This window comes from Odocoileus virginianus, chromosome 17, assembly GCF_023699985.2.
Source record: "Odocoileus virginianus isolate 20LAN1187 ecotype Illinois chromosome 17, Ovbor_1.2, whole genome shotgun sequence".
NCBI lineage: Eukaryota > Metazoa > Chordata > Mammalia > Artiodactyla > Cervidae > Odocoileus > Odocoileus virginianus.
The window spans coordinates 41086340-41154937 of record NC_069690.1 but is presented as its reverse complement, the minus strand read 5'-3'; the positions used below and the strand labels follow the sequence as shown (position 1 = coordinate 41154937).

The window sequence follows — 68598 nt, the reverse complement described above, 5'->3', positions numbered from 1 at the left end:
GGCAGATTCTTAGCCACTGGATCACCAGGGAAGGCCATATAGGATATTAAATATGGTTCTCTATGTTATACAGTAGGACCTTGTTGTTTATCCACTCTCTATATAAAAGCAAAGAAGATTTTCTTTAAGCAACATTTACCGAGCACTTACCATGTGCCAGGCATCATGATAGGCATTTTCACATGCATTCTATCCCAACAACTCTGTGAAGGAGGTAGAATTATTCCCATTACCACAGGGGAGAAGGAGACAGAGATGCACAGAGGTTAGGCTATCTGCCAAAATGACACAGCACGTTAGTAATAGAATTCGAATGCTAGCCCAGGTTTTCTAAAGCCAAAGTCACTGATTATTTCCATTATGGCAAGATGCTAGTTTGTGTGTCTGTCTGGTTACTTATTGATGGCTAAAGAAGAGGACTATTTGGAAATACACTTATCTCAACCAATTGTTTGAGAAGATAGACATCAAACGATCTTAGGAACTTCCTGTTTTGCCAAATTGAGATCACTGCATTCACAGGCTAAAATTTATGAAACCCAAAAAGAGAAATGTTTCATTGTGAATGATTCTCCCAGTTCTCACCTGGCATATTCTGCTTTGATCATATTGTGAAAGCTTTCTTAACAAAATAGGCAGGGTACCATTAAGCATAATTCAGTCCACAAATCACCCAGCCTCTTCATCACTGTGTCTGACTCCTGGGCCCTTCTCTCTGCAAGTATCACCTTCTGGCCAGGCTTCTTGAATGGCTCTTTTGCCCCAGTGGGCCCCCACTCCCACCCCATAAGGAGGCCTTGTTCTAGGACCATAAGTGGTGGCAGATGTGAGGCCCTGTCTCTTTAATATTCTCAGGGAAAGTTGCATCTTCCAAACGCAGGTCCTTTCTTTCCTAATTCCCACTCAGGGAGTATCCTGCTACCCGTGGGAGTTTCTCCCAAACATCAATTATGCCAGAGGCTTTATTACTTTGCTGTGGCCCTGCCAAGGTTTTCCTATAAACCTGAGTTAATTAAATCTAGAGGCTTTGATATGAGTTCCTCTGAGAATCCCCACATGTGTAGCACTGGGTCCAGTCTCTTTGCTGGTAGGCAAAAAAGCCTTTCCAGAGTTTACGCCTGAGGCTTCCCCATCCATCAGACAAGAGAGATGGGTTGGTTGGGAGGATCACTTGTGGTGTTTCTAACTTGGAAATCCAAAGCTTTAGTTGCTCAGTCATGTCTGTGTGACCCCATAGACTGTAGCCTCTGTCCATGGGATTCTCCAGGCAAGAATACTGGAGTGGGTTGCCACGCATTTCACCAGGGAGTCTTCCCAACCCAGTGATCAAACCCAGGTCTCCCACACTGCAGGCAGATTTTTTACAATCTGAGCCACCAGGCAAGCCCATTGGAAGGACCATCAAGACGTGAAAGATGGTGGCCATCTGTGACCAGCAGGGGGTAGCACTCCTGGCCCTGGGCTGCGGGGCTTGGTTTCATATTAAAAAGCTTGAATGAGCATTTGAGTGGTCAGACAGGCCTTGGCAAGTCAGAGTGACACACAAGTGTGGCGACAATGATGAGGTTGGATTAGACAATAGTGATGGGGGACAAGGAACCTACAGAGACCCCCAAAATGTCTAGGGGCCTGGACTCTTGGTCCTCAACTCCCTATGTGATTACTTCCGCTGCCGCACTGGCTACAGCCTAAGGTCCAGGCACTTACTGAGTCAAATGTTAAAAGGATGAGGAGAGACAGAAAACAACAAAAGTCTGTAAAGCAATTATCCTTCAATAAAAAAATTAATTTTTAAAAAAGGATGAGGAGATTCTGGGTTTGGTGGTTTCTTTCTTTGTTTTTAATTCTTGGCTGCTCTTCGCAGCTTGCAGAATCTTAATTCCCCTACCAGAGATCAAACCCATGCCCTCGTAAGTGAAAGCGTGGAGTCCTAACCCCTGGACTGCAAGAGAATTCTCAGATAGTTGTTAGCTCTTTTTGAAAGGAGAATTATATTCCTGGGAAAGAGTTTCAGCATCTCAGGGGGGAAAAAATTCTCTACTCTTAGAGATGTAAAAGCAGGAGAAAAGGGAAAATATTTATTAGCCTGAAAAAATAATAAAACTTAGTGTTTGGAGAAAGCATACAGAGCTCAGAGAGACCTGCTAGGCTTGGTGGCGAAACCCTTGGCTCCAGTTTCCACCTGTTGGTTATGTATCTGTGAGCACGTCTTTCCATTCCCCTAGGCCTGAGACTCCCTGTCTGTACATGGGAGAGATTGGACCAGCTCATCTGTAAGGCTCTTTGTGATTCTGACAGTTCAGGACTGTGGCATCCAGCAGAACTTTCTACAGTAGTGGAAATATTCTATTTTCTGCCCTATGTGGTTCCACCAGCCACATATAGGTATCGAGCACTTGAAATGTGGCTAGCACAACTGAGGAATTGAATTTTTCCATTTTATTTCATTAAAACTTAAACAGCCACATGAAGGTAGTGGCTACAGTATTGGACAACAAAGGACCAGGATTCTGGAACTGAATGAAGATTTGGTTCTGTTCAGTCTGTTGTGTTTATCAAGCTAAGCATATTCTAGATAAATTTTGCATAGCAATAGAAAGCAAAAGGGCCTCCCAGGTGATGGCACTGGTAAAGAACCCACTTGCCAAGGCAGGAGATGTAAGAGAAGAAGGTTCAATCCCTGGGTCCGGAAGAGCCCCTGGAGGAGGACATGGCAACCCACTCCAGTATTCTTGCCTGGAGAATCCCATGCACAGAGGAGACTGGCGGGCTATAGTCCATGGGGTAGCAAAGAGTCGGACATGACTGAAACAATTTAGCACGCACACACGGAAAGTCAGAAGGAGGTCTTGTTTGCACTCAGTTATTGGAGCATCCAGTGAGGTAGAAGCCCCTCTCCCTTGACATTGCAGCTCACTTGAAGTTACTCCAACCAGTAACCACAGCTGGCTAAGCAGTGTGTTTGTGTCTCCTGCCAAGCTCATGACCCAGTCTGCCAGGCTTGCATGCAGGATCATGTCCGGAGAGTCCCAGGCAGCTTCAGGATCCAGTCCATTTCTCATCACTTCTTGGCAAGTCTCGAGGGCAGATCCTTAATAGAAATATCACCTCAGCTCATTAAAGAAGGACTTTGTATTTGGAGGATGAGGTTCAGAAACGTATTCAAGATTCCAGCTCTCTCCTCTTCATCTGCCATGGCCAATCTGTTACCTACTTGGCTCCTTCACTGAGTTGTTCAGATTGACCCTTCATTTTTCCATTCTCACTGTCATTTCCTTAGTCAAGACCCTGTTAGTCTCTTCCACTCACTTTCTCCCTGCCTCTCAGCCACCTTCTTTATACTCCTTGGTGGAACTTTCTAAAATACCACTCCAGTCATATAATCCTTGGACCCAAATCCTACAGCCCTCCCACTGCCTTCAGAATAGAGTCCAGGCTCTTCATAGGGTACCTGAGGCCTCCCAAGGGCTGATGCCTTCCTACCATTTGAACTTTATTCCCACCAGTCTTTCCCATGAGCCTGCTGCTTCGGTCAGCAGATCCATTCAAAGCCTCCTGGGCCTGATTTCTGTTTTCCTATGGACCCCAAATACCTATTCCTGTCCTTTGCTCTGTAGACATCCTAGTCAACTTTCCGGACCCATCTCAAACACCACAAACTACATGAAGCCCTTCCGCTCTCCTCAAGCTAGTACTTCTCCCAATCTTCGTCAGCTTGTACTCTTTCCAGGTAGGAATTTGGGGGTGTAGCAGAGTGGCTAGAATAAAGCTGCAGTGGAGCTGGGTTCAAATCTTTGTTCTTGCCTATAACCTTGGGCAACTGACTAAACCACTCTCTGAGCCTCAGTTTCCCATCTGTAAAATGAACATGATGCCTGATGCCTACCTTACAGAGTGTTTGTGAAAACCTCATAAATCAATTTACGTAAGGTGCTCAACACAGTACTAGATGCATTTTGCTTGCATGCATAATGTGTGCATGCTCAGTCATGTCCAATTCTTTGTGACCCCAGAGACTAACCAGCCAGGCTCCTCTGTCCATGGGGTTTTTCAGGCAAAAGTACTAGAACAGGTTGCCATTTCCTACTACAGGGGATCTTCCTGACTCAGGGATCAAACCCACATCTCCTGCAACTCCTGCATTGGCAGGTGAATTCTTTACCACTGGCAGGAGGAGAAGGGGACAACAGAGGATGAGATGGTTGAATGGCATCACCGACTCAATGGACATGAGTTTGAGTAAGCTCCAGGAGTTGGTGATGGACAGGGAAGCCTGGCATGCTGCAGTCCATGGGGTCCCAAAGAGTTGGACAAGCCTGAGTGACTGAACTGAACTGAGCCACCAGCAAAGCCCACCAGGGGCAATATAAGTGTTCAATAAGTGGTAGTAATAGTTTCTTTTTATTATTGGCTTATTGTAGGAGTGTGGCCTTATACACGCTGATAAGCTCTCTCTAATTATAAGTGTCTGCACTGTGAGAATTGTTTTGCTTGCATTTTTTTGTATCCCCTGCACTCAGTTGTGTTTGTAATTAGTGGGGACAGAGAATATGAATTGCTTGAGTATCACTGGGACCTGAAAGTCTGTATTTGAGTCCTGGGTTCACAACTTACAAGCTGTGTGACCTTGGGCAAGTTTTTTAATCTCTCTGGCCTCAATAATGGTACATTTTTCACAGACTGTTTCAAGGGTTAAATGAAGCATTAACAAGGTTCTGGAGGACTATCACAATGGGTTTGTCAGTCCCTAATATGGAACCTGCATGAAGGTTTTTTGAATGAATGAATGATCCCATTGTACCAGGTGTAATGAGGTTTAGGGGTTGGGGTTATCAGATACTCAATTAACAATAGTCTGGCATAGAATTCTGGCATCATCACCTCCCCCTCCTCTTTATTCTTTTATTACTTGGCTCTGGATGGGTGGCCTGGTTTTAACTGGTTTGTGGCATGCAGGTCTTTTTAGTAAATGCCGCTCAAGTCTCTATAGAAGCAGAAAGGGCATAAAAATAAGATTTGGCCACATTCCTCTGGAGCCCAACTGAGCAGAATTGGCTGGTGGATACAGCAGCATATGTGACAAGGAGAGGGAAACAGGTGTGCAGGACACTGGATGAGGCTTTATTTACTAGTTAACTAAAAACAATGCTCCAAAGTGCAGCACGGACCGCCAGAAACACGCGCGAAGAGAGCCCTTCACCCGTAGAAATAAGAGCAGCCATTTCTAAGAGGCGGGAGCTAGGGCGCCCCCTGCAGTATCAGAGCGCAGTTGCTGACGGCTCACTTCCTGGAACTGCTAGTGGCCTTTCTTGCCCCCAGGGGCTGGCCCTGCTCTTTTGGTGGCCGCTGAACTGCAGTCAGGCGCAGCCTCAGGAAGCACCAGCCGCCGAGTTCGCATCCTTGAGGATCCAGCATCAATGAGGGATTTCAGTGGCAGCCTGGGCGGCAGGGCACACAAGGCACACAGACGGTGCGGGGCACGCAGAGGGTCCGGGGCACACTCGGGGAGTGGGCACAAGGGGGCTGGGAGGGGGTGGAGCACGGGTTACACGGCAACCTGCGGAAGAAAGGCATGTGGCAAGGTTTAGAAAGAAGCCCAGCTCGGCAACAAGTCCTGTCACTTCTGCATCCCCCACTCCCACCTCACCCAACCCCAACGTTTGTGCTTCCCAAGGGCTCCCAGTGGCCACCATCTCCACTGTTTTCCCTAGTATAACCTCATTGTCTTCACCTATGTGAGCCCAACAGCTTCTTAACTGGTCTCCCCAACCCCATTCTTACCCCTCCTAACCATCCAAGCATCCTCAGTTTCTTAGCCAGAGTGATCTTCTAACTTGCCCCTCCCCTGACCAAGGAGACGGGGGAGGCAGAGGATGAGTTGATTAGATAGCATCACTGACTCAGTGGACATGAGTTTGAGCAAACTCAGAGATAGTGAAGGACAAGGAAACCCAGCATGTTTCAGTTCAGTTCAGCTCAGTCGCTCAGTCGTGTCCAACTCTTTGCAACCCCATGAATCGCAGCACGCCAGGCCTCCCTGTCCATCACCAACTCCCAGAGTTTACTCAAACTCACGTCCATCGAGTCGGTGATGCCATCCAGCCATCTCATCCTCTGTCATCCCCTTCTCCTCCTGCCCCCAATCCCTCCCAGCATCAGGGTCCTTTCCAATGAGTCAAATCTTCACATGAGATGGCCAAAGTACTGTTTCAGTTCAAGGGGTATCAAACAGGTCTTAGCGACTGCACAACAATCTCTGCCCAAAACCTAAGTGGCTCCCCCTTTTGCCAGGAGGAAGAGCAGCTTCCTTCAACTCAACTGCCACAGCCACCCTGAAGCCTCCCCTGATCTCTGTCATATCCCCCCAGGGCACCATATCCCTCCTTCCAGAGTTTTCTGTCATTCTGCTACTGTAGTCTGTCTCCCCACTAGCCAGAGAGATCAGCAGTCCCTATGCCCACCCTGCATACCTGGCGTAGAGCTCGACTTGATAAGAATGTTTTGAATAAGACGAATTCATCAATTGTTAGAGAAGGAATACAAAAGGATGATCTCAGAGACTGACAGGTGTGGGTTCAAAACCAGCAACAATACATTGGACATAGGATGGAGGCCAAATAGCCCAGAGACTGGATAGGCAGCCCAAGGACCACATCCAGTGTGAAGTGTGTTCCATTTGGCCAACACTGGGCTTTTTTTTTTAATTTGTTGAAAATATTTAAAAATCATGAGAACTTAACATTTAAAAGAAAACCAGCTTCCCTTGAACAATGGGAAGATCCAAGGATTCTGAATCTTCATCTCACGTGGTAGAAATGGCCCTGAGGGGGGCAGCACCATCCTCGTTGGACAGGATAGAGCTCCCCGGTTCTCCACCATCCCTCAGTGACCCACATCACTCCGGTATGTTCTTAGCCTGGTCTTTGAAAAAGATTTGACTCTGCAACTCTTTGCTCTGGAGGACAGGATTATAAATGATTGAAAAGCAGGGCTGAATGTCTACCTGCAGTCATCAGCCCACCTGGTATCCAAGGCCCAGAGAGATCCTGCATCCAGACAGCCACCAACCCTGCCAGTTCTACCTGTACCACGGCTGGGAGTGGATGCCTCCACTGCCTGGATTCAGACCCTCCCCATTTCTTGTTACCTAGGCCACACCCAAGGCCTCCTGAATGGCATCCCTGCCTGCCCCTCCTCCTTCTTTCCACTCAGTCCTTTCTGCTGCCATCTTCTTGAAAAGTAGCATTGAGCTCTCACTGGCTTGGTCATTTTCTGAGCATTCACTACACCAGGTACCAGGTACAGGTACATTGTACCCTGTACCAGATACAGGGAATGAAAATATCTTCTCCTGGGCTTCCCTGGTGACTCAGTAGTAAAGAATCCACTGCCAATGCAGGAGACACAGGTTCCATCCCTGACTGGGGAAGATCCCACATGCCTCAAGGCAGCTAAGCCTGTGAGCCACAACTACTGAGCCTGTGCTCTAGGGTCTGGGAGCCACAAGAGAAGCCACTGCAATGAGAAGCCATGCATACTGCAACTAGAGAGTCACCCCCGCTCGCCACAGAGAAAAGCCTCCACAGCAACAAAGACCCAGCACAGTCAAAAATAAATAAATAAAAATAAGCATTCAAAAATAAGTAAATATTTTTTTCTCTTGTCTTTGAGTTCAACGGAGTTAGTCAGTTAAGCAAATCTTATCATTTCCACCTCAAAAAAGAAAGCCCTCCCAACTGTCTATTAAATAAAATCCTCGCTCCCCAGCATGGACATTAGTGGTTCCCCATCAAATGAAGCCCAACTGACCTTTCCTGTCCTCCCTCCCACCACAGCTTATCACATGAAGTTACATCACCCTCTCAAGTGTCAAAGACATCCCCCACACACACCCGTATGATCTCCAATGGCCCGTCTGTCTCCCTGGAGATGGAAAAGACCTGAGAATAGATGCTCTGTCATCATCCATCTCAGTTCCCCTGTGCCACCTAGCACACGTGGACACTTGGAAGGAGTTTGTCAGCTTGGAGCAGAATGGTCCCAATGGGCCAGGGGTGGGATAGCACCATGAATACCTGTCTGATGTCTTCAGATCATGCCAGCATCCTAATCGCTTCTTAATCATGGCTCTATCTTATGGGCAATTACTTCCTATAACCTCTCCCAAACCTCACATATGCCACATACTTGCAGTCCTCACTCTCCAGCAGTCCCCGGTATGTGTTGATCTCCGCCTCCAGCCGGGCCCGCACGTCCAGCAGCACCCGGTACTCCTGATTCTGCCGCTCCAGGTCACAGCGGATCTCCGCCAGTTGGGACTCTACGTTGCTGACCAGGCCCTGCATCTGGGCCAGCTGGGAGCCGTAACGGGCCTCCGTCTCTGCCAGAGTGTTCTCCAGGGAGTCTCTCTAAGGCAAAGGGAAAAACAAAATAACTAATAAGAATAGGCCTATTTTCCATGGCCTGGCTGAAAAAGAACCAAGAAGCAGTCACTGTGGAAGACAGTACAGATGTTTCTCAAAACACTAAAAAGAGAACTACCATATGACCCAGCAGTTTCACTCCTGGGTACATATCTGAAGAAAACAAAAACACTAATTCAGAAAGATACATGGACCCCAATGTTTACAGCAGCATTACATAGAAGACATAGCCAAGACATAGAAGTAAACTAAGTGTCCATCGACAGATGAATGGATAGAGAAGATGTGGAACATATACACAATGGAATACTACTCACCCATAAAAAATAATAAAATAATGCCATCTGCAGCACCATAGATAGACTTGGAGAGCATTAGGCTAAGTCATATGTCAGATGCTGTATGATTTCACTTATGCATGCATGCGAAGTTACTTCACTCTTGTCTGACCCCTTGTGATCCCATGGACTGTAGCCCTGCAGGCTCCTCTGTCCATGGGATTCTCCAGGCAAGAATACTGAAGTGGGTTGCCATGCCCTCCTCTAGGGGATCTTCCCAACCCAGGATCCAAACCACATCTCTTATGTCTCCTGCATTGGCAGGTAGGTTCTTTACCACTAATGCCACCTGGAAAGCCCATGATATCTCTTATATGTGGAATCTGAAAAATACAATAAGCTAGTGAATAAAACAAAAACAAAGAGGAATCACAGATATAGACAGCAAACTAGTGGTTACCAGTAGGGAGAGGAAAAAACGTGACAGGCAATACAAGGGTAGGGGATAAAAGGATTATTATAGGATTATATGAAATCATGTGTGGGAAACTACAGAAAATTGAAAAGCACTATAGAATTTAAAGAAACTTCTATTAAATTTTAAAAAAAAGGGGGGAGCCAGGGAGAAACTGGGCAGGGACATTGTGCAGAACTGAGGAAACTGAAACCCAGAAAGGTCAAGTGACTTTTTCAAGGTTAAACAGCTGGTTATAGACCAGGATTTGAACCCACATTCATGTGACCCTAAATTCCATATTCCTTCTTCAACCTTAGCCTTCAGGCCTTAGATCTGAAGTTCACCAGGCTCCTCCCCTACAAGTATCACTGAAATCAGTGGTCTTCAACCCTGGATGCACCCTTAGAGTCACATGGGAGCCTCTAAAAACCACCCAGGCCCAGGCCTCACCTCCAGAGACTCTGATTAAATTTATCTGGGGAGGAACTTGGGCAGGGAGCACTTTTAAAACTCCATAGATAAGGGTGAAAAGCATGGGTTTGGAAGATCAGGCTAAGCAGAGGTCAGGCCTTCTTGGGGAAGTAGTTGACAGAGGTCACTTAGCCCACATCAGATTTGAACCATGGCCTATTTATCTCTGAGCTGGGTCTTGGGAGAAACATTCCTCCAGGAGAGGTCAGCTGGGCAAGCAGCAGTGGTGGCTGAATCTGGACCTCCTCCCCATCCTCCCCTCCTCCTGCTCCTCCCCCTCCTCCTTCCTGGAAGCCTGCACCCACTCTCCATGCTGCCTAGCATCCAGAGCTGGGGGAGAGGATCCCATCAGCACACTCACCAGGCTGTGCTGGGTCTGCAGCTCGATCTCCAGCGTGTTGACAGTTCGTCTCAGATCAATGATATCTGACTGGTAGCTCTGAAGCTGCTCAGAGCTCGTGACCACCTGCTGGTTAAGCTCTTCCATCTGCAATGGGGGAGACAGGAGAAGGCTGGGAGTGCCTCTCAGGGACCCTGGGGAGACCAGCCTCGCTGCGAGAGACCCACCTGCCTGGTGAACCATTCCTCCACATCCCTGCGATTGGTCTCCACCAGAGCCTCATACCGACATCGCATCTCTTCCAGCACCGTGTTCAAGTCCACTGGGGACACATTATCAACCTCAATGTTGAGGCGATCCCCAAGCTGGCATCGGAGAGCACCAACTTCCTGAAAAGAAGCAAGAGCACCAGAAAAATGTGAAGTCACGTGATCCTGGCTCACCTACCCAGGGAGATGTGAGAAGATGAAGCAAAGGATGCTAAAGATCTCCACGTTAGAGGGGCCCTGTAGGGACTGCAGCCACCCTGAAGCATCCCAAGGGTCTTTCAGCCCCATTGGACCTCCCTGTGATGGGAGAAGCTTCCTGTTGCTTTGGCAGAAGCCGAGAGCAGCATCAGGGTTTGCTTGATCCATTTGGACTAAAATGGGACAGCTGTGCCCTGTCTCCCCTGCCACCATCCCAGCCTGCATTTGTCTGGGAAGGAGAGCAGCAGGAGCCTGACTTTACTTGGTTCAAGGCCCCAGTTACAGCAGGCACCGCCCGGGCTTGGCAGCCAAGGAGAGAAAGTTGTCGCCGAGGCTGCCAAGACTTGGTGATAGCTCCTCATTAGCGGCCTCTTGGGGCAGCTCCCAGTTCTCTGATTTAGATGGGGTGAGTAAGGTGCCTTCAGGCATTTGGTGAGTATGTGGTAACTGATGGTTACTTTTCACTTCAGCCTAGGAAACCCAGCCAGGATTCAGAGACACTTGTGCTTTCAAATCCCAAGTCAAGAGGTTGAGTGTCAACCCAGGGAACGAGGGAAGAAACACCTGAACTCAGGTGAGCTTCGCAGCACACAGGTGCCCAGGGGGAAGGGGTTTCACACCAAGGACCTACAGTAGATGAAGAAAAGTCAGAAAGCAGAGGGTGGACCAATGCCTTCTGGATGAAGTATATTATGTACAGATGAAAGGAAGAAGAACGACAGGGAGAGAAAACAGAAGAAAACCACTGCCTCTCCCTTAGAAGAGGTGGGGGCCACCTCACAATCCAGCCTAGCAGAGTTGGACAGCCATTTCGTGTCAGTTCTGGAAAATAACCCCTCCCCATCCCTACTGGACCACTCGACTCCTGGTATGCGGTTCTCGTGAGAAAACAAGCCACCACAAGCCCTTGGCAATCACACAAGTCCAAGAAATGCAGAAGGGAGAGTTGTTAGCATTTCTGAGCACCAACCAAGGGACAGGTGTCTGAGAACCTGTGCGTTCGAAGTCACTTCAATCATGTCCAACTCTGCAACGCTCTGAACTGTAGCGCACCAGGCTTCCCTGTCCATAGAACTCTCCAGGCAAGAATACTGGAGTGGTTTGCCAAGTACTCCTCCATGGAATCTTCCCGATCCAGAGATCTAAACCTGCATCTCCTGGGTCTCCTGCATTGGCAGGCTGATTCTTTACCACTAGCGCCCCCTGGGAAGCCCTTAAGACCTGTAACCTCACGGAATTCTCACAGCAGCCTCGTTGATAGAGTCAGCCCCATTTCACAGATGAGGATGCTCAGAAAGTTTTAATAAATTGGGCAAAGTCACAGATACAATCTGTGGCCAGCCTGGGAATTTCAACCCATGTCTAGCCAACCCCAAGCCCCAGGTTCCCCCCACTGGGCTCCCCAGGGCCACCTTGGTTGGACTTCAAGCCTCACCTCCTCATGGTTCTTCTTGAGACACATCAGCTCCTCCTTCAGGGACTCCACCTGCATCTCCAGGTCGGCCTTACACAGGGTCAGCTCGTCCAGGATCCGGCGCAGGCCATTGGTGTCGGCCTCCACCAGCTGTCGCAAACCCAGCTCCGTCTCATACCTGTGTAAGAACATGGTCAGGCACTGAGGGCTGAGACTGAATACCGGACCCAGGGACAACCTGGAGCCGCTGGCACTTTTCCAACTGTCTATGAAAATAACAGAATACTGTCCCCAAGCACATGCCAGGAGAGAAGGCTCTCCCCGCACCTGACACCCCACCCCATCCCCTGGGCCAAACTCACTTGCTCCTAAAGTCATCTGCAGCCAGCTTGGTGTTGTCAATTTGCACGACTATCCTGGCGTTCTCTGCCTTTGAGTACAGAATCTAGGGCCACAGCACACAGAGAGGATCAGTCCAGGACAAGAAGAAGCAAAAAGAACCCAAGTGAGTCCTACAACCACCCCTGCCAAAACCCCTGGAACTCTGCGGGATAGTCATTGAATCTAAATGCCTTGTTTTGGAGGCAATGATCACCATGGAAGGATAGACTTTATTAGACATGACGTTAGAAGGGTTCTTAACAAGTCTTCACATTTACTGAAAACTCACCACATATCAAGGGCTATGCTAAGCACTTTACCTGTATTTGCAATAGAATCTTCTAGACATAAGGACCCTTATTATTCCCATTTTCCAGATGAGGAACCAAGGCCCAGGAAAGGGACCTCCTAGAGTCAGGTAATGAAGCAATGACAGAACTGAGACTAGATCCCAAGCCTCTTTCCACAGGAACGACTCTGGCTGAGCCCTTGAATTATGAGAAAATGCTGCGCCCTAGGGAAGTTTCTTTTCCCTGAAGGTAGCTAAAGAAATTAATGAGATTCAAATCTGGATCTCCACTCTTCCGGTCGCCCTCCCAGGGAGTCTGTTCACCACTTGCGCTTACCTTCTGCTGGAGCTCCTCAATGATCTTAAAACAACACAGGTAGTTAGGACCTACGGTGGGCTCTTGAAAGTCAAAGGCCTCTTGGAGTCGTCTCTCCAGCTCCACATTCTCCTGCTCCAGCTGCCTCACCCTCTCCAGGTAGGCAGCCAGGCGGTTGTTCAGGAACTGCAGGGTCTCCTTCTCATTGCTATTGAAGACACTTTCACAGTACAAACTGCAGGAACCCATGGAGCTGAAGATGCTGCTGGCTGGGTGGTAGGTGGTGGACACAGAGAGAGAAGGTACACACGTCCCAGGCTGGCAGATGTAACCCAGACACCGCTCCGGCCGGCAACTCATGCAGCTGGAGCCAAAAGAGGAGGATCAGGGTCAGCTCTTGATGGGGGCTGGGGAGCAGTCAGATGGCGTGTCGGAAAGACTGCAGCTACCTGAATTGCAATGTGGTCTGCCAACCGCATTCTGCTTGAGCCTTTTTATACTCATGAAGTGAGGGGCCTTTTGCTACCAAATCATTGTGGAGGGGTGTTGATGTTTAGACTCAATCCCAGAGGAAGCTGCTAATTAATTTGTAATTTGGTTTCCAATAAGGAGTTCCTTTCCTCATAAAAGGGGCCAAGCTTGTCATTTGGCTAACGCGGGACTCTGGTCTTCTGTCATTGATCAGGGGAGAGAGCTCCAGGATACATCTTCAAAGGACCAGCTCCAGGCCCAGGCCCTCATTTCCAGGCCAGGGCTGCCGGGCCTGACCCTGGGCTGCCAGTGACCTTGTCCCCTGCGCCCCTACCTTCTCCAGCCCAGAGACAGGCCACAGTTCTGGGGCAGAGGCGCCTGCTTTTAATGAGAGCATCCTTTGTGGGAAGAGGAAGCCTGACCCCTTAAGGAGGAAATGTGTGGGTGACAGAAGCTGCATGGATCCTGGCAGTGGTATAAATCCAGGGAGGAAGGAAAAACAGGCTCTGAGTCTCATTCATGAGCATCATCTTCCTCCCAGGGGAAGAAAAACATGAGAGGAGAGAACAAACTCAGCACAGGGACATCATTTCAGCAGGACGCTACTGAGGAAGAAAGAGATGAGAACCCTACTCTTGGGAAAGGAGGTCAATGTCATGAGTACCTCTGTGAGCAGAAGCTCAATTTAGACCATCTCTGGATCCGCCTCTTCATTTATCTCTGCTCCACATACAGAGGGTTCGATTACTGTTTGTTGAAGAGGCTGAAACAGGTTCTGCTCTCACTTTCTGCAAAAACTGGGCAGGTGGAGGGGGTGGTTTACTTTGGGACCTCAGAGACCAGAGGCGGAGTGAATCAACTCTTTCAAGATGTGACACTGTAGCGCTAGGATGAGTGAAGCCAGGAGACCAGGAGCAGGTGTCTCTGATTCTAGAAGTCCTTGAGCACTTCCCAAGAAAGCAAGCTAAGGAGAGACCAGTGGTTTTTAGGCCTGAGTGCAAAACTCCTGGGCTCACACACTTTGTGTTTAATATGTGTGTGTTCCAGCCCAGGTTGGGTGCATGAGACAAGTGCTCGGGCCTGGTACACTGGGAAGACCCAGAGGGATCGGGTGGAGAGGGAGGTGGGAGGGGGGACCGGGATGGGGAATACATGTAAATCCATGGCTAATTCATTTCAATGTATGACAAAAACCACTGCAATGATGTAAAGTAATTAGCCTCCAACTAATAAAAATAAATGGAAAAAAATAATAATAATATGTGTGTGTTATGTAGTCACTTCTTATTCATGCACCTTCTCAATATAATATTAAAGTATAAGTATTTGTCTTATTTTTCATGTATTTCTAGAAGATTTGGTGGAGGGGCAGGAACGGGAAAATGCCACCCAGCCCTATTCCCTGAAATGTGCTGCTTAAGAAAAGTCAAGATAGAAATCTAACTCACTGTGTGACCTTGGGAAAGTCACTCTACCTCTCTGGGCTTCAGTTCCCTTCAGCAAATTGAAAGGGTTAGATTAAATCATCCCTCAGTTTGATTTTTTTGCAGCAACCAGAAATTTTATTTCAAGAAGACAGAAGTAAAGGTGATATAAATACCAACTACATGGAATGAGACACATCAGACAAGCTTTCAAAATCGTCACCAGTGCTTATGTAATATGTGCAAGTACCAGGTACTGTGCTGGTTGTTTGGCATTAAATTTTCCATTTAATCCTCACCCCCAGGACTTCCGTGGTGGTCCACTGGTTAAAAGTTCACCTTCCAATGTGGAGACACATCCCTGGTCAATTCTGGTTCAATCCCTGGTCAGGGAGCTAAAATCCCACATGCCTTGCAGCCAAAAAACCCAAAACTGTAAATATAGTTTTTAAAAAACACTAACATAAAACAGAAGCAATATTGTAATAAATTCAATATTGACTTTAAAAATGGTCCACATCAAAAAAATCTTTTAAAAAATCCTCATTCCCAAAATATAAGATATAGTTGTATCCTGAAGATATTGCAGGTTTAGTTCCAGACCTCAGCAATCAAGTCAATATCGCAATAAAGCAAGTCACATGAATTTTTAGGTTTTCTGCTATTGTTTAGCCACCAAGTTGTGTCCAACTCTACCAGGCTTCCTTGTCCTTGGGATTTCCCAGGAAAGAATACTGGAGTGGATTGCCATTTGTTTCTCCATGGGAATCTTCCCAAGCCAGGGATTGAACCCCGTCTCTTGCACTGCAGGTGGATTCTTGACCACTGAGCTACTAGGGAAGCTCAGGCCAATTCTTAACTGCTGAGCCACCAGGGAAGCCCTTAGGTTTTCTAGTGCATGGAAACATTATGTTTACACAATACTGTAGTCTATTAAGTATCAATAGCATTATGTCTTTTTACAATTGTATATACCTTAAGTAAGAAATACTTTCTCGTTAAAAAGTGCTGTCATCTGAGACTCCAAAGAGTCATAATGGTAACATCAAAAATCACTGATCACACATCACCATCATAAATATAAAAATCCTGAAAACGTTTGTGAGCATTACGAAAATGTGACACAGAAATCTGCAGTGAGCAGATGCTATTGGAAAAATGGCACTGATAAACTAGCCAGATGCAGGGTTGCCACAAACCTTCAATTTGTTTAAAAAAAAAAAAAAAACAGTGTCTGTGAAGCACAATGAAGCCAAACACAAGAAAGTGAGGTCAGGGACTTCCCTGGTAGTCCAGTGGTTAAGACTTTGCTTCCAATGCATGGGGTGCAGGCTCAATCCCTGGTCAGAGAGCTGAAATCCCACATGCCTCAAGGCTAAAAAATCAAGATATAAAGTAGAAGCAATGGTGTAACAAATTCAATAAAGTCTTTAAAAATGGTCCACATCAAAAAATCTTTAAAAAAAAAAAAAAAGGAGAGAAAAGAAAGAAAATGAGGTCCACCTGTATTCATTATTGTAATAATGTGTAATGGTGGTTCTCAAAGGGTGACCTCCAGACTAGCAGCATCAGCCTCACTCAGGAACAGGTTAATGACGCAGTTTCTCAGGTCCCTTCCAGACCAGCTGAATTGGAAATTCTGAGAATGGGATCCAGTTATCCATGTTTAACAATCCTCCAGGTGGTTTTGAGAACCACTGAGTGATAGGAACATAAATATCTCTAACTTTGTTAAGTATAATTTCCATTTTATTGTTTTTTCAGAGAACAGTATTTCTTCAGTCTTTAAAGGCTTAGCTTAGCTCCACAGGTCTAAATGGGAGTGGAGGTGTTTGGTCCTTCCAGGTTTCACAAGAAATGATTCCTGACTACCTTGGTGTGAATGGCGCAACTCACAAGGTAGTGTAATTACACATCCAGTTTGGGAAGCACATAGATGTTAAAAATGCTCACTTCAGAAATGTCCCTGCTGGTACTATGTTTGGGGCTTCCCAGGTGATGCTAAAGAACCCACCTGCCAGTGCAGAAGACATAAGAGATGTGGGTTCGATCCCTGGGTTAGGAAGATCCCCTGGAGGAGCACATGGCAACCCACTCCAGTATCTTGCCTGGAGAATCCCATGGACAAAGGAGCCTGGCAGGCTGCAGTCCATTGGATCATAGAGTCAGACACGGCTGCAGCGACTTAGCATGTACACACAGCATTACGTGGACTTGACTGGGTACTCTTAAAGGCTGTGGGAGTCTCAGGATCACCTCAGTCAGATCCTTCATCAAATTGTTCTCCACCTCTGGCACTGTCACAACTGATGTCTCTTGACATCACTGAAGTTCCTTAGTGGTGCTCTTCACATCTTATGAAGAGCATGTGGCTATCTGGGGACAACTTTTCTTCCTTTCTGTCTCAAAGAGTTTAGCCTTCATCCTTCTCCATTTCCGACTGGGATTGGCAGAGCTTGCAATTTGCCTGGTCTGCTGAAAAAAGACATTCTGGACACAAATGAGTCTTTGGTCCAAGAGACTGAGAGCCCCCACTTCCATGTGGAAATGGCTTGGGACCCAAAGGTACCATGTACCTCATCAGAGGTCAAGAGAACTCCAGAACATGATGAGTCTCTAAGGAACAAGACTCTGAACCGTGGGAGGAAGTCACAATGCCAGGCTCACTCCCCCATCTCCTGCTTTGGATGAGCTGTGGGGTTTGGTTTGGTTTTTTGTTTATTTATTTATTTGGCTATACCGGATGTTAGTTGTGGCACTCAGGATCTCTGATCTTTGTTACAGCATGCGGAATGTGGAATCTAGATCCCTGACCAGGGATCGAACCCAGACTCCCTGCATTGGAAGAAAAGAATCTTAGCCACTGGACCACCAGGGAAGTCCCAAGGCTGTGGGGTTTTAAGAGAGGTACTGAATTGGAAGGGTTGTGTGAAGGATTGAAGATTTAGCACATTTCTAAAAGCATGGGACTTTAATGGAGTCCCCCAGGTGTGAGATTCCATACTGCTGCTCTTATAAGAACCACAGGAATGAGGCTAATGAAGTGGCCTAAAATGCTTCACATTATACTGATCTCAGTGTTAACCATCTTCCCCTAGAACTCCAAGTCGACCATGTATACTAAGGGGGTAGGAGGGGCTTGTAACACATGTCACCACAGTAGAACCTTGGAAAGAAAGTATTAGTCATGCAGTTATGCCTGACTCTTCAGGATCCCATGGACTGCAGCCCACCAGGTACCTCTATCCATGGGATTTTCCAGGCAAGAACACTGGATTGGTTTGCCATTTCCTTCTCCAGGGGATTTTCCTGACTCAGGGATCAAACCTGGGTCTCCTGCACTGCAGGCAGACTCTTTGCTGACTGAGCTACCAGAGAAGCCCTTGGAGAAGGGTCTTAAACAGGAAAGCTGAGTTAAACATCCCACTGTAGACCCCTAACTACCCCAAAGAGGGACATAAGGACCCTGTCATCCCCAGGGTCATACATGGCCCACCTCCCCCATTCATCTGCCTAAGAGTCACCCCTCTTCAACCAGCAGAGACCCAAACCAACAATATCAGAACAGAGCTGGTTAGGCATTGAGAACCAGAGCAAATGTGCTTTATTGTTTATACAATAGAAGCCCTGTGCTGCATTTCAGACACCACCGAAACAGCGCCCGATAGGAAAACCTGACCTAGGAGGCAGCCTGAGAACAGAAGCTCTGGCCCCCATCAAAGTAATGAGGAGCTGAGGCCTTCGAGGTCTTATTGTCACTAAGGCCTCCGACCTTAGTAGCAGGCTTTGAGAAAGATAAAGTGTGTAATTGTCTGAGCCTGGGCTAGGCACAAAGTTACAGGGGATTGGGCTTTAGGGTTACGGTTGAATTGAGGCCAAGTCCAAGCCCTGGATACAGTGGCCTTGGCTTTCTGGACTAGTCACTCTCAGAACCGACTTCCTGGGCAAGGCACACAGATGGGGCGGGGGCTACAGGTGGTTCGGGCTGTGCCGGGCCCACAGGAGGCCGCAGGAAGACAGGGGAGGCAAGACTTAGAGGGCGGGTGGTCCGGGGCACACGGGTTACAAGGGAGCCTAGGAGAAAAAAAGAAAGTCAGATCACTATGATTTTCCAATTGCTGTTTCTCAATAACCCAGAGCCCCTTAAAAATCCCTTCAGTCCTGGGGCTCAGGGATTTTGCACATGAGCCACCTGTTCTCCTCGCTGGGCCCTGCAATTAACCTTTCTCTGCTCCTGACTGATGTTTTGCCTTGAACTTGCATTCAATCACACTTGTCAAAGATGGAAGTAATTATAATGCATCATGTAGTTCAGCTATGAAAAATACAATGATGTCATAATGATGAAAACTCTAAATATTGATTTAACGAAAATGAAATACATAAGAATAATAAATTACATTCAAGAATTAATTTAATAATTTTTTTAAGTTAATGGATGAAGAAGAAAAATAATCTTCTAATCCTGCCCCCTCATTTTACCAATGAGGAAACAGAGGCCCAGAAAGAAAAGGACATTGCCAAGGTCACATGGTGACTATATAACAAGACCTAAACCAAAACCCAGGGCCACTGAATTCAAATGTCCAGCTCCTCCCAGGCCACCGCGCTGTCTCTCCAGGGCTCCCTAGACGAGAGAGCATGCAGGGTACTCACTTGCAGTCCTCACTCTCCAGCAGCCCCCGGTACGTGTTGATCTCACACTCCAGCCGGGCCCGGACATCCAGCAGCACCTGGTACTCCTGGTTCTGCCGCTCCAGGTCACAGCGGATCTCGGCCAGCTGAGCCTCCACATTGCCGATCAGGCCCTGCATCTGGGCCAGCTGGGAGCTGTAGCGGGCCTCCGTCTCTGCCAGGGTGGATTCCAAAGCATCTCTCTGTGAGGGTAAGGATTGTGTAGGAAGGAAGAATCACTTCAAGCCTGGATGAGCCACAATCAGATATCTCATCTGAGATGAGTCAATTAGCCCCTTAGCTTCCTGATCTAGAGAGGAGCTCCCCTGTTAATGATATCTCTGAGTCACTGATAATTACTCAGAATGAATCTGTTCTCACAAATACAGGAGATGCTGCCAGGACAGGCCGGGTGCTACTGGTTACCTGTCTTTTACCTCTGGGACCTTGGAGGGAGTTGGGCCCTCGTTCCTCTTCCCTGCACAGAAAATCCCTGACATTCAATAACTTGACCCTCTGGAACCTGCCCATGTGGTCAGAGCATGGAGGTTGGGGTGGGCGGGCCCCTGCATTGCGAGGCTAGGTCCAGCCACAGCCCCCAGCCAGCCTCAGGCTCACCATGCTGTGCTGGGCCTGCAGCTCAATCTCCAGGGCATTGACCGTACGTCTCAGCTCAATGATCTCTGCCTGGTAGGACTGCAGCTGCTCCGAGCTGGACACCACCTGCTGGTTCAGTTCCTCAGTCTGAAACACACACACATGGGACCCAGTCAGAAATACCGGGGACTCCGCTTCAGAAGTCGACAGAAGCCACTTAGAATCATGAGCCAAGAAGGACTGCCCAGATCACCCAGTCCACCCCATTCGTCTCACCCTTGAGATCACTGTCGCCTTTAGGACAGCAATGTGCCCAAGGTGCAGAGTCAGGTTGAAACAGGGCGGGGACTCAAGCTCAGGTTTTTGATTCAGAGCCTCAAGGTCACTTCTGTGACCTACCATGTGTCTCTACTGCACTGACGGTTTCCAGGTACTCACCTGGGTGTTGAACCAGTCCTCAGCCTCCCGGCGGTTATTTTCCACCAGGGTCTCATACTGGCACCTCATCTCATTCAGAACACGGTTCAGGTCAACGGGCGGGGCAGCGTCCACCTCGACGTTGAGTCGATCACCAAGCTGGCAGCGCAGTGAGTTCACTTCCTGTGGCACAGACCAGGGTCAGCACTAACTTTCCCAGATGGATGCCTCCCCCCATGCCTACCTGCTCCCCATGTTCACTTGCTCCCCGTGCTCACCTACCCCCCAACCTCACCTTCTCGTCCAGTTTCACCTGTTCCTCATGCTCACCTGCCCCCATGCTCTTCCATTCTCCATGCTTACCTGTCCCCCAGCCTCACCTTCTCCCCCAGCTTCACCTTCTCCCCTAGCTTCACCTATTCCCCAGGCCTACCCTGGCTCCCCATGCTCACCTCTTCATGGTTCTTCTTGAGGCAGAGCAGCTCCTCCTTCAGGGACTCCACCTGGGCTTCCAGGTCGGCCTTGCACAAGGTCAGATCATCCAGGATCCTACGCAGGCCATTCATGTCCGACTCTACCAGCTGCCGCATGGATACCTCGGTCTCATACCTGGCAGGCACATAGCAGGGCACCTGAAGCTGTTTTTTCTTTCTATATTTATGTCAGATCCCACCCCAGACTGGCCTGGCGCTGTGTTTCCTACCTTATGCCTCAGTGATTCAGGGTAACCCAAACCCTGAGTCTGAACACCACCCATGTCCAGCTGTACCAGCCCCAACCAAAAGGTGAGCAGGACAACTCACTTTGTCCTGAAGTCATCTGCAGCCAGCTTGGCATTGTCAATCTGCACCACCAGCCTGGCGTTCTCAGACTTGGTACACAGGGTCTGGGGAAATAAAGAAGTGACTTCAGGGAAAGAAAAGGCATTCTGCTGGCAGGAGTTCCCCATTCTGCTGCCCAGTTCAGCCGGCATGGATTGCCTTTGGAGGGAGAGGGTCACCCCATCCCTGGGCTCTTGGCAGCTGAGGCTCCATGAAGCTTATGGGCATGCTGTAGGGATCAGAGTGGGAAACCCTAAGGTCCCTAGCAACACAGGGCATCTCAGACCTGTAACCTGAGTTAGAGACAGGGAAATGCTGCAGGAAAGACCTGACGTGGTGGCTTCTTCCTGTCTTCCTATCTCCCGGGACTGGAGGGCACTCTCAGCAGGTCATTAGCAAGAACATACTCTATGATTCCCTGGACACAAATGTTCCCTTTCAAGAGTTGACTAGGACTTTCTGGGGATGCGGGCTGGGCAAGAAGGAAACTTCTGACAGGCTCTCCCAGAGTTAGGTATAGGAAACAAGGTCTGCACCAATCACTTCAAACCCAATCCCCTCCCCTTAGAAAAGGAAGAAAAAAATAAATTCAAATCCAGAGAGGTGGCTTGTGGTATTACATTAAAGGTCTCACAACCAGTTAGTTTGTAGAGTTTGTACTCAAGCTCTGACCCCACTAACCACCCCCTGGATCACCTTGAGTAAGTCAGTTAAGCCAGCCTGAGCCTCAGTGTTCTCATCTGTAAAATGGCCAAATGATGCCTCCTTGGGAGGAACCAAGGAGGCCGCAGATGCGACCAAGCTTTGTGACCTCTGAAGTGTTACCAGGCTAGTGCTGGCGGCCCCAGGCCCCATCTCAGACCCACTCACCTTCTTCTGGAGCTCCTCAATGGTCTGGAAGTAGGACTGGTAGTCGGGGCACAGGTAGGGCACCTGCCGCTCACACCACTCACGGATGCGGCTCTCCAGCTCCGCGTTCTCCCGCTCCAGCTGCCGCACCTTCTCCAGGTAGCTGGCCAGCCGGTCATTCAGGAACTGCATGGTCTCCTTCTCATTGCCGGTAAGAATGCCCTCGCCGAACCAGCCCCCGGCCAGGCTGTAGCTGGTAGCAAAGCCTCCAGAGGGGAGGCAGAGAGCAGGGAGGCAGCTGGCGGCCCTGCAGCTGCTCTTGCCCAGCCCGACTGAGCAGGCAGAGAAACTCCGGGGCCCCCGGGAGAAGCCGGGGAGCTTGCAAGAGCTGCTGGAGAACACTGTGGACACGCGAGCCGAGCCCCCGCCGGCCCCTCCGGGGACCTTGAGAGACCCCGACGAGAAGCTGGCCTTGAGGCATTTGGAAGCCATGACTTGGACAGCACACGTGATGGAGCTTCGAGCCCGGAAACCCCCCGATACAGAGAATCAGCTCCTTATCCCTGGGTTTATATCTCCACCCCAGTGGGCGTTGTTCTTTACAAAGTGTTTTCTCCTTGTTAAAGTTAATACCACTTTCCATCAGAACCCCTCATTAACCTGTTTAGCTTCCCGTGAACATTTCCCGGCCTCGTAAAAAAAAAAAAGAGCCCCGTTGGACCGGGGGCTACGTCAAGACTCATCTCCAGCTCCCCGTGTCCCCTGGAAGACCAAGTCTTCATCTGTTCTTCAAAGGAGCCTGTCATCAGCATCCAGAGGTGTGGGAGTCCAGCCGCCGTCTCAACTTTCTCCAGCAGCGGCTCCTTTGATGAGCCCTAGGGCATAGAGGAGGCCTCAGGCTGGCTCCTGGGAGACGGACGAGCAAGCCTGATGGTTGCAGAAAGACGGGGGCCTAGCCCCTAGGGAGACACAGAAGGCTCTAGAATGGGCTGGGAAATATGGGTCTGGTGACCAACTCCCTCAGTTTCTCCAGGATTGTTCTGTTTTCTATGATAAAGTCCCATGTCCCAGGAACCCCTTAATCCTGGGGAAAATGGGACAGTCAGTGACCCCAGATACAGCAGAGCCTCGAGAGACACATTCCTGCTCCCTTTCTTGTTAAGAAATCTCCTCCGGTTGTGTAGCCTCAGCGCTAGCCAAAACCACTAAAAGTCAGCTACCTGAGCACCTGCCCATGGTGACACCTCCCATGTGTAGGAAGGTATGCCTTTCCAGGCCCTGGGTGAACAATGGAGAAGACTTTTCTTCTGGTTGCCTGGGGACAGGGGAGTGGTCTTGTTCACAACCTCCTCAGAAGCACATAGAGATTGATTTTTGGTTTTATCAAAATTGATAAAAATTTATATTGATATTGGTTTTATCTCTGCTATAGTTGTCTGCTTCCCTGATAGCTCAGTTGGTAAAGAATCCACCTGTGATGCAGGAGACCTGGTTCAATTCCTGGGTCGGGAAGATCTGCTGGAGAAGGGATAGGCTACCCACTCCAGTATTCTTGGGCTTCCCTGGTGGCTCAGCTGGTAAAGAATCTGCCTGCAATGTGGGAGACCTGGGTTCAATCCCTGGGTTGGGAAGATCCCCTGGAGAAGAGAAAGGCTCCCCACTCCAGTATTCTGGCCTGGAGAATTCCATGGACTCTATAGTCCATGGGGTCGCAAAGAGTTGGACACGACTGAGCAACTTTCACTTCACTTCACTTCACTTCATTTCATAGTTGTCTGGACTGATGCTGAGAGCTTGACAAGAGTGGATTACTTTTCAGCAGATCCGATCTGCAAGCAAGAGAGACCCATAAGTGGGACCAGGAACTGAATCAGTTTGGGAGTATTAGAAAGAGCTCTGTAGGACTTGCCCTCTGGGTTGCCCTGCAGTCTTGGTTCCTGCTCACTCTTCTTGTTATTGTTTAGTCACTCAGTCAACTCTTTTTGCAGCCCCACCTTATGTAGCCCTCCAGGCTCCTCTGTCCACGGGGATTTCCCAGGCAAGAACACTAGAGTGGATTGTTGTTACCCTCTCCAGGGGATCTTCCCGACCCAGGGATCAAATCTGCATCTCCTGTATTGCCAGGTGGATTCTTTACCACTGAGCCACCTGAAAAGCCCAGTCACTCTTTGAAGGACAAATAATTCTCCCACCAGGAAAGTGACCATCAGCCAAGTGCTGCGTTAGTCCTCACATTGCCTTGTGAGCCCCGGTGTATCATCTCCATCTCAAAGCTGTAAAAACCGAGACCCAGAGTTAATTAGAGCTCCCCCGAGGGCCTCCAGCTACAAAGCCAAGCTGCCGATCCAAATCTAGCTGAGCCCTCTCCACTACACTGCCCACCTGCACCTCCGCTCTAGAACCAGCTCTTGGACATGGTCGGACTCATGCAGAATGGAAAGGACAGAGTGGGATGGCCTTCACATAGGGATGGTCAACAGCCTCTGTCGTCCCAGGAGAAACAGCACAGCATTGAGTTTACCTGTAAACTGTGGGTTCAGATCCCAGCCCCACCACGTCCCCAACCACTTGCCTTCACGTCTCTCCACCTCTCCGTCTCCTTCCCTGTGAAATGGGAGGAGGATAATATACCCACTTCCTAGGACTGCTGTCAGGACTATGTGAGCTTAAAGAACTAATTAACAATCCCTGGGCATGGTAGGTTCTCAGTGACGGCAGCTGCTATGACTGCCAGTCCCCATGTGGGTGGAGTCTTGTCCTCAGACCAGTGATGCTAAGCTCATGTCATGGAGGAGTATGGACAGGTTCTGAGGACACAGGCCACCATCCCATGGGCCAGGTGTGTGTGTTTGGGGCCCTCAGGTGTAGAGCTCCCATGAGTCACTGTGCCCTTCCCACACCCAGGGGCCTGGTGTGACCAGCACCCGCCCGGCACAACCCCAGGATCCCATTGGCTGCCTCAGCCTCTCCTGTCTGGAAATCCATGCTCCAGTGCAAAGGACGCAGCTGAGCTGGAAGCCTGGTTGCACCTCCTTGGGTGTTTGCCTTTCCCACCCATGGGGGTACAGGGCCCCACCCAAGCCCTCCTAAGCCGCAGCCTCCTGAGGACGTGCTCTGTCTCAGCAAGGGCCTCCCTGGAGCCACAGGACCCAGAGAAATTGCAGCTGCCAAGGCCTAGGAAGCCTCAGGCTGTTTACACAGCTTGGGGGCCACATGGCTTCCCAGGCAGGGCCCCACAGCTGTGCCACCTGGAAGCAGTTCCTTTGCCCAGCCAGCCCTGTTATTAACGAGGCTAAAGGGACCAGCTATTGTTCACCAAACTCTCATTGCTCAGCCTTTCAACAGCCTCATGAGATGGCATCACCAATATCCCCCTTTAGCAGTTGAGTAAACTGAGGCTTGGAATATTCCAGGAGCCGACCTGAGGTCACACAGCTGGTGAGCAGCTGAGAACTAGCATTCGTACAGGCATTCCAGGTGCATCTTTCCTTTAAGCCCCCCACACACCCTGCAACTCAGGCATGGGTAGTAGGACTCTGACTTCCAGGGCGGGGGTTGCTTGCCAACATTCATACAGTCTTCCCAGGGAGACTGAAGCTCAAGCCTTCCGGCTCCAGACCAAGGCCCACCACATTGTCATTGGGGACCCAGCCCCAGCCTGACCTTCCCCCTAGAGCCCACCGCTTACCCCAGCCCTGCAGTGCCTCCCAGCTCTGATCACCCAAGGCAGTGACCAGTGGTTGACCCACTGGTCCTCCATTCACTTGTTATTGTTCAGTCGCTAAGTCATGTCCAACTCTTTGTGACTCCATGGACTGCAGCATGCCAGGCTTCTGTATCCTTCACTGTCTCCTAGAACTTGTTCAAACTCATGTCCATTGAGTCACTGATGACATCCAGCCATCTAAACCTCTGTTGCCCCCTTCTCCTCCTGCCCTCAATCTTTCCCAGCATCAGGGTCTTTTCCAATGAGTCATCTCTTCACATCAGGTGGCCGAAGTATTGGAGCTTCAGTTTCAGAATCAGTCCTTCCAATGAATATTCAGGGTTGATATCCTTTAGGATTAACCTGTTTGATCTTCTTGCTGTCCAAGGGACTCTCAAAAGTCTGCTCCAGCACCACTTTTTTCTTCCCCCATTTATTTTTTTAGTTGGAGGCTAATTACTTTACAATATTGTAGTGGTTTTTGCCATACATTGACATGAATTAGCCATGGATTCACATGTATCCCCCATCCCGGTCCCCCCTCCCACCTCCCTCTCCACCCGATCCCTCTAGGTCTTCCCAGTGCACCAGCCCCGAGCACTTGTCTCATGCATCCAACCTGAGCTGGTGATCTGTTTCACCCTTGATAATATACATGTTTCGATGCTGTTCTCTCGAAACATCCCACCCTCGCCTTCTCCAGCACCACTTTTGAAAGTATCAATTCTTCGGCTCTCAGCCATCTTTATGGTCCAACTTGCACATCGGTACATGACTACTGGAAAACCATAGCTTTAACTATACAGACCTTTGTCAGCAAAGTGATGTCTCTACTTTTTAATACACTGTCTAGGTTTGTCATTGCTTTTCTTCCAAGAAGGAAGTGTCTTTTAATTTTGTGGCTTCAATCACTGTCCAAAGTGATTTTGGAGCCCAAGAAAATAAAATCTGTCACTGTTTCCACTTTCGTTGATATTTTCTAATTGTTTCATGTTCCAGCCCTCTCTGCCCAGGGAGACTGTAAGTGCTTGGAGGCCAAGGCTGACCTCGTACTTCTCATGAAATCTCCATAGTGTCAAGCACTGGGCTTCCAGATGTTTCATAGCAAATGGATGGATGGGTGCTTTTCGTATGGTGAATTGTGCTAAGTAAGGAAGCAAAGAAAGGATGTTTTCTCTTTTTGAGAGGAAGAGGAGAGAAAGAAGAGGAAGAAGAGAAAATGTAAGTAGAGAGCAGGGAGTGGAAGATACTTTCAGAGTCAGCCTTACTATCCCTACTCTGACAGATTGGGAAACTGAGGCTCAGGATGGTGAGAGATCAGGCATTCCTGTGGAGGTGCAGCACCTGCCCAGAGTGACCAGCCCTTCAGCAAAGAGCAAAGGGTTCTCTTGGCCAAAAGCCAAAGGGAGGCAGGCCCATAAGCCAACCCGCCCCCAAAGGTGTGGCTAAGAATTCTTGATAGGTGTTTTTAGATAATTTTATCGAGCATATCAGTAATATTTTTATAAGGAAAAGTCTTTTTCACTGTCCACCCAGGAACCCCCTTCTCTTCCATCTTATTGTGTGATGCCTTGAGCTGCAGTGTTTTTGTTTTGTTTTGATTTGTTTGGAGTATAGTCGCTTTACTATGTTGTGTTAATTTCTGCTCTACAGCAAAGTGAATCAGCCACACACACACATATACCCCCCTTCCTTGGATTTCTTTCCCAGCTGGTGGTTTAGATGCTAAGTCATGCCCGACTCTTGCCACCCCATGGACTGTAGCCTGCCAGGCTTCTCTGTCCATCGGATTCTCCAGGCAAGAATACTGGAGTGGGTTGCCATCTTAGGTCACCGTAGAACAGAGTTCACTGTGCTATACAGTCAGTTCTCGTTAGTTATCCATTATACACAGAGTGGTGTATATATATCAGTCCCAATCTCCCAGTCCATCCCATCTCCCCTTCCTCCTTTGATGTCCATGTGCTTGTCCTCTATGTCCATGATTCTGTTTCTGCTTTGTAGATAAGTTCATCTCTACCGTTTTTCTAGATTTCACATATATGGATGAATATACGATATTTATATTTCTCTTTCTGACTTACTTTACTCTGTATGACTCTCTAGATCCATCTACATCTCTGCAAATGGCACAATTTCATTCCTTTTTATGGCTGAGTAGTATTCCATTGTATATATGTACCACATCTTCTTTATTAATTACTCTGCCAGTGTATATTTAGGTTGCTTACACATCCTGGCTATTGAAATAGTGCTGTGCCAAACATTGGGGTGCATGTTTCTTCTGAACAGCAATGTTTTTAAAGCTATGAAATTATTCTGATCTATTTCCATTTTTTGTTGTATTAAAAACAATTCTAAGAAAAATGGAAATAGATCAGTCTTCCCAGTGCACCAGCCCCGAGCACTTGTCTCATGCATCCAACCTGGGCTGGTGATCACTGTTATTCCCCCCACCCCTGCTTGCCTAACATAAACTCCTATAGTAGCATCTTCCAGGCCCAGGGTGCTCAGTACTTATCTGTCGATTGATTAATTGATCTGAGTACATGTGAATGAGAAAGCAGCCAGATGTCTTAGCTAGAAAGTGCAAACAAGATCAGATGCCTTGAAATGAAGTTTTATGTTCACTCTGGGGAAATTTGATCAAATGTAAGACTTTCTATCATCTCTCTGTTGATGGAAAACACTTGAGAAGGGGTCCTGAGGCTGCCACTTGCTGTGCCAACACCCACTCCAAACAGCGTTGAACTTTAGTTGAATGGTTGGAGAGGTACACTGGACTCGGTAACGGGTGTGTGTGTGAGGTTGAGAGCAGGGGCTCCTTAACCAACACAGATGCTCTGAACAATTTGATAAAATGTGCTAAGTAAAGCACCCCTGACACGCAGGCCATCTGAATGCATGTGATGACGCTGTGAAAATACTCTACAAACTGTTGAGTTTGCATAAACAGGGTGGTTCGAGGAGTTGACAACATGATTATTCATCAGGTCACAAGCCTGCACAGTCTGTCTATCGCTTCCACACAGGAGCCAGGGAGCTGGAACCGCGGCAAGAATGGAGGTTCAACCCACTCCCGACTCCTGGCTGTCTCTATGGAGCAGCACACGACCCACTCCCGACTCCTGGCTGTTTCTATGGAGCAGCATACAAGGGTGTGGTGCACTCTCTGAGCATCCCAGCTACCCTCCTGTCATCACCTGAGTCCTGGGCAGAGTGGGGGTCTGAAGCTGAGCCCATTGGGTTCACTGTCCAGCTCTGAGGGTGCTGCTGGCCAGCGGTGTTGGCCCCACCGGTGTCCCGCCGTGTAACCGAGCACAGAGCCTGAGCCCACACCGTAGGGTTTCCCAGCCCCCACTCTCAGCCTGGGGACTCTTCATTTAACATCAGCACGTGGAACTACCACTTCCCAGGTGCTGTGCACACGATGGAGTCTCCCACAGCTCCTTCTCAAAGATGCAGGACCAGGGAGGTCACGTGACGCGGCTAGGGCGCCTGCTTCTCCAGTTCGCCTGAGAGCATCTTCTTCGCCCACGGTCCAGGAGATATCTGAAGCCCCTGTGGCTTGTCCAGCAGGTCAAAGATGGATGTTTAGCAACTAATACCTGGTGACATGGGCTCCCCTGGTGGCTCAGACGGTAAAGAATCTGCCTGCGAGGGAAACCTGGGTTTGATCCTAGGCTGGGAAGATCCTCTGGAGGAGCACATGGCAACCCACTCCAGTATTCTTACCTGGAGAATCCCCATGGACAGAGGAGATTGGTGGGCTATAGTCCATGGGGTCACAAAGAGTTGGACACAACTGAGCGGCTAAGCACACCTGGTGACATAGAGCAGGACTAGTTCTTTCCCTTGGATCTCGGGCTCAAGTAAGAGCCCAGAGGTAAAGAAGAGGGGAAAGGGGGTCAGGTGGGGGATGAGGAAGGGAGGAGACAGAGACAGAGAACCGGTGGGCTGGGAGGAGCACCTGATTAGGGTCAGAATAGCCAAGTGATGGCCTGCTCCCTGCCACTCACTGCTGTGTGGCCTGGGGCAAGTCACTGCTTCCTCCGGGCTTATATTCTCAACTGAAGAATGAGTCACAGGGACAGAGGAGGCGTGGGGCTCTCAGATTGCTCCAGATTGTGCTCCTCTAATCAGAGGGGCATCCAGAGCCTGGCACTATTAGACCTGATGCCCATATGAGCATGGTTCAGCCAGTGGGATCCAGGGCACTTTGAACTCTGCTCCACAGTGAAGTCTGGCTGTCCTCTCCCCTGCTCCGTGTCTGACTGCCCCCACCCTCCTCACTCCACTTCAGCCCTGTATCCAGTTTTAGGGACTTAGATTCTCCCGGCCCTCTCACCTGCATCTCCCAGTTCACCCGACCTCCCTCTGTCACTGGCTGACCCAGGCTGTCTGCTTGAAGTTTGCCTCTCTGGGTGGCACCCCCTCTCCTAGACTGTCCCCCAGTGTCAGGCCTGGAGGTGGCCAGCAAGGTGACAGCAGGGGCTGGACAAGGGAGGATAAACTGAAGGGCAGGGCTAGTGAGGAGGATAGCTGGGGTCCTTGGCCTCTTCTGGGGTCACCCTGAGTGGTCCCCATGGGCAGGGCCAAGCCTGTAGGTTACAGCCAGCAGCCATTTGGATTGGGTCATTGTCTGTTCTTGGGGACCAAGCCCCCAGGTATCCCTGTTATGAAATATATTGAATCACCCTGTCACTTCCTACCACTCAGAGCCAGAAGAAAGAGACCCAAAACCAAAATCCACACGTTCGCAACAAGCCTCAAACACCCCACTAGCTAACCACAGAGAATAGACAGAGGCGAGATTTCTATGCCAAGAGAACACACTTTATTGGGTAAATTTCCAGGGAAGCTTAGTTTTACCTGGCGTAAAAGCAGTCAAAGCCAGAAACACAATCTAGGAAGTTTTTTGGTAGAAAAATCTGCTGAGCGGGGAGTCCCTCTAGGGAAGGAGAGGTGGGGGTCATTTAGAGCCTGGACACACAGGGGTGTCCTCCCTCCTGTGGGCCAGGGCCTGCCCAGTTACAGCGGCTGCACATGCTCCCTGGAAGAAATGATCTTCCCATCTCTGAACTCCTCCGTGATGGTGCGGATCTGGGTGCTGAGCTGGGGGCCCGGGGCACAGGGCCCACTCGAGACATAAGGAACTCTGCCAGCAGGCTTGCATTCCGTGGCACAAGGATGGGCAGGCAGCCTGAGGAAATAAGATCACGTCAGGGCGTGTTTGGCATTGGCCACTGAACTGACCAGCATGTCAAACATACATGAGGGTCTAGTGAGATGGGTGGGAGGCCACGACAAATGGCTCAGACGGTGCCTATCTGGAATCCTTGAGGGCTGCATAGACAAAGATCAGAAACTCCCAGCCAAAAACAATGGATGGAGAAGTATGGTGAGTGGGGCCAGCTTGTCCACCTGCAAATGCTTAAAGCCTAGAGCTAGAAGGAATGTCACTCCAGAGGCTATGATCAAGCCTCCCCTTCATCTGCACAATAACCCTCACCGTGGTACTAAGCGTTGGGTCCAGGTGAGCCTTTTCCCCAAGCCTGGACCCCCAGGACCCATGGTCACTCACTTGCAGTCTTCTCCCTCGAGCAGGCGGCGGTAGGTGGCGATCTCTGACTCCAGCCGGGCCTTGACATCCAGCAGCACCTGGTACTCCTGGTTCTGCCGCTCCAGGTCACAGCGGATCTCGGCCAACTGAGCCTCCACATTGCTGATCAGGCCCTGCATCTGGGCCAGCTGGGAGCTGTAGCGGCCCTCAGTCTCTGCCAGGGTGGATTCTAGGGAATTCCGCTGCAAAGGGAAAGAGAAGCACTGCCAATGGGAGGGAACTCCGCCCCCCACCAGAGACCCACAGTCCTGGGTATCTCCATACCACTAGTGATCACCACCCATGATAACCGAGGCAGGGATCGGGGCACCTGCCACGAGCATGGCCAGCCCCTCAGGCGGGGGCCACTCACCATGCTATGCTGAGCCTGCAGTTCAATCTCCAGGGCATTGACATTGCGTCTCAGCTCGATGATCTCTGTCTGGCAGCACTGCAGCTGCTCCGAACTGGACACCACCTGCTGGTTCAACTCCTCGGTCTGAAAAGTGTAAGAGGACCCAGAGAATGGTCAGAGCAAGTGAAGCCACTGTCAAGGGTGTCCCCACCCCACAAGCTCTCCCAGGGCTAGCCCAGCCCCACCTGGGTGTTGAACCAGGCCTCCACATCTCTGCGGTTATTCTCCACTAGGGTCTCATACTGGCATCTCATCTCGTCCAGGATCTTGTTGAGGTCCACTGGGGGAGCAGCATCCACCTCCACATTCAGCCGGTCCCCAAGCTGGCATCGGAGCGTATTGACTTCCTGCAGAGAGCAGGCAAGAGGGCATCAGGTTGTGACAAGGATGTTGGATGCAAGTTTGACTGACCTGGGTAAAAACCCTCCTCCTTCAGTTGTCAGCTGTGTGACATTAAATAGGATGCTTAACTTCTCTGGGCTTCAGCCTCCTCAGGCACCCTGACCTGCCTCCTTGGAGAATTTGGAAGATGATGCAAATACCAGGTAAGTAGAATCATTATCAGGCACTACCCTCCAAATGGAGATTTAGTATCATGCCCAGGAGTGTCGGATCCATGTGACTTTAGACAAGTGACTTAACCTTTCTGTGCCTCAGTTTCCTCATCTGTAAAATGAAGCTTGTAATAGTATATACATAAAACAAGAATAAAATACAAAGTGCTTTGTAGAGTTCTTGGCACACGGTGGGCCTTCAGTAAAGGTCATCTGGGGTTACTATGGAGGTGGTTGTCACTGTTGTTACACCCAAGGGTCAGCAGTGGCTCCCTGCTGGGTGGAAATCATCAGGAGGGTATGTGGGACCAGCCTCACCTCCTCGTGGTTCTTCTTGAGACACATCAGCTCCTCCTTCAGAGACTCCACCTGCATCTCCAGGTCAGCCTTGCACAGGGTCAGCTCATCCAGGATCCGGCGCAGACCATTGGTGTCGGCCTCCACTAGCTGCCGCATGCCCAGCTCCGTCTCGTACCTGCACGCACAGAGCCCTGCTGAGTCTGCGGCAAGGCAGCCACTCACAGGCAGGGCCTGCCGCCTTGTTGTCCAGCTGCAGTGGCTGATTTGGGGTCAGCATCACTGTGGTTCTCTCCCTTGACCCGGAAAGGATCTAAGACTGATGCCGCACTCCCCACTTAGAGCTGCATCTGGCCTCACTCTCACTTTCCCAGCTCCCACAGGCGGAGGACAGAGGCAAGGGAGTAGCACAGAACTACCTTCTGAGATCAGGCCACTCACTTGGTCCGGAAGTCATCAGCAGCCAGCTTGGCATTGTCAATTTGCAGGACCAGCCTGGCGTTGTCAGCCTTGGTCAGCAGGATCTGGGGAACCAAGGCCGTCCTGTGAGCTGGGGAAGGCCCAGCAGTGTGGGGGCAGGTGGGAGGGGACAGCCCAGCTTTCAGAGGCCATACTTCTAAGTACCTTTGGCATTTCCAGCCCTGAGTTCTGAGCCTAGATATAGAGGGAGCGTCAGTCCCAGAAAGTCATTAGAAAAGACCCTGATGCTGGAAAAGATTGAGGGCAGGAGGAATAGGGGGCAAGAGAGGATGAGATGGTTGGATATGGTTGGATGGCATCACCAACTCAATGGACCTGAGTCTGAGCAAACTCCAGGAGATAGTGAAGGCCAGGGAATCCTGGTGTGCTATAGTCCATGGGGTTGCAAAGATTTGGACATGACTTAACAAATGACCAGCAACAATAGTCCCAGGAAGGATATCACAGTGGCCATCAGGCCTGACACCTGAAGCCCCAAAGGCACAGTGGGTCACACTCATGTGAGCAGAGAGAACCAGGCCAAACCTGAATTCAGATTCCACATCCAACACCAACAGGCTATGGGATCTTGAGAAAGTGGCCAAACCTCCCTAAAATTCAACTTCTGCATCTGTTAGATGGAACCAATAATGTCCATCTCTCCAAGATGAGGAATACACAAACAAAAGGAAGGGAAGGCATTAAGCGCAGAGCTTGTGTCCAGTAAGGGCTTGGTGGGTGTGATTGCTCTTCCTATAGCTGAGACTGGCTGGAAAGGAGGGGCGTTTACAAGCAGAGAGAGATCTGGGTCCCCCAAGAAACCAAACCCCTAGAAAGAAAAGCTGGCCCTAACAGGAGAGAGAATCCTCTGAGAGCTACAGCCTCATCTGTAGTGAGATGAGACAGACCCCTCCCAGGGTTTGGGTGGCTGGGCTGGAGTGGGACCAGGCCCCGGTTACCTTCTGCTGGAGCTCTTCAATGGTCTTGAAGTAGGACTGGTAGTCGGGGCAGATGTACGGGATCTGAGACTCGTACCACTCCCGGATGCGGCTCTCCAGCTCTGCGTTCTCCCGCTCCAGCTGCCGCACCTTCTCCAGGTAGTTAGCCAGGCGATCGTTCAGGAACTGCATGGTCTCCTTCTCATTGCCATTGAAGGCGCCCTCGCAGAACAAGCCCCCAGCCCCGGCAAAGCCAGAGGAATGGAACCCAGAGGACAGGAAGGGACCAGGCAAGCAGCTCCCAAGGCTGGAGAGGCCCAGCCTGACAGAGGAGGCTGACCCCGAAACACCAGCAAGGCTGGGCACCCTGCAGGAGCCCACGGAGCGGACACAGGACACCCGAGAGATGCCGCTGGTTGTGCCGCAGTGGCCCCTGAGAGACCCAGAGGAGAAGATCGGGGAGCAGAACTGGGAGGCCATGATGCTAGCAGAGCAGGTTGCAGCTTAGCGAGGAGCTCAGGTTCTGGCTCTCATGGCCTCTCTGGGGCATTTATATACACTGTCTGTGGGGTGTTGCCATCTTACACTTGGGAAAGCCCATTCCTATCCCAGGAGAATCTCATTAGAATGTGACTTTTGCTACCCATCCAAAATCCCTTGCCTTGTAAAAATAAAAAATAATGTAGAATTTCATTTGCTAAGTCAGGACTCTCAGCTGCTGTCATTTCCTCGTAGAATATGAATTTTATTGCCTCTTCAAAGTCCTTGCACCAGAACCCATAAATTGGGAGTGTCCTCACGAATGACATTTGGCACCTGCCCTCTCTGCAAGCTTTCTTCCAGATGCCCAAGCTGCTCACTTGTCACCTCTGACCACTACCCCTACCCATCATAGCTGCTCACCTCTGGGATGCTAAGAAGGGAGCAAAGGGAACTAAAATTCATGGAACACCTATCATGTGCCAGGCTTATAGTTATTTCATGGACACCTCACAACAGTCCTGGGAGATGGCCAGTATCATCTCCGTTTTACCAGTGTGGAAACTGAGGCTCAGAATGGTTGAAAGAAAGGAAGGAAGAAAAAAGGAAAGAAAAAAGGAAAGAAAGAGAAAGCTTGCTTGAGAAGAACAGGTAGTGAGTACAGAGGATCCGAAACCAGGGCTCTGGGACCCCAAATCCCACACTCTTGTTCAGCTGCTTCTCCAACACAACCAAAGTCAAGTGCAGGCACCCAGAATTTGGGGACAGAAGACCTAGGTTCAAACCCCAGCTCTGCTGTTGATCTGTCCTGTGATGCTGAGCACATCACTCCATCCTGGGCGTCCTCAGTGTCCTCCCTGGCCTGCTTCATGCAGATCCAAGGAGGGTCAAAACCAGGGCAGAAGTGAAAATGGTTTGAAGCACCTCGGGTGCTGTAGAAATGTTGGTTGGGCTAAGAGGACAGTCTTTGATGATGGTTTGTGGCTGTGGCTGGCAAAGGGTTGTGGCTGTGAGCCCTCAGGTGGAGCTTCTTTGGAGGGCAGTTTCCTTTGTGACCTCTAGTTCCCTGAACCTAAGAGAGTAGAATAATCAGGACCCTGGGCAGTCCTCTCTCCCCAACCCCAACCCCTCTCCTGCCCTCAGTTCAGTTCAGTCACTTAGTCATGTCCAGCTCTTTGCAACCCCATGGACTGCAGCACACCAGGCTTCCCTGACCATCACCAGCTCCTGGAGCATGCTCAGACTCACGTCCATTGAGTCAGTGATGCCATCCAACCCTCTCATCCTCTGTCGTCCCCTTCTCCTCCTGCCTTCAGTCTTGCCCACCATCAGGGTCTTTTCAAAAATGAGTTACTTCTTTGCATCAGATGGCCAAAGTATTGGAGTTTCAGCTTCAGCATCAGTCCTTCCGAGGAATATTCAGGACTGATTTCCTTTAGGATTGACTGGTTGGATCTCCTTGCAATCTAAGGGACTCTCAAGAGTCTTCTCCAACACCACAGTTCAAAAGTATCAATTCTTCGGCACTCAGCTTTCTTTATGGTCTAACTCTCACATCCATACATGACTACTGGAAAAACCATAGTTTTGACTAGACAGGCCTTTGTTGGCAAAGTTATGTCTCTGCTTTTTAATATGCTGTCTAGATTGTTCATAGCTTTTCTTCCAAGGAGCAAGCGTCTTTTAATTTCATGGCTGCAGTCACCATCTGCAGTGATTTTGGGGCCCCAAAAAAATAAAGCCTCCTACTGTTCCCATTGTTTTCCCTTCTATTTACCATGACTGGATGCCATGGTCTTAGTTTTCTGAATGTTGAGTTTTAAGCCTTACTGTTGCCTAAACAGGGTACAGAAATGGTCCATGCAGACCCTTCAGACAGAGAAGGAATAAGAAGATCAGATGAGACACTACAGAGAGTTAAGCAACCCAAGAGGAGAGCCTGAGGATTAAGGAACAAAGGTAAACTCAGTCTTCCACCCTCAACACGGGTTTTCCCAAGGCTTGAGCAACCTGCTCACTCTTTGTCCACACAGACACACACAGCAAGGCTGGCGTTTATAGAAGCATTTATGTGCATGTGAAGTTGCAATTTACCAACCTCTTAAAACACTTTATAAGCTTCTCTCTGAAATTACTCAGGAGGGTTGGCTGTGGTGCACATTCTTGCCTGGTCCAGTGGATACCTAGATGGGATGCCCGAGAGCCACCTGATGGGCTCCCGGGGGTCCATTTGCTGTACTGCTCCTCCAGGGAGGGACAGCAGGGACAGCAGGCCTCCAGAGCTCGATTGCCCAGCAAGGGTGCCTTCGTGCTGCACACCTTCCCCGCAGGGCCCGGGATGGGGCTGTCTCAGGGTTTCTCAAGCTCAGCACTGTGGATGTCGTAGACTACATAATTCCTAGTGTGGGGGCCTCCTGTGCACCATACAGTGTTTGCGGCATCCCTGGGCAGATGCCAGTAGCAACCCCTCCCCACGTCGTGACAATTGGAAATTCTCCCGACACTGCCCAATGTCTCCTGATGGAAAAACTGCTCCCAGCAGACACCCACTGGACTATTAGGACAGGGACTGAGGCTGTGACCAGACCCCCTGTCAGCCCCTCCTTTGTCTTCTAGGATGACAAGTGCAGAGTCTGACTGTCACTGTAGGGCCCAATCAGGCAGGTCCTTGATGCACGCATGACCCAACTCACCTCGTTTGTGACACAGTATGCCGGTCCAAAAGGCAGCTGCTCCCCTTCCCCAACATAGCACAGCTCTGACTGGGGTCTCTGGCTGCTGGACATCTGAAGTTAATGTTCTCGTGTGCTTTTTTTTTAATCCCTCCACTGTGCAATCCGTATCTGAAGCTGATTCTAGGTTTTTCTCAGGACAACAGAATGAGCAGGTTTCTGCTGTTCTGGCTGTGTCCCCATCACTCAGCACACACATCCAGAGGGCCACTGTGGGCCAGAGTCCAGGCAGGTGTCTCCAGGGCTGCGAGGGGTGGCACAGACGTCTCCTGGAGTGGGTGACAAGCTGCCCAGAGAAAGTCTTTGGAAGCCCTTGGTCCGCTGCCTTTCTCCATGGTGTAGGCAGCAAGGACACCTCTCAGAAGGAAGTGTGGAAGGGGTCTCACGAGAGGAACTCCTCTGCTCTCCTTCACCTCAGAAGTCTGGACCATCACGGGATGGATTGAGGCCCCACTGGAAAAAATGTTCTTCCTGTATCAGAGGAGAGAACCCAGGACTCACAGGTCTGTTCATATCCCGAGGCCACCTCAGCTCACCCCTTCCCATGGTGGCCCCGCCCTGGAGAAAATCCAGCTGCACAATGTTAAGTACATCAGGGGTGCCCATGCACCAGGTGTTATTTCAAAATAAGGTTCTATTCTGAGACTGTCTTCTCCAACCTGAATCAAAAATACACTGGGATAATTAAATAGAATTAAATTATGCCATTTGCAGCAGCATGGATAGACCTAGAGATTGTCATACTGAGTGAAGTTAAGTCAGACAGAGAAGGAGAAATGGCGTATATCACCCCCTGTATGTGGAATCTAGAAAGAAATGATACAAATGAATTTACTTTCAAAACACAGACTCACAGACTTAGAGAACGAACCTACGGTTGCTGGTGGGGGGAAAGGATAGTTAGGGAGTTGGGGATGGACATGTACACTCTGCTATATTTAAAATGGATAATGGACAAGGATCTACTGTGTAGCACATGGAACTCTGCTCAATGTTATGTGGCAGCCTGGATGGGAGGGGAGTTTAGGGAAGAATGGATACATGTGTATGTGTGGCTGAGCCCCTTTGCTGTCCACCTGAAACTACCACAACATTATTAATCGGTTATACTCCAATACAAAATTTAAAAGGTTTCTAAAAATATACTGGGCTAAGTGTCAGGGGGCCTGGACTCCAGATAGAGCTCTGCCTCAAACTCTCTGGGCTCCAGAGCCCCAATCCGGACAGGAAGAGCCTGGACAACGTGAACTCAAGACCCTTCCATCTCAGACAGTGTAGGGTTTGAGGAGTGTTTCCCATGGAGCCAGCCAAATGTCATCTGGACGTGTCTGTGACTCATTCACCAGACACTGTCCCCTCTCTGTCACTGACCACATAACAAAGACAAGTTACAGAGGTTCAGCCCATGACACAATTGGGTTTTCTCTTCTTTGCAAGCCTGCATGGACCTCAGTCTCACTTTGCCTCCAGGTCTTCTCTATGGCTCTGAACTGATGCCATCTTGGGCCCTTACAGTTCTTCCTGTCCTTCCGCTGACCCTACCCAGCACTGTACTGGACACTAACTCACTTCTCTGTGGTCAAGGACTTTGTAGCTAATAGCTACTGCTTAATAATCATTTGAACCTGATGACCTCAGTGATGAAAATCTTCACTGACATATTCCCAGCGTCCATGAGACGTTACCCATTCATAAACCTTGACTTAGGGATGCCCATCCTGTCTCTGAGTATCTCCCCACATGCCCTAAGTAAACTATAAAATTGTCCAATGGCCCCTCAGTGGTATGGAATATAGCTACAGATGCTTCCAGATGGCTGTCAGCCCCCATCACACGCTGTGAGTAAGGTACCCTATTATAAACCGATCCATTGATTACTTGGAGCTACCTGCCTTGTTTTTTGGTCTCAAGATGCCTTTTCAGTTTGGAAGGGACTTTTCCTTCCTGCCATCCTTCACCACCACGAAACACCTCCAAACCAGGAGAGCACAATGGCGTGGCTTCCTCCCAGCATCCCTCCAGAGGCAGAGGCAGTGCAAACCCAGCTCCCTAGATGGGAGCCAGAAGGGCCCATTCAGAGGTGCAGTGTCACCAGGACGTTTGTCAGGAGTCCCAGCATGTCCAGGCTGAAATGACATTGCTGGCTAACGAAGCCAACTGAGACTTTGTTTTGCAGAAGAAGGGCTTAGACAGAGTTGGGCTGGACAGCAGGGGCCCTGGGCCTGGGCTCAGCCAGACCATGGTTCAAGCTCCTTAATTCCTTTGAGCCTCCATTTTCCTAAAAGGTGAATGAAGCTCATAATGCCATATTCACAGGACTGTGATAACTAAATTGAAACATGCTGATAAGCAGGAATTCACTTCACTGATTTGAAGAGATCAAAACTCTTCTTATATCCCATGTGGTCTGAGCCTCAGATGAACGCTATTTCCAGGGCACAAACCACTCACTCTGGCTTCATAGAATACTGATTCAGAGGCCTAGCCCAGCTGTGCAGGGAAAGACAGCCACCTAAAGAGGTTAGGGCTGGGGGAATTCCCTGGCGGTCCAGTGGTTAGGACTCCGTGCTTCCACTGCAAGGGGCAAGATTGAAAAATCCATGGTGAGGGAACTGCGGATGCCCCACAGTGCACCCAAAAAAAAAAAAAAAAAAAACCAAAACGGAGTGAGGGATTGTGGCTGGGACTGTTTCCAGAGCTACAGGAGCCCGATCCTGTGTCCAGGACTCTCTGGCCTCTGGCCTCTAGTCTGTGTGCTGTGTTTAGTTGTCCAGTAGTGTCTGATTCTTTGTGACCCCATGGACTGCATGTAGTCTACCAGGCTTCTCTGTCCATGGGGATCCTCCAGGCAAGAATACTGGAGTGGGTTGCCATGCCCTCCTCCTGGGATCTTACCAAACCAGGGATTGAACCCAGGTCTCCCTCACTGCAGGTGGATTCTTTACCATCTGAGTCACCAAGGAAGCCCAAGATCACTGGAATGGGTAGCCTGTCCCCTCTCCAGGGGATCTTACCAACCCAGGGGCTCAGACCAGGGTCTCCTGCATTGCAGGCAGATTCTTTAACAGCTGAGCTACCAAGGAACCTCTACTCTAGAAACTCCTAAAAGCCCCCTGACCCACTACTGCAGGCACAAATGCCAGCTTGGGGGCTACAGAGCTGACAGGATGCTCCCTGACTACCATGACCGTAGTTTGGGGGGCAAGGGGAAGAGGGAAGATGCTGCTACGGGGACAGAAAACACCTCCACTTTCCCCAAGCCCACCTTGGATGGCACCAAGTTCAAAATCAGGGGTTGAGTTGCAGCTCCTTCTTTGGTGAGAAGAGATCTCCACCCTCAAATGAGCCTCCATGTGAAAGCTAAGGTTCTCTGCGGGCAGAGACCCAAGAAATCAAGCCTGAGTCTCCTCTACCCAAGCTTTGACCTGTCCCTTTGACGGAGAAAGCACCACCTGTCGCAGTGTGCCCAAGGAGCCCTGCGCCTCTGAGCTGATGTTAGAAGTGCCAGGGCCCGCAATGCCCCTGTGGCAATGGCGGAAGCAGAACCGTGGACCACGTGGACAGTCAGCTCACTGGGCGGCAAGGGGGAATGAGACCATTCAAAAAGGCCAATGACTGTCTCTTTTAGAGTGTCCTGGTGGCCTAGGCTTCATCTTCCAGGTTTTCTCCTGCTCCCTATCCCATCTTTGGCATCCACACTCGCAAGTCCTACAAGATTTCCCACCATAAGAGGCATCTAAAAAAGCCTGACCCAGTCGGCATGTTCACCTCTTTAGACTCCTACCCAGAACCCACCCAGAAACAGGGACACCCCCACTGATCTCATCCCCCTCAACACAAGTGCTTTTTCCTTGGAACAAAGAATTTGTCCCCACAACCAAGTACTCAGGATTCCTGGCTCCTCCCTGAAAAGCAGGGTGACTATATACTCTGTGTCAAGTAACCACATCAAAAGCTCCTGCCAAATCTGCCGCCAGCTGATGTTAGATTATAGTACAGACAGGCAGGGACAGGTCCACAAAGCTGGAGGAAGCATTATGAGAGAGGTAGGGGGAAAACCTTCAATTATGACATTTTGAGCCACCAATTTAATCAGAGAAAGGTCTCGCCTCTTTGGTTTTGATGGTGGAAGACTCAGGGCAGTTAGCAAGCCTGCTGAGGGTAGGGTTGCTAGATTCAGCAAATAAAAATACATGCAACATTTAAGACATGCTTATACTAAAACATTATTCAAGTGTATTTACAATTCCAGTTTAACTAGGCATCCTACATTTTCTCTGGTAATCCTCCATAAGGAAGCATCGCTGGTGGAGAACTTTGGCCCAACAAGACATAGCTGTTCCTTTCCCTCCTCCCCCTGTGACTTGTCACCATGACTGGCTGGTCTCAGGAACAGGCATATCCAGCTTCCCCTGGAAAATCGTGCCTTTCTCTCCTTTGTACCCCAGTCTCAGTGGCTGCCATGTTTGCCTTCACCGGCCCAGTGAGCAGGCCTCAGAAGAGGAGAGCTAAGGTGTCTTTTCTCCCTCACGGCCACCTCAGTGACATTCCACCTGATGGCAACTGCCTTCAGCCGGCTGACTCAGACCTTCCTCGGCAAGATTTAACAAGTCCCTCTCTGCTCAGTCCCTCTCTAAGACCAGTTCCTGCTCCCCTGGCCTGTGCCCCAAACTTGTACATACCCCCTGCTGTCTCCAGGCCTCACCAGACTCAGTGCACAGGATCAGTGACCATGGAGGTCATCCCCACTCCCTGGCCACCCCTCTCCAGGGCCCAGAGCCTGTGCTAGGGGCCTCAGGAGAGCAGGCAAGGTGACTCTTGGTTCCTCCCCAGACTTAGGGCTCTGCCAGGCTCCTGGGCACCCAACTTTCCAACATGCTGCTCTGTGGATGATTCTGAATCCCCACTGGGCCAGGACCCAATCCTGTTACCAGGCCCAGCATCACCCTGGAACAGCCCCAGACACCCTCATCTCATACTCAGGGTCTTCTGTGGACCCTTAAGGCTGCCCCTCAAAACAGAGGGACAGCAGACACCCAAGGGGGTCTTAGGGCTGCAGCTCTGCCCTCAAACACACCCTGCTGCCCAACTGCCCCCCTGAGGGCTGGAGACTGGACAGGGTCTCATGGTGGAACTCGCATCTCCCCCAAAATGCAAAAGTACTTTCTCTTGCCCTGGAATATGGTTTTGACAATGGTCTAGGAATCTGCTCCAAACTGCTCTTGCCCTGTGGGAGGCCCAGAGAGCCACCCTGACCCCGATCTTAAGCCATACCTCTCCAGTTCTCTCACACCAACCTCTGCCTTCCGCATCCTAGGCCACTTCCATCTTGCCCACAGGCCAGCTCTTCCTGCGTGGCTGCACTGGCTGACCGCTCCTGTCTGGAAGAGTCCAGAGCCTCTCGCTCAAATCCACTCAGTCCCTAACTCCCCCCACCCAGCTTTTATGGAGAATCCCAGAGCTGTCACTGCTCTCCCTGAAGTCCTTAGAGAATCTGTGGTTTGTGGGAGACACAGAGCCAGACGCAATGGGAGAGATGCTGGTACTGCATTCTCCCGCGTCCCCTTGATTCAGATACCACTTAACTGGACCACAAAGCAAATTCCTCAAACACCCTGTTTGATTGGATTCCAGCGTCTGCATTTACAGGGGCTGATGTGCAGTCGGCCTCACTCTCTTCCTGCTAACAGTGTGTCTGCAAAACAGACTGTGGGCTCCAGGCAGTAATTAACCAAGCTTTATACTGGGGGTTCTACTTTCAAACTCATCTGAGATCCTCAGATGAAAGAAGCCACAGAGTTATTATGGTTGCTCATAAAAACGGGCCAAAAGAGTGAATATCAGCTCTTTGCCAACTCCCCCGAAACCTCCCCCCACCAACAGGTGCCCACCCACCTGATTCTTCCCAAGTTCTGCAGGAGGATGAAAAGTCTGATGTGCGCTAAGCAATTTGAGAGCCCCTACCACCAGACAAGCTGCTCAGAGTGATGCATCCTGCATACCCTTCTCCACTCCAGCCCTCAACAGTCCCAGGAACACCTTCCAGCACAGGGGGCAGGTCCCAGCCATCCCGAGATGCACTGACCCAGGCCAGGGGAAAAGAAGGGACCAGTCATTGACATGGGGAAGTTGGGACAGTGCGTCATCACACTCCATGGACCACAGCCCTCCTGTGACATCTCTTCTCCCACTTCCCTCAAGTGAGATTCCCCTTGCTAGGAAGCCCCAGACACGCTCATCTCATATTCAGGGTCTTCTGTGGAGCCTCAAGGCTACCCTCCCAAACAGAGGGACAACAGGCACCCAAGGGTCTTAGGGCTGCGGCTCTGCCCTCAGCCATTCCCTGCTGGCCCACTGCTCCATGAAGGGTAGAGAATGGATAGGGGCTCATGCTGGGACCAGGTCAAGTGCCCTGACCCTCCACTCTGTCCCAGCCAGTGGCCAAAGTGGCATGACCAGCTTTCTGGAGTCAGCCTGCCCCCTGCAGGGCCCAAGCAGGACGCACAGCCCCATTAGGGAGCGCAGAGGCATTAGGGAGGGCAGAAGTGCACTGGTCCCTCCACCCAGGGCAGAGGCTTTGGGAGAGGGAGGCACCTCTCGTTGGGGATGTGACTGTACAGCCCAGAGTCATGCAGCAATTAGCCACCTTTGTGCATCACCGCCGTGGGGAGGTTCATCCTTTCTGAGCTGAGGCACTGGGACGCCACAGGCATATTCCATGGGACATCTTTGACCCCTAAGTGTTGGGGCTTAGGTGAGAGTCTGGCTGCTGCCCCAGATTCCAGATCTGAGTGCTTGACTTTAACAAAGGGTCAGCCATGGTCTCAGAAAGCATGTTGGAACATGGATCCCAGATACCCTGCTGAGTAGGTCTCTTAACCAGTCTGAGCCTCAGTCTTCAGAGGTATAAAATGGGTACAATTGGGCCAAATCAGGTTTTTATAAAGATGAAACAAAGTAAAGGTTAAAAAGGAGCCTTAGACAAATGCTGGACACATTATTACTTTCTCCTTTATTAGCATCCTCTCTGTTTTGGCATCTTTTGTATTAACTGTGTTCACTGCCAATCGCTGACATAAAGGGTAGTCAGGCTCCATGGACAGGGCTGTTCCTCACAGCCACAGCTCTGGGAAGCAGGGGTATGAACCTGGGGGAGCAGTGGGGCAGGTGGGCACCTGGCCAATCCCTGGAAGGGGCAGTATCGACCAAACAGGCCTGATAAAGCTGACCCCCCTTGAGTGGTCACCCCATGCAGATGACTGAGGGGATGAAATGAGTCCTGGGTACAAAGAGCAGGTTGCCCTCCCCTCCCTGAAGCCTCTCCCACATCTCAGTGGTAAAGAATCTGCCTGCCAATGCAGGTAGATGTAAGAGAGGCAGGTTCAATCCCTGGGTCTGGAATCCCCTAGAGGAAGGCACAGCAAACCTCTCCACTATTCTTGCCTGGAGAATCCCCATGGACAGAGGAGCCTGACGGGTTACAGTCCATAGGGTCACAAGGTCAGACACGACTTAAAGAACTTAGCACAGTTACACCCCCAAGCCTCTCCCACATCTCGGGCCAGAGCCCTGGGACAATCATTCCTGTCCAGCTCAGGAAGGCTCTCGAGTCAGCTTTGACAGTAACACCCCTCCCCCTCCCAGTGAGCCCCTCCCCCAGCCTCCCTCTCAGCTGCCTCAGGATTTCTGATTGGCCACAGAGGTCCTTGGATGGAGCCCAGCTCCTCAGTCTCCTCCCTGGGGTCTTGATGAAAGGGTCAGGCCAGAGCCCCTACCGGGCCCAGAGTTCAGTTCATTTCGCTGTTTCACGTGGACAACTAACCCCACACCCCACCAGACCACCCAGCACTGGCTCAGAAAAGGAGGAGGCTGCCCCCATACATCCTTGGTCTGGGTTTCGGGGAGAGGGGCTGCTCCAAGCCCAGCAAACCTGGGATACGGACCCCAGGGGCCCCTGCACCAGCGAATGGGGCTCAGCTCTGAGTGTCTCCTCTGGTCCAGGCCCCTTTCTCATGCCTGCAGCACAAAGTGCTTGCCTACCTCTTTATCTCCCAGAACCTATCTTCATTCAGCTCTCATTCCTCCAACCAACACATTTACTGAGCTCCTATAACATCCTAGTTAGGAGGAGGAGGAGGATGAAACCATCCCTGCCCTGAAGGGAAGAGGATGACAAAGCTTAATTTATTCAGCATTTACTACTTACCAGGACTGTTCTAAGCATTTGACTTTCATAACTTGCGAGGGAGGTGGTATTTGGCAGGTAGGAAAGTGAGCCCACTGGGGTAAGTGACTTGGCCAGGGTTACAGACGGAGCCGGCGAGAGTCAGGAGGCCTGCCAGGGTAGCGTGGCTCCAGAGCCTATGGACTTCATGGCCTGCTCTCCTACAAATGACTGTGATGGCCATCAGTCCAGGGAGCCTTGGGGATAGACCCGGGAGGCTGGCAGTGGTGGGGAAAGAGCAGAGATCTGTGGCGGAAGCTGAACCCTGAACTAAGCTTTGAAGATGGAAATAAATTTATTGCTGCGGGCGTCACCTCCTACTGCCTGTCAGTGTGTGAACTCCCTGAAGACAGAGGCTGCCTTTTTGTGCATCTTTCTCTCTGCTAGATCCAGTATAGCATCTGGTACACAGTGCACTTCATAAACAGCTGCTGATGAAATAAATTAACTAAAAAAAGAAGCCGAGTTTTGGGAGTGGAGGTCATGTCCTCTTCCTCTTTGATGTCTGAGCTCCTAGGACAGCTCTGGGTGTGTGGAAGAGAATGGAACCGCACCTCATTCCACAAGGGGCCTGGGATCTGGGATGAGTGGACGGCCACAGCTTTCCCGTGGGTCACCTCTGAGCAACCACTGTGGACTAAACCAACTGCCCGGAGCTCAGACAGGCTCGGGGTGAAGGAGGAAGAAGATGATGAATGAGGGCAGTGACTATAGGAGGAGGGGAGGCAGAGGGAAGAAATGAAGAGGGAGCCAAGAAAGGGCAGCTGGCAAGAGCGCCAAGCACCCCTACTTTCTGGCCTACAACCGCACGACAAAACTCAGAAGGCATCTAAGAGGCACTCCCCCCAGTTCATTCACTGATCTCTCCCTTCAGTAAGTATTGGCCAAGCCCAGCAGTTGGCTGTACACAGCCCTGCCCCCTCGGCACATGTGGTCAATGGTCAACTGTGGGGTGTGGTGGAGGGGGCGCAGATGCGCAAACACCTGGGTACACCCCACTCTCTCCCCACACAGCAGAGGAGGGGGTGGCCATCTCCATCGGAATGTTGAATAAAACACCTGGTCGTGTCATGCTAAGTCACCTCAGTCATGTCTGACTCTTTCCAACCCTATGGACTGTAGCCCACCAGGCTCCTCTGTCCATGGGATTTCCCACTCCAGTGGGTTGCCATACTCTTCTCCTGACCCAGGGATGGAACCCACATCTCTTATGTCTCCTGCACTGGCAAGGGGGTTCTTTACCACTAGGGGCACCTGGTCTCCAATAATAGAGTACAGAGATGAAAGATCAGATTAGACTGAGATCCCTCACTGAACAAGGGCCCGAGAGGTCCAGCCACGTGGCTCGGTCACTGAGAGCAGTTTGGAGTGGCAGGACCTCCAGGTGGACAAGGGGGAGGCTAGTGTGGAGTTCAAGGTCAGAGAGAGGCCAGATGAGGCCAGAGCCAGGTGATCTCTTGGCTGCTGAAGAATCTGTGCTTTCCTCAGTGGCCCATGGGGAGCCCTTGTAGCATCTCTAAGCCAGGAGGACTTTTCATTTCCAGCAATCGCCCCAGCCGGTGTGTGGAGCATGGATGAAGGGAGAGCTCAAACCAGAGGCAGGGAGGCCGTAGCAACCTGCCCAGCAAGTTAAGACCAGACAGGTGATGAGGACATTACAACTAAAACAGGGATGGACTTGTGAAGGAGGTGAAGGAAAGAGGGAGCCAAGAGGGCTCCCAGGCCCGTGGTTTGGGTCTCCGGGTCCTCTGGGATGGAGGAGCAGGAAGGCCCAGAGTTGGGAGTAGGAGAGGTGCTCCTTCATCAAGTGCATCCAAGGAGGTGATGGCCGACTCATTTGGGCATGTGAGACAGGAACAGAGAAGAGGGGCCTCTCTGGAGAGTCAGCAGGACACACTGTGACTGCAGACATGTTCCAGATGCCCCAAGGGGCAGAGGGGTGAAGAAGAAAAAAAGAAAAGTGCCTATATCAGAATCCAGGAGACCAGTCCCAGTATGGAGTTAAGTGGAGCCAGTGCAGGCTGCTTGTCTGAGCCAGGACATCCAGAGAAGCAGGGGGAGGAGGATAAATATCAGCATGGACTGAGATCCCTCCTTAAGTCGTGCATCGGGTCACTGAGTGACTTGGAATGTCAGGAACTTGGGGCAAGCCAAGGGGTGGGGGGACTGCAGCCCTGGGCACCCATCATCTCAAAGGAAGCTCTCTCTGTAGGAAGCAGGGAGGCAGTGGTTGGAGTTGGAGTGCTTGTCCTTGGCCTCCTTCTCCCTCCTTCAGCCCTTCACTAACCCCTTGCACCCTGCCCCAAACCGGGCATACTTCTTCCGCATCACGCCATCACCTGACTGTACTAGAACTCCTGTCACTTCCTTATTACCAGATGTCCTAGGGTATTGAACTGGCCCAAGTGCCCCCGCAAGTCCACATTTACCGGGAGCCATCATCCATGTGTCCGTGTGTTTGTCAGTATCACACCTGTGGCCGACGGTCGGCACGGGTGCCTCGTGTCCTTCCCAGCTCAGAGCTCTCTGGGCCCGGCCTCCTCAGGGTGGGCCACTCAGCTGGACCACACGCGCCCCCCACCCCCACCATCCCCAGTCAGGGCCTTGGCAGGCGCCACCCCCAGAAACCAGGCCAGAATCAAAAATACATTTGCAAGAAGGCGGGAATTTTATTGAATGAGCTTTTCTTTTCGGGGAGAAGCTAAGGAAATCAGAGAGGAGCCAGGTCAGGGAGAAGAGGAAGCAGACCTGGGGGGTGTGGGCAGGGCAGGGAGCGGCCGCCCTGGGGAGGGGGCGGTGGCCGGGCGCAGAGTGGCCGGGGCCCCTCGCAGTCCCTCCCTCGCTCCTGCAGGGAGCCTTCAGCTCTCTCCTCCTCTGGGTGCTGAAGACAGAGGGAGGGACTGCCTGGCAGATTTAAGGCCTACTGTTCTCAAATCCGGCGACCGGAGCTGCTGCTGGAGGTTCCTGGAAAAGGAAGGAGGCAAAAGACCTTCAGGCTGGAGGAGACCCACCTCAGGCTGGCCCAGGCCCCCCAGAAGGGCCCCAAACCCGCAGTAGGTCAGGTCTAGGTGGGATAGGTGATGGGGACTCTATGTTGCTGTCTGAGGGACTCTCTCCACAACAGCCCCGTGTATCTCTGGGGCAGAGCCACCTATTCTGAAAGGAAAACGGAGGAGCAGGTGACCCCTGCTGCTCTAGCCCCATCCTCCTGCCTACACGAGGGAGCCCAGCCCTGCCTCCTGCCTCCTCCCCACCCCAGGCTGATGAACAGGAGCCTGATCACCTCTCCCACTGGGTTATTTTCTTACCTCCTGTGGGGAAACCGATCAACCTGGGAGAGAGGAGAGAGGCAGTCATGAACGGAAGGCAACCAAGAGCGGCTGCTTACCTGTCCTCAGCTAGAACCACGAGGAGCCCTTGGAGCCCCTGAGTTGGGCTCTTTTCCCAGCTGTGCCCCCAGCCCACAGGGCAGCAGCATCAGGTAAGCCCAGATCTCTCCTGCCTGTCTGTCTGTGAAGCCTCAGGAGGAGATATTATTGAGCCACTTGCTGAAAGTTTTGTCCTCCTTTTGTTTCAATGGACCCTCTACCCTTCCCTTGAGCCTACAAGGATGGCCTGGCCCCTGCAAATAGTCTGAAGGCAGTTCAATCTCTAGCTTAATAGCTTTGTTGGGCTGTCCTGAATCCAAGCTCATATACTTTTCCAGCATAAGATATTTTCTCCATGGTCCTTAGCCCTGCCGAGTCTAATCCAGAGGCCCAGATGAGAAAGTTAAAGGAAATGCCCCCACAGTCTGATGCCAGAAGACAAGGAAGAAGCTCTGGTCCTGGATCTCGGTCCAAGCTGTTAAAGTGCAGACAGATGCCCTCCCCTCCCTTGCACGATCTCTAAGACCCTGCCTGCTCTAAAAGCAGAGTCCCCCAGTCCCTTTGCTGTGGGACCTACTTGGCGTCCTGGCCCTCCAGCAGGCTGCGGTAGGTGGCAATCTCCTGTTCCAGCCGCGTCTTGATGTCCAGTAGCATCTTGTACTCCTGGTTCTGGCACTCCATCTCACTGCGGAGCTCGCTCAGCTGGGCCTCGATGCTGCTGATGAGGCCCTGGATCTGCTGCAGCTGCAGGGCGTAGCGGCACTCCGTCTCCGCCAGCGTGCTCTCCAGCCCGGCTTTCTGGTGGGACAGCAGAGGAGAAGGTCTGAGGGACGCCAGGCCCGGGGGAGGGGCCTCGAGGGGGCAGCCACAGGGCAGAGGGCAGCCGGTGTACCATGCTCAGCTGGGACTGCAGCTCGATCTCCAGGCCCTGGAGTGTGCGCCTGAGCTCGGTGATCTCTGTCTTGCTGGTCTGGATCATGGCCGTGCTGGAAGACACCTCCTTGGTCAGCTCAGCGCTCTGGAATTCAAGCAGGATGGAGGTGACACAGGAGCCCAGCTGGATGGCCCGGGTACCCTCTGGCTCGGCCAGGTGAGACAGCCAGGTACCTTGCTGTGGAACCATTCCTCTGCATCCCGGCGGTTCTTCTCTGCCATGGCCTCATACTGCTCCCTCATCTCTGCCAGCACGCGAGTCAGGTCAATGCCTGGGGTGGCATCCATCTCCACGTTGACCTGGCCGACCATCTGGTTGCTGAACTCCTTCATCTCCTGTAGGGACAGGAAAGGAAGACGCCTGAAACTCCTCAGCCGGCCTTTCCTCGGCTCTGAATGCTACCAGAATGTTTCAGAAAGTGCTTCGAGGTTCCACTGTGGAGGGCTGAGTCTGACCTCAGCAGAGGGCTCCCCGTTCTTGCTGGAGGTGATACAGCCACAGCAGGCCCCGCTCCCCACCCTCACCTCCTCGTGGTTCTTCTTCATGTAGGTCAGCTCCTCGTTCAGGCTCTCGATCTGCATCTCCAGGTCGGTCTTGGTCAGGGTCAGCTCGTCCAGCACCCTGCGCAGGCCATTGATGTCGGCCTCCACGCTCTGGCGCAGGGTCAGCTCATTCTCATACCTAATATTTTTTTAAATGAAAAACAACACAGAAATGGTATTAGGAATTGAAGGTTTTGAGCAGAAGCCACACATTGTCCTTGCTTGGCTGTGCAATAAACCTTTCTCTGCTCAAATTTAAAAAAAAAAAAAAGTGAAAGAAACAAAGAAACAGAGAGAGAGAGAAAGGGAAAGAAATGAAATTGGAGATACCCCTACCCTCTTCTGAACTCTGTTCCTTCCCCAAGACCTTCACTCCTGGGATGCTAGGATTACATTGATCAGAGGAACATTTGTTTAAAACAAGAACTGCTGAGAGAACGGGAGGAGGGAAATAAAACTCACTTGAGCCTGAAGTCGTCGGCAGCCAGCCGGGCGTTGTCAATCTCCAGGATGATCCGGTTGTTGTCAATGGTGGCCGCCAAGATCTGCAAAATACAGAAAGTGAGCACTGGAGGGTCCATGAACTCGGGGAGGGGGACTGAGAAAACGTGGGCTGGACGGGTGGCCGTCCAGCTCCACCTGCTCCCTGCCCCTGCGAGCTGGGACAAGGCACTTCTCGCTGGGCCTCGGGTCCTCTCTGTAAAGTGAGGGATGAGATAGGTCCCCCTAGCGTGTTCTATCACTCCAGTGTTCTGCGTCTGGTCACGGTGATCTGTATGTGCACTGTAGGGGAGCAACCCCACCAAGGATGTCTGTGGTTAGTCATGTCTCCACAGCCTCAGACCACCAATCTCATACGATCACTGTCTTGAGGACCTTCCTTCTCCTTAAGATCAGGAGAGGGGACTTCCCTGGTGGTCCAGTGGTTAGGACTCCGAGCTCCCAGGGGAAGCTGGGTTCAATCCCTGGTCGGGGAATTGAATCCCATAAGTCACAATTTAAAAATCCCCTGCGCTGCAACTGGGACCTGCATAGCCTAATTAATTAACTAATTTTAAAAGATCAGGAAAGAATCAGCCTCGCTTCCTACAGTTCATAACTTCACTGGAGCTGGCCTCCCCACTGAGCAGAGTGGAATTTCAATAAATATCCCCATCCATTTGAATTTCCTGTCTCAACTTTTGTGTTCCAAAGCACTTAAAATCCACCCCACATAGCTGGGACCCAGCCCAGGCAGGTGGATTTCTGTTCCAACAAGCTGGCCTCACAAAGGGAGAGAATCTCAGCTTAGCACTGCCTGCATCTCTCCCACCTGGTTGAGGCCAGTTGAGAACACCAATTTAAAGGGGGCCCCTACAAAACAAACCAGTGTTCCCAGACCAATGAATGAACATGTATTTCTTTCTCTGTTGATTTTATCCATTCTTAGTGGCTTTTAAAGCTGTCACGGTTTCCAAATAACCCAGTGAGTTAGGATTATAGAGATCAAGTCGCTAACAACATAACTGTTTGGAAAGCAGTTAAAAAAAATGTTGGCATGAGTAAGAGCAATAAAAATGAATAATGAGAGAAAATACGTAGCATGAGAAAGATCATCCAGAGTAGACACGCTTGATAGGCAGTTAAAAGCCTAGATTTTCACCCGAAGGAAGGATAAGAACTCCATCCATACTGCATCTGCTGGTCCCTGGGGACCCTTCATGGATATGAAGGCCATCGAGTCTCTGCCCTCCTCACAGGAGAACCCTGCTCAACCTGCAAGGGCTCACCTTGTCCCGGAGTTCATTGATGGTCTTGAAGTAGGGACTGTAGTCACGCTCCGGGCTGGTCGGGGTCTGCTTTAGGTGCCAGTCTCGGATCTTCACCTCCAGGTCGGCATTGGCCTCCTCCAGGGCACGCACCTTCTCCAGGTAGGAGGCCAGGCGGTCGTTGAGATTCTGCATGGTGATCTTCTCGTTGCCAGAGAGGAGGCCGCCATCTCCACCGCCGAAGTCACCAAAGCCTCCACCAAAACCCCCACCAAAGCCACCTCCGAAGCCACCTCCGAAGCTGCCTCCGAAGCCAGCCCCATAGCCACTACTGGCCCCTCCACCGAAGCCGCAGCTCACACCACCCCCAAAGCCCCCAGCAGATCCCCCGGAGACAAACCGGGTTGAGCAGGTAGAGATACTGCGACCTCCTCCGAGCTGGCAGGAGCCACCCCCGAAGCCACCTCCATAGCTGGCGGAGGAACTCTGCAGGCGACAGCTCATGGTGAGACTGAGATGGGCAGAGAGCAGGAGAGGCAGGAGCTTGGCTTGGTTTGGCCGAGGACTGTGGCTCTCCTCTGGAGAGGATGCCTTTTATACACCTTCCAAGGGGTTGGACAGTGGCCCTATCTTCTCTCCTCCCTTCCCCACCCTCTGACTGGTGCCAACTGCACGTATGTTTCCCACAAGCTCAGTTACCTCCGTTCTCCAGGGTGGGTTGTGCCTCTGGGGGAAGGGGCCTTTTTTTTTTTTTTTTAATCCTTAACAAAAGGGATGATTCAGAGGGAACAGTGTTCTCCTTGAGACTACCCTTTGACAACTGAATTCTGTCTCACCTCTCCACTTGGGGAACTCACTCCCATCGGCCCCACCCAATGTTAGAACGGGGACTGAGCTGCACCTGCCTGCCAGGGAGCCTCTGCAGAGGGAAGGAGGCTGCAAAGTGGCCCTCTGCCTCCCTTCTTCCTATCTCTAAAAAGTCTGACTGAGATGCTCTGTGTGCGTCTCGGCACTTCATCTACTCCATTGCTCCCAGCAACAGTGATCAACTTTGCTTGGTCCTGTAGAACCAATGATCTTGAAGGTGTTTAGGCTGAGAAAAAAAGTGGCTCCAAGACCATCAGATAAAGTCATGGTGGCAAGGGACCTTAGGGACCATCTGACACGGCTGGGGAAAGGGAGTCGTAGAAAGAGCAGACAGACCCACACGTGCTAAGAGCTAACACTCTCAGATCCTTCACTGTATGCAGGCACCAGGCTAAGAATTTTATAGTGACTGCCTTGTTTAAGGGGCTTCCCTGGTGGCTCAGTGGTAAAGGATCCATTCTCCTGCCAATGCAGGAGATGCAGATTCCATCCCTGGGTGGGGAAGATCCCCTGGAGAAGGAGATGGCAACCCACCCCAGTATTCTTGCCTGGAAAATCCCATGGACAGAGGAACCTCCTCGGCTACAGCCCATGGGTTCTCAAAGAATCAGACATGACTTAGCAACTAAGCATGCACACCTTGTTTAATCTTTGCAGTGGCCCAGGAAGGTTGACCCTACTATTATCCCCATTTTACAGAGAAGAAAACTAAGCCTTAAGGGCAAAGTCAGGACTGAAACCCAAGTCTGGATCTGTCTGACACTGGGCTCATTCTTTTTTTTTTTTTCCATTTTTTTAAATTTAATTAATTTATTTATTTTAATTGGAGGCTAATTATTTTACAATATTATAGTGGCTTTTGCCATGCATTGACCTGAATCAGACTAGGCTCATTCTTTGGGCATATTTTTTCCTACAGCAAAATAGACAAATTATAAGCATCCGGCTTAAAGTAGGATCTAGTTGTGGGGATCTTAATGTGGGATCCCCAGCTATGAAAATTTAAGCCACCACTCAGAACATTTCCAACTCCCTATAAATCTCAATGTACCTTTTCCTGGTCAATTGCCCTCCATATCCCCCATCCCCCTAACATAACAATAATTTCAACTCTGTCACCACAGATCAATTTAGAGGTTCTCAGCCAGGGGCTATTTTGCTTCCCAAGGGACATTTCATAGCGTCTGGAGACATTTTGTTCTTCACACCAAAGGGATACTACTGGTATCTGGAGGACAGAGACCAGAGATACCACTGAATACCCTACAGTGCCCAGGACAGCCCCTGCCACCAAGAATCCTCCAGCCCAGAAGGTCCGTTGTGCCCAGGTTGAGAAGCCCTAGGTCAGCCTGACCCATGGATTTAATGGTTTCATTACAGCAGCAGCCTCAGAGGCATAGCCAGTTCCAAAAAGGAAGTCTTGTAATACTGAGCTCTTTCTAGTCCCACAACCACGTGATGCCTGACTCAGCTTGTGCATGTTTAACCAAGAGGCCACATAGAGGATATGACCTAGGGCCTGGGGCCAGGGTCCCTGCTGAGGAGCCTGGGATGTGCCTGAGACTCAGGGTCCACTTAGGAAGCCCACCAGAGGAGGCCTCACCTTCATGCCTAGTCAGTCAGTCGTGTCCGACTCTTTGCCACCCCATGGACTGCAGCCCGACAGGCTCCTCTGTCCACGGGATTCTCCAGGCAAGAATACTGGAGTGGGTTGCCATTTCCTTCTTGAGCCAAAGGTAAAGGGCCTTGAGCTGGTCTCTCAGAAGCCCAGAATAGAGAGAGAGTTTCCAGGGTTGAGAATGGCAGACCCAGGACTCAGGCTTCCAGGCTCCACTTACCAAGGAGGCCATGGTGGCCATGAATGGCCCCCTGGGAGCTGCCCTCTGCCCACAACAGCCTGAGGGGCTTGGTGGGATGGGCCAGGGGCTGGGGTGAGGTGACTTGAGGTTGTCCTGGAAACCCTTTTGCTGATTCTGCAATACCAGAAAGGGAGGTTCTGAGTCAGGGCTTTCTTGGCCTTTGTTTTCTTCAGGTGGGGAAGTGGGCCTGCATCTCCCTTCACAGGTGTCGGCATCAGGGAAAGAGCCAGGGTGGGCCGTGGTGCTCCAAAACCTGGTGAGACCAGGGATTTAGCCTTACCCCTGACCCTGCCCAGCTCTCCTGTCCCAAACTGATGGCTCAGCTCTCTCACTGAAAAGGTGTGATTCAGCCCAAAGCAGAAGCCCTCTCTCTCTCAGTGGGGATCAAAACAGAAAAGAAGGTGATTAATGGAACCTGCCAGGCCTGGAATGACGATCCTCCCGGGGCTGAAGAGCAGGTTCAGCCAACGCCCCTCAGAGGAACAATAATCACAGATCCTCTGGAGGCCCACGGTGGCCAGGACATGCCTCTCTCACAGGGTCAGGGCACAGCCCCTCCCCACCCCTCCCGAGGAGGGTATGCGATGCCTTGACGCAGGAATGCCTTCCTCTGACCACGAAGTGAACCCCAGGACCCACAGAGCTGGGGACACCTGCCAGCCCTCCTAGAGGGACCTGGGGCAGAGAGCCATATGGGGGACCCTGTTTCTCCTCTCTCAGTCCTGGGTCAGATGGGACAGGACCCAGTGATGGGGCTGAGGCCCTGCTCACAGGTCTAAAGCTCCCTTCTTTGCTTTCTGGCAAAACTACAGGTTTAGTCCCCTCTTCTATAACGTTTCCAGGGAGGGAGAGGGAAAGCCCCATGTATGAGTAACCCTGCAGAAGAGGCTCATCTTGACAGGTTGTCACTGACTCTGCACAACAACAGGTGAGGGGTTTTACATGGCCCCATTTTATAGATGAAGCCCCTGAGGGAAACTAAGTCACTAGTCCAAGGTCGCTGTGAAGTCAAAATTTAAGCTGGCATCTGGCTCTCACTACCCCACCAGTTGGTGTCTCCGAGCCTTGCTGCAAACTCAGTGTCTGATCTCTGAGTAACCCATTCTGTATGTGTTAAAAAATAATAAAATAACACTAGCTAACATTTTGAACACAGTGTGAAACACTTTACATGCATGACTTTATTTGGTCCTTTTAACAGCTCTACTTTTATCATATCCTTTTTGCAGATGAGGAAATGAAGGCCCAGAGAGGCTGACAGCATTGCCCAAACCTGACTATGTCGAAGCCAAGATTCAAACCTCTGGCTCTAGGGCCTGCACACTTAACCACTGCCTGGTTAATCCCTTTCAGGCCAGTGTTAGCACCGTCCCATCCAGAGACCGGCCTCTGTTGCCTCGCCATTCCCAGGCCTCCTGTCACCCAAGACCCACCTGGTGGATGGTCCTGCAGCCCACAGAGGTTAGGCCTGTGTGCTGACGGCCGGGTGATCAGCCTGTCTGCTGTCTGACCTGATTTCGGTACTTCAGGGGATTTCTCAGGTACTCACTAAGTGCAGAATGTCAAAGCCTAAATGGTTGTAGAAAATTTCCCTTTCAACCACCTCATTTCACAGGTGGGGGAAACTGAGACCCAGAATGCAGAGGCCCAGGGCAATGGGAAAGGAAGAGAAATACGTGGATTTCTAGGTCGACCGCTGATTCATTGGGGGCCTTCCATTGAGATGACTTCCAAGTTTCCTTCAGCAATGCCCTCTGGGTCTCTGGTTCTCAAAGATTTATCCAGAGTCACCAGACTGTTCATCTGCAGAGCTGAGGCCTAAACCCTGCTTCCAGCTCCTAACCAGAGTTCCTTGCTTGAATCTTGGATCAGGCTCCTGCCTCCTTCTCTCTGTCTCTCTCTCTCTCTCTCCCTGGACCACAGAGGGTCTGGAGCCCAGGCTGGCTGTGCATGAGTGCACATGCTCAGCCACTTCAGTCATGTCCAACTCTTTGTGACCCCATGGATTGTAGCCTGCCAAGCTCCTCTGTCCATAGGATTCTCAAAGCAAGAATATTGGAATGCGTTGCCATGCCCTCCTCCAGGATATCTTCCTGACCCAGGGATCAAACCCGTATCTTCTGTGTCTCCTGCACTGCAGGCAGATTCTTTACTCATTGAGCCACCTGGAAAGCTCCCAGGTTGGCTGACCACCTCCCAAAGAGTCTTAAGGCTCCCCCACAGGAGAGAGTCACCTTGTAAATGGCAGACCCTGCCTAGATGGGGGACCCAGGCCTTCTGGGCACCCTGCACCCTCAGAGACACCTGCTTGACACAGCAGTCCTCAGGAGCCTTCTTCAGATTAGCCTCGAGGTCTCAGGGCTTTATATTTCTACACACTCAGCTTTCTAAAATCCCTATTGTTACCACCTGGGTTCCCCAGAAACCCATAGAGGCTAGTACAGGCTTTGAATTAAGTGGACCTGAGTACCAACCCTACGTCTGCCAAAGATTGCCTGTGTGACCTTGGGAAAGTTACTCAACCTTTCAGTGCCTCGGTGGCCATAACAGAAAAACAGGCATCAGATGAGTGAGTATCTGAGAAGCACCTGACACCCAGGAGCTCCCAGCAGGCGGAAGGTTCCTCTCCCCTCCCTGTTACAAACAAGGAAACGCGAGCTTCTCCTTGTCAGATGACTCAGCAGAAAATTCTTTGGTCCTCCATCCTGTGCCAGCTCATTGCTTCACCTCCCTCTCTGGTTCCTGCAGCCAGCATAGCACCTGCAGCAACCAGACAGGTGACAGCTGGTGGCATTCTGGTCTTATTTCCCCCACTCCGTCTTACATCCCCTGAAGACAGGGGCTTTGTCAAATATATCTCCGAATACCTTTCCTGGCAGAGGGCAGCGCTGGCTAACTGCCTGAAAGGCTGTTTCAGAGACACGCTGTCTGCTGGCTTTAAGTGAGAAGGAATATCTAGCAGAAATGGTATCCAGTGAGATCACCCCAGCTCCAAATCTCATGGGAAAAGCTGGCATCGTTTTATTTTCCTTCATGCAGCCAGTTGCATATGGAGGGACAGGGGACCCCTAGGAGGGCACACGCCCAAGACACCAGTGAGTATCCACAGCCATGCCTAAGGCAGGAAGGAGCAAAAGAGAAAAAAGTTCATGCACTCATGCAATAAATATTTACTGAGAGGCCCCGCTGAGGACTCAGCCGTGCATGGAGCAGACACCGCCCCTGCTGCCACAGGTGTCCCAGGTCAGGCTCCCCCCTGAGTTCTCAGGATGTAGAGCCGCTCATCGAGAACCTCAAAATCATCTTGTCCAATCAGAATCTTTCATGTAAAGACAGGGAGACTGAGACCCAGAGGCAGACAGGGACTCAGAGTCCTCAGTGAGAAAGGTGGGCATGCTCCATGCCTGCTCTGGGAAGGCCAGCCTGAACCCAGGACACGCCCAGAGCCCTAATCCCTAGTCCCAAAGCTGCCCTCTCAGCAGCGGAGGGAGGTCTGCTGCCTGCTTCCCGGATTGGCTAGAAACTCAGCACCACCTCTATCCACGGAAAAGGGCAGGAGGTGGCTGTCTATGCCCAGAGACAATTTAAGGGCTCAGCCAGGCATGCACTCTCCCTGGGAGTGGGCATCTCACTCCAGGGTCAGGCAGGGGACAGAACTTGGCAAATTGCAAGGGCCTCTCTGATAGCCCGTCCCTGAATCCCAGCAGAGCAGGCCAGCAGCGCTGGCAGGGGTGCTCCAAGGAGAAGCAGCCTCCTTCCCCCCCAGCTCAGGGTCTGGCCTCTAGAGGAGGCTCACTGGATGAGGGATGGCTGAGCCCCATGCTGCCCAGCACTTTTGCAGACGTGGTTATTTTTGCAAACAAAGTAGACTCCACTCTGGCTATTTAGGGCTGAGACCTCTCAGTAGAGGCCTGGATGTCAGTGATGCAGGGGCAGTAGCCCAGGTACCATCGTCAACAGTGGGGTGGGAGAGTGTCCCAAAGGAGCCTGGGTGAGCCCCAGGATGTCGGGGACACGGCACCTGGTGCTCTGGGCTTGAACCGCAGCATGAGAGACAAGGTTCCTTGTGAGGACTATCTTTCTGACCATATTGGCTGTGTGACACTTGAACAGTTTGCCCCTAGAGGTCAAGAAATGAGTTTCAGACCAGCACACTCCCTAAGGAAGGTGTCGCCAGCTTCTGACACCTCGCCCGCCCCCCACCCCCACTACCCTGGCATCAAGGAAAAAGCAAGGGTCTGGAATCAGAGACAGTCCCAGACCCAGTTTCACTATTCCCTAGCTTATGGCTTCATGAATGTGATTTAGCTTCCCTGGGCCTCAGTTTTCTCTTCTGAAAACTGCTGCTCAAGTCTGGCCTCGATTTCAAAAGCTTTTGGGGGAGGAAATGAGACACCATCCATTGAATGCCTTGTCCAGAGCCTGGCAGGGTGCAGTGCTAGTTGCTCAGTTGTGTCCGACTCTGCCACCGCATGGACTGCAGCCCATCAGGCTCCTCTGTCCATAGAATTCGCCAGGCAAGAATACTGGAGTGGGTAGCCATTCCCTTCTCCAGGGGATCTTCCCGACCCAGGGATCCAACCCGGGTTTCCTTCGTTGCAAGCAGATTCTTTACTATGGGAGTATACAGACACTAATAAAATCCCTTTCCTCCCCACCAGCCCCAGGGAAATCTGGCCTTGAAGTGTGCACTCAGGAGACACATTCTAGATTACATCCCCCTCAGAAAGAACGGATGCCACCTTCTTTCCAACTAGGGTTGCTGGAAAAGGAGTTTCACCCAGTGAGACCCACGGGGTGCCTCTCAGAAGGCCTGGCCCTCCCCACAAATGATCTGATTCTTAGGAGAACAGCAGCACCTCCTATGTGATCTTCCCAGCAGGACAAAGAAACCGGTTCTCCCTCTCCTTCTCCCTCTCCCCTCAATCCTCTCCTGAGCCCAGCCCAACCAGGGCCCAGAGTTCTCTACTTCCTCATTCCCTGCCCTCTATCAGGGTCTATGGGCTTCCCTGGTAGCTCAGCTGGTAAAGAATTCATCTGCAATGCAGGAGACCCTGCTTCAATTCCTGGGTCGGGAAGATCCCCTGGAGAAGGGATGGGCTACCCACTCCAGTATTCTTGGGCTTCCCTGGTGGCTCAGATGGTAAAGAATCTGCTGCAATGTGGGAGACCTGAGTTTGATCCCTGGGTTGGAAAGATCCCCTGGAGGAGGAGATGGCAACCCACTCTAGTATTCTCGCCTGGAGAGTCCCCATGGACAGAGAAGCCAGGCGGGTTGCAGTCCATGCGGTTGCAAAGAGTCAAACACAACTGAGTGACCAAGTACAAGCACATCAGGGGCTATGGATCCCAGAGGGACCAGCCCCAGAGCTGAGGCAGCAGATCAGGTGTGAGTGGATGCCACTACTCTAATGAGCCCTCAGGTAGAAACTGGGGACAGGGGAGCAGGATTTGGATGAAGAAGCACAGTAAGGGCTGGAGTTGCTTTGGACTTGGAATTAGAGAAATCAGGGAGGGCTTTCTGGAGGTGGTGTCTTTCCCTCTTGGCGCTTTTGGTGCCTTGTAGGGAGATGGCATCTTTGGGGGGATGGGGGCCAGGTTTGCAGGGGTTCAGAGATGGGAAGTGGCTCAGTCACTCTAGAGGTCAGGTGTACCCGGCTGGAAAAGAGGGGAAATTAGGGAGCATATGCGGTGAGAGCTGGAAGCAAGGGGGAAGGTCCTGGCAATTGGCTGTGAAGAACCAGGGCCTGGGATCTCAGAATAAGCCGTGAACTTGGAGTCATGCAGGTGTGGGGCCCAGGCCCAGCCCTGCTACTTACTGTCCAGCCATGAGGCCATTGGACTAATCATCAGCCTGACCACCTCATTTGTAAGTTTCCCACCTCAACTCTAAGTTCCCTCATCTCTAAGACGGCATAACAAAGCCTGACCACCAGCAGTTGTGTTACCTGAGACCCGTGAGTGGGTGTGCCACTAGCCCAGTGCCAATCATACTGTGGTGAACCAGAGCCGTCTACGCAGTCAGTCATCCAGTGAGTGATTAGTCAACGTCTCGATGTGTTTACTCTGTGTTAAGTACACCACACCACTCTAAGGAACCCTGTTTCCTGATTCCATGATCACTAAATGGGGTCAGCCAGACAGCAAGTCATCCGATCAGCCTGACTTGTCCAAGGAGACCCAGACACCCTAAAGAGTGACTATGCAGGGAAGAGGTCAAAGTCGGGGAGAGATGGCAACAGGTGGGCCTTGGCCTTTCCCAGAGGCCACCAACCAGAAAAACTGGACATACTACTGAGAGATATTTGCAAAAGGAAAAGCAAGTCTTTATTGCATGGACATGGTACAGACCATGAGCTTGTTACACAATACAGCTGTTTCTTGCACCTCCCTGCTCTATCAGAGGCAGGAAAGCTGGATGGGGCAGAGGAGAGCACGGGAAGCACCCAACAAAGAGACGAGGGACCCCTTTGACCAGACCCTCTGAAAGCAGAGCCTGGAATTTGCTTTTCCGGTCCCTCTGGCCAGCCTGGGGAGGGCAGGGGTGGCAGGGGCGAGTCCCCTGCACTGAGCTGTTAGATTTCTCTCTTCCTGGAAGAAACCACCTTCCCGTCCACAGACTCCTCAACATTGATGCGGACCTTGCCACCACCACCACCTCCCAGGGAGGCTGTAGAAAGAAGGGGCAAGTTTGAGAGTGGGAGATGCTCCCTGTACTCCCTCCCAAGGGGGCCAGGGCCTCGGCTGAGCTCTGAGAAGACTGGACAGCACCCCTGAGAATGGCCATCAGCCAATCCTTCCAGAGCTGCCCGGACGACTGGTGCTGAATTACTCATCAAACAGATGGGTGGGAGCAGCGGCAGGTATGCCCTGCAGTGAGCAAGAATGTCTGAGCTTTTAAGCTGCACATATACAGGAAGTAATCATGGGCATCTATCCATAAGTACGGGGCTTCCCAGATGGCACTAGTGGTAAAGAATCCGCCTGCCAGTGCAGGAGACAGAAAAGATATGGGTTTAATTCCTGGGTCATGAAGATCCCTTGGAGGAGGGCATGGGAACCCACTCCAGTATTCTTGCCTATGGACAAGAAGAGCCTGGCAGGCTACAGTCCATAGGGTCACAAAGAGTTGTATACAACTGACACGACTTAGCATGCATGCATCCAAAAGTACATGAAGGTGGGGCCTAGGCAGGAGCTATGCCCTGGACAAAGTTTGCTATCCTCGAAGGTTCTCCATAAGTCTTCAACCCCAACCCTACCAGGGACTGACAGAGGTCCCACTGGAGGAGGAGGTACCTATTGGAATGTGCATCTCCCCACCCTACTTGGATGCTTGGCCTCTTTCTCCTTCCTCCCCATTCCAAGGGTAATTGTTACTTCAACAGTTCCTCTCCCCCTTCAACTCAGGAAGAGTTAAGCTTCTTACCTTCTCTGGTACCAATGCCAGCCATCCTGCAAGAGAGAGGGAAGCAGATGTAAGCAAAGGACAGAAGCTCAGGTCTGCCTACAGGGAGACAGCTATGCAGTCTTCTCCACCCCTACCCCCATATCTGACTTCTCTAAAGGCTGGGACATCCTGCAAGCCCTCCAGACCTGCCACCCCCAAGCAGATAGATTCTAATCTTTAATAACAGCCATCTATTTCCTGTAGGAAATGGAACCAGCATCAAATCCAAGACCACTAGCCCAATTCTGTCATTTACAGAAGGCACACAGGACCAGAGAGGTGATATGACCTGCCCAAAGTAATAGCCAATGACCAGAGCACAGAGTCCAGAACCTCTGACTCCATGTTCTGCTCTCTTTTCACTGTACACACTGCTGTGCCCTTAAGATGACTCTCCACCCTAACCCCTCACTCCCCCTCTGCACCCCAGCCCCTGCCTGGCATCCTGGCCCTCCAGCAGGCTGCGGTAAGTGGCAATCTCCTGTTCCAGCCGTGTCTTGATGTCCAGCAGCATCTTGTACTCCTGGTTCTGGCACTCCATCTCACTGCGGAGCTCGCTCAGCTGGGCCTCGATGCTGCTGATGAGACCCTGGATCTGCTGCAGCTGCGCAGCGTAGCGGCACTCCGTCTCCGCCAGCGTGCTCTCCAGCCCGGCTTTCTGGTGGGGCAGCGGACCAGAGACACCACATCAGACTAGACAGGAAGCCATCGAGGGCTTGGGGAGACAAGCCAAATGGGTTACATGGAACCTCCCCCGGAGGAGCTTGGGAACTCCAATGCTTAAAGCAGCCATGAAGGGTGGCAGAGGTCGGGAGGGGGAGGCTTGGCAGGAGGAAGAGGGGTTTAGCAGGGAGCCAGACCATGCTGAGCTGGGACTGCAGCTCAATCTCCAGCCCCTGTATCGTGCGTCTCAGGTCTGTGATCTCCGTCTTGCTGGTCTGGATCATCTCTGTGTTGGAGGCCACCTCCTTATTCAGCTCCTCCGTCTATAGGCCACACACAAGAGAAGTGAGCTCCATGGGTCTCCCAGGGGCTCAGGAAGCTGGGAAGAGGCCCACCAGTCAGACACACCTTGCTAAAGAACCAGGCCTCGGCATCCCGGCGGTTCTTCTCCGCCATGGCCTCGTACTGCTCCCTCATTTCTGACAGCACGCGGGTCAGGTCCACGCCTGGTGCTGCATCCATCTCCACGTTGACTTGGCCAGCAAGCTGGTTGCTAAACTCCTTCATCTCCTTCAGGGTGGGGAGGGTGGGCATTCAGAGACAGAGGGCGGAAGCCAGAGCCAAGTCTGGGGTCCCACATGCCAATCCTGGCTCCATCACTAATCACTAATGCACCACGTGACCTCAGCTCTGCCCCATACCCACCCTGGCATCTGTTTCCCATGCCACATGAAGAGGTTTGATCACACAGGTCCCTCAGCTCTGAGGGTCTCTCCTCCTCTCTAGTCTCTGGTCCTGCCAAGGGAGAACCTCAGACAGAAGGGCCCTTCTATGAGCTCATGAAACAGACCAGGACAGCAGTGCCCACTGACCACCCGACCTGGCAATGCATCAGAGAAGAAAAGGAGCCTGGGTTACCAGTGTCCCTTCCCTCCATGAGGACCTCTATGTTGGCGGGTGCATATCTGAGCCATTCAGCCCTTCAGTCAACTAAGAAGAGTCCCCAGTGGCCCCACTCTGCCTCCCACCAGCCCTAGCCCCTGCCTGATCCTCACCTCCTCGTGGTTCTTCTTCAAGTAGGCCAGCTCCTCATTCAGGCTCTCGATCTGCATCTCCAGGTCGGTCTTGGTCAGGGTCAGCTCATCCAGCACCCTGCGCAGGCCATTGATGTCGGCCTCCACGCTCTGGCGCAGGGCCACCTCGTTCTCATACCTTGAAAGGATGAGGAAACCCAAGTGAGGAGGGGTGAGGGGTCTGGACCACTTGAGCTGGGGGACATGTGGAAGGAGCGTACTTGAGTCTGAAGTCGTCAGCAGCCAGCCTGGCATTGTCAATCTCCAGAATGACCCGGGAGTTGTCAATGGCAGCCGCCAGGATCTGCAGGATACAGGGAGTTGGTGTCAAGAGGGCCCCTCCCTCTTCCCTGCTGCTTTCCCTGCCCTGCACCTCATGTGAGACCCCTCACTGACCATCTCCCCTCTGACACCAGCAAGAGTAGGCTGTAGGGTGCCCAGGCAGAATCCAGCCACCCTCCTGGGCTCTGGGACAGGAAAGACCAAGGAGCCAAGGTAGCAGGGAATGCCCTATGGGAACTGCCTGGCCAGGAGCTGGGTGACCTCTTGGGCTGCTCCACCAGCCTCCCCTGTGGACAGCTCATGGTCGCTGGCCTCCTGCACACCTTAACACAGCCATGCATCTATGGAACATTCCAGTCAGTGGGAACCTGGAGGGCAGCTACGGAAACAGGTGCAGGTGAGAGAAGGGTGAGTGAGGAGCTGGCAGAGTCCATATACAGTCCCAGGTATCCTAAGGCTTTTGCCACCCAAGATATTCAGAGGGTGAGGCAGGCAGTCCTGGCGTTCAGGACTCCTAGGACCTGAGGTTCATCTCTGCACCCTTATTCTTGCAAAAGAAGCAAAGGAGTGCTCTAGGTAGAGCCCCATAGGTGTGAGCACTGCCCCCATCTCGGCCCCTACTGGTCCAGACCAGATTTGCAGGATCCCCAGCACTGCCAGGTTGAGCAAGGTGTGTTCCCACCGCATCTGGAACGCATTCCCTGCACTTGGCAAGGTTATACAACATTGCCTGGGCAGAAAGGATTTCCCCCAGGGCAGCTGGTACCACCTGCTCCCCTCTCCCTAACACTGGAGGCCTTACCTTGTCCCGAAGTTCATCGATGGTCTTGAAGTAGGGGCTGTAGTCACGCTCCGGGCTGGTTGGGCTCTGTCTCTGGTACCAGTCTCGGATCTTCACCTCCAGGTCGGCGTTGGCCTCCTCCAGGGCACGCACCTTCTCCAGGTAGGAGGCCAAGCGGTCATTGAGATTCTGCATAGTGATCTTCTCATTGCCAGAGAGGAGGCCGCCATCTCCACCGCCGAAGTCACCGAAGCCACTGCCAAAACCCCCACCAAAGCCACCTCCGAAGCCACCCCCATAACCACTACTGGCCCCTCCACCAAAGCCACCCCCATAGCCCCCTGCTGACCCCGAGGAGACAAACCTGGCAGAAGAAGCTGAGATACTACGGCTCCCACTGCCCCCGTAGAGACTCCCCCCACCAAAGCCTCCTCCTCCAGCCAGAAGGGAACCCCCCCGAGTAGAGCCACCCCCAAAAGTGGAGGAAGAAGTCTGCAGAAACGTGGTGGCCATGGCCAAGCAGCAGTGCTGAGCTCTCAGCAGCACGAGAGAAGCTGGCAGGAGGCGCAGGCTGGGCTGAAACCTGAGGGCTGTGCCTGTCACCCCCAGCCCAGGGGCTCTTTATATAACCCTCCCAGGGGGGTGTGGGATTGCATCTCCTCCCCCAAAGGGAAGCCAACTCCTACGTTCTTGACAAACACAGCTGCCTGCACACCTCAACGTGGCTGGTGTGGGGTTTTTCTTTTCTTCCTTTTTTTTTTTTTTAATGCAACAAAGGAGATGATTCAGAATGAATGGTGTTTTGCCCCGGGCCATGATTTTAACACTTGGATTACAGGTTCATCTCTACACTCCAAGAGAAAACCCCGAACGTAGGAACCTCGCTGCACGTCTGCCAGCCCTCCCTCCACCAGCACTGTTAGTGGCTCAGGCCAACTCTGCCCTCGCCTGGATTTCTCTGCTGCTTCCAGCCCAGGACCCTCACCTCCAGGCAGCTGGCTCTCAGTTTGGAAGTTCACTTCGCAGGGCTGCTCCACGTGATCCCTTGCACAAATCCCGTGTCTAAGCCTGCCTGGCTCTGGGGATTGGTGGGCAAGGTGCATGGAAGAAGGCAGGGGCTGTGGGCATAAACTGAGGACGGGAGAGGGAGCCTGAGTCTGGTACCAGCTGAGGTGACCAGAGGGGCCAGCATCTGTCACTTCCCTGACCCTACAAATGGACTCTTCTCCTCCACCCTTCTCCTCCTCTCCTCCCCGATCCACAGACCACCCCCCCCCCCCACTTCTCCAGCTCCCCCCAGGCCCCTGTCCCAATGCACTGGCATTCCCACAAAAGCCAGCCGGCTCAGGGCTGACAAGGAGCTGATTGATAATCCCGCCACCTGCCAACTACATGTCACTGAACCTTTACTTGCTCCTGGGACGAGTTGGGGCAAACCTCTGCAGATAAGATGGGAGCAAGTTCCAGAAAGCCCCTGCCTTCGCCAGCGAGAGGCATGTCGCTGCACAGCGGGCCCAGATTAACCCTGTTTGTCTTGTGAAGTGCGGCGGGGCTGGGGAGGGGCTCGACCAGAGGGCTGTACATGCCTGAGCACTGCAGGGAGGGCGGGGACGGGGAAGCCTGGCAGGCGGACTGGAAGGCCCTTCTGAGATCTAGAAGGCCAAAGCACCACCTCAAAGAGCAGGCTGCTGAAGCCGAAGACGGGAGTCCAGCGCTCAGGAGAGCCCTCTCGTCTGCCACCGGCTCGGGGGCCTGGTGTGCACGGAGACCTATGGGCCACTGGAAGCATGGCCTGGCCTCTGGCCTTGGCTCTGGGGTTTAGAGAGAGACAGTGGTGGGGAAGTGGGCCAGATCAGGCTGGAGCACCAGGAGGAGAATTCCTGGCCCAGAGCTGCGGCATCATGAAGCAGATGGCGCTCTGGAACTCCTCAAGCCCATGTTCAAGCCAGGCTCTATCCGTCACTGCTTGGGAACATTGGACTTGGAAATTTTCAAGTCTCAGTTTCCTTCTGGCAACAAGTCTTCTCAACTCCCAATAACGGAGAAGCCCTGAGGCCCAAGAGCCTCCATCCTGCTCCCCATCTTCTGAGGGGCCGGATAGGGGCGTGCACGTCCAATACTTAGGACTCCCAAGTACCCCTCACCTGAGGGGACTTTTTTTTTTTTTTTTTGCCCTTGGGCATTAGATCTGCCCTGTGAGTAAGCATCTCACTCTTCCATATTCTTCCATAAATATCACCTGTGGGGCAATGCAGATCATTGTCATTATTGCTCTAATAACAGTAATCGCATGCTTCCACTGCACACTTGATAATTTACAAAGCACGTCTACACCCATGCCTCCTCTAATCCTTGTGACTCAGAAGGTATTCCCTGCCCCTATTTCAGAAGGAATGAAAATGGGGCTCAGAGAGGGGAAGCTCTTTGTATAAGATGGCACAGCTAGCAAGGGGGCATCAATAGGACTCAGGGGACCCTCTGACACGCCAATCAAACAGGGGGCAGGAAAAGAAGGTGCTCCCCTCCTCTGCCAGACCCCAGAATCCTGCACCTGGGCTGGGGTGATGGAGGGGGATATCATCCTCCTGGGGACAGGGAGGGGTTCTCCTCCCTCAGCATCATACTGAGCCAGCTGCTGAGTGCTGGGCCCGGAGAGTGAGGTATTGTCTCGTGGGTGAAAGGATACTGTCTTTTCCTCTGAAAGAAAAATAATCAAACTCAGATCAGCCATAGCTCATTAAAGCCTCTGCAGACATGACGGCCCCAGCAATTACCACGGGAACAATTACGTGCCATCACTCCCTGGGTGAGGGAGGGCTGGACCCCAGCCACCTTCTCTCTGCACCCTGACTCACCTCCAGCAGCCCTTCAAGGGGGCTTTCCCTACACACTCTCAGGCCCAGGCCGAGTCTCAGGCCCAAGCCGAGCGGCAGCTGCCCCGGTCACAAATCCCTGGTTTCGATCCAAATGGTTCCTATGAGCTCAAGGTCCGGGCAGCCAGGACCTCCTCATTAGCACCAGGAGGGGATGGGCGGGAAAGGGCGGAGATCAAACTCCATTTGGCTCCAGCGCAGACTGCAGCCCCGGGCCCTGGAGGCTGTGCCAGTTTCTGTCCTTGGCCCACTGAAATCAGACAGGGAGTCCCCAGAACCAGCTTTCCCTCCTCGGAATGGGACAGGGCAGCCCAGTGGAAAGAGCCTGGGCTGGATTCCACCTGCATGTGACTAAACAGCTCCAAGCCAGGTTCACAACTTAAAATTGGGTCATTTTCCCACTTACGTGAGGTACAGGGAAGAGTCAAAATCATAAAGACAGAAAGTGTAATAGTGGTTGCCAGGGGTGGGGAGGGAGAATGGAGCGTTACTGTTTAATAGGTATAAAGTCTCATGTTTACAAGACGGAAAGAGTTATGAGGATGGAGGGTGGTGATGGTTGTACAACAATGTGAGTGTGTTTAATACCACAGAACTGTACACTGAGAAATGGCTGAGATGGCGAAATTTGTTATGTGTATTTTGCAACAATAAAAAAAAAA

General features: G+C 51.6%; 5 protein-coding genes across 5 annotated transcripts; all 5 read right to left on the bottom strand.

The window, feature by feature from the left end:
* Positions 1-5100: 5100 nt before the first annotated feature.
* Positions 5101-13290, bottom strand: KRT32 (keratin 32). The gene is made up of 7 exons (XM_020910047.2): positions 12858-13290; positions 12213-12295; positions 11872-12028; positions 10197-10358; positions 9991-10116; positions 8188-8408; positions 5101-5557 (listed from the first exon to the last, which is right to left on the bottom strand). The coding sequence occupies exons 1-7, from the start codon at positions 13194-13196 to the stop codon at positions 5428-5430; spliced, it is 1218 nt and encodes a 405-aa protein (XP_020765706.2). The 5' UTR covers positions 13197-13290; the 3' UTR covers positions 5101-5427.
* A 5015-nt stretch (positions 13291-18305) lies between these two features.
* KRT35 (keratin 35) lies at positions 18306-22653 on the bottom strand. The gene is made up of 7 exons (XM_020910048.2): positions 22111-22653; positions 21223-21305; positions 20872-21028; positions 20441-20602; positions 20024-20149; positions 19388-19608; positions 18306-18805 (listed from the first exon to the last, which is right to left on the bottom strand). Exons 1-7 carry the CDS (start codon positions 22579-22581, stop codon positions 18658-18660), a joined length of 1368 nt encoding a protein of 455 aa, XP_020765707.2. The 5' UTR covers positions 22582-22653; the 3' UTR covers positions 18306-18657.
* A 7956-nt stretch (positions 22654-30609) lies between these two features.
* On the bottom strand, positions 30610-35373 carry KRT36 (keratin 36). The gene is made up of 7 exons (XM_020910057.2): positions 34082-35373; positions 33105-33187; positions 32685-32841; positions 31998-32159; positions 31771-31896; positions 31380-31600; positions 30610-30998 (listed from the first exon to the last, which is right to left on the bottom strand). The coding sequence occupies exons 1-7, from the start codon at positions 34538-34540 to the stop codon at positions 30827-30829; spliced, it is 1380 nt and encodes a 459-aa protein (XP_020765716.2). The 5' UTR covers positions 34541-35373; the 3' UTR covers positions 30610-30826.
* Positions 35374-48141: 12768 nt separating this feature from the next.
* On the bottom strand, positions 48142-52726 carry KRT13 (keratin 13). The gene is made up of 8 exons (XM_020910049.2): positions 52110-52726; positions 50803-50885; positions 50323-50479; positions 49972-50133; positions 49757-49882; positions 49442-49662; positions 48805-48827; positions 48142-48460 (listed from the first exon to the last, which is right to left on the bottom strand). Exons 1-8 carry the CDS (start codon positions 52590-52592, stop codon positions 48426-48428), a joined length of 1290 nt encoding a protein of 429 aa, XP_020765708.2. The 5' UTR covers positions 52593-52726; the 3' UTR covers positions 48142-48425.
* An 8392-nt stretch (positions 52727-61118) lies between these two features.
* On the bottom strand, positions 61119-65749 carry KRT15 (keratin 15). The gene is made up of 8 exons (XM_020910051.2): positions 65085-65749; positions 64222-64304; positions 63983-64139; positions 63336-63497; positions 63125-63250; positions 62702-62922; positions 62244-62269; positions 61119-61484 (listed from the first exon to the last, which is right to left on the bottom strand). Exons 1-8 carry the CDS (start codon positions 65574-65576, stop codon positions 61390-61392), a joined length of 1362 nt encoding a protein of 453 aa, XP_020765710.2. The 5' UTR covers positions 65577-65749; the 3' UTR covers positions 61119-61389.
* Between the last annotated feature and the right edge of the window lie 2849 nt (positions 65750-68598).

Excerpts from the sequence above, each read along its gene's own strand:
- KRT32 (XM_020910047.2), bottom strand. The coding sequence starts at position 13,196 with ATGAGTTGCCGGCCGGAGCGGTGTCTGGGTTACATCTGCCAGCCTGGG. Across the intron at positions 12,029-12,212 it reads GCAGATGACTTTAGGAGCAA|GTATGAGACGGAGCTGGGTT; the intron begins GTGAGTTTGGCC and ends GTTCTTACACAG. Across the intron at positions 5,558-8,187 it reads CTGGAGAGTGAGGACTGCAA|GTTGCCGTGTAACCCGTGCT; the intron begins GTATGTGGCATA and ends TTTCTTCCGCAG.
- KRT35 (XM_020910048.2), bottom strand. The coding sequence starts at position 22,581 with ATGGCTTCCAAATGCCTCAAGGCCAGCTTCTCGTCGGGGTCTCTCAAG. Across the intron at positions 21,029-21,222 it reads GCAGATGACTTCAGGACAAA|GTATGAGACCGAGGTATCCA; the intron begins GTGAGTTGTCCT and ends TGTGCCTGCCAG. Across the intron at positions 20,150-20,440 it reads AGGACTGGTTCAACACCCAG|ACTGAGGAACTGAACCAGCA; the intron begins GTGAGTACCTGG and ends TGTGTGTTTCAG.
- KRT36 (XM_020910057.2), bottom strand. The coding sequence starts at position 34,540 with ATGGCCTCCCAGTTCTGCTCCCCGATCTTCTCCTCTGGGTCTCTCAGG. Across the intron at positions 33,188-34,081 it reads TTGAAGAGCTCCAGCAGAAG|ATCCTGCTGACCAAGGCTGA; the intron begins GTAACCGGGGCC and ends TTGGTTCCCCAG. Across the intron at positions 31,897-31,997 it reads AGGCCTGGTTCAACACCCAG|ACCGAGGAGTTGAACCAGCA; the intron begins GTGGGGCTGGGC and ends TACACTTTTCAG.
- KRT13 (XM_020910049.2), bottom strand. The coding sequence starts at position 52,592 with ATGAGCTGTCGCCTGCAGAGTTCCTCCGCCAGCTATGGAGGTGGCTTC. Across the intron at positions 49,663-49,756 it reads TGCAGTCCCAGCTGAGCATG|AAAGCCGGGCTGGAGAGCAC; the intron begins GTACACCGGCTG and ends CTGTCCCACCAG. Across the intron at positions 48,461-48,804 it reads GATCGGTTTCCCCACAGGAG|GAACCTCCAGCAGCAGCTCC; the intron begins GTAAGAAAATAA and ends TTCCTTTTCCAG.
- KRT15 (XM_020910051.2), bottom strand. The coding sequence starts at position 65,576 with ATGGCCACCACGTTTCTGCAGACTTCTTCCTCCACTTTTGGGGGTGGC. Across the intron at positions 63,498-63,982 it reads TGAAGAAGAACCACGAGGAG|GAGATGAAGGAGTTTAGCAA; the intron begins GTGAGGATCAGG and ends CCCACCCTGAAG. Across the intron at positions 62,923-63,124 it reads TGCAGTCCCAGCTCAGCATG|AAAGCCGGGCTGGAGAGCAC; the intron begins GTCTGGCTCCCT and ends CTGCCCCACCAG.